The sequence below is a fragment of the Epinephelus moara genome, chromosome 13 (assembly GCF_006386435.1).
Source record: "Epinephelus moara isolate mb chromosome 13, YSFRI_EMoa_1.0, whole genome shotgun sequence".
In the NCBI taxonomy this organism is placed as follows: Eukaryota; Metazoa; Chordata; class Actinopteri; order Perciformes; family Serranidae; genus Epinephelus; species Epinephelus moara.
In genome coordinates, this window is record NC_065518.1 from 25727423 (window position 1) to 25798438 (window position 71016).

The following is a 71016-nucleotide window of genomic DNA, read 5'->3' on the forward strand; positions in this document are numbered from 1 at the left end:
ATAAAGAAAACATTCATATTGATGTAAGTACGATATCAACTGCAATACGGCCCATGTGTGACTGAGGCCCTGGCATGTAAAGTTTAGTCAAAGTAACTGACACATTATAAAGTTGCGAGTAAATGTTATCATCTTCAAATCCGGTACAAACAGGCCCTGATAACTTTTCCTCAGCATTTATGTATATGAAACATGTAGTAGGTAATGCTGATTCCTGGCAGAGCTGGGGGCTAAGAAGTTTTTTGCCCAAGGGCCCCCTAATGAGTTAATATAACCACGGTCCTGTGACAGGGCATGATACCCACATGTCAGGGTTTGATTCCTGGGATAAGGCTTGCACTTATGAGACTGTCTCTGAGTGTCATGATTCACTGATGTGGTTATCAGATGATAATGCAGGTTTGATGACACCTTCATAGTTTTCTTTTATATATATGCAGTGGAAACTTTTGAAAGCATTACAGCAGGTTTACAGACTTGACCACTTGCACAAAATAATCTTGAAGACACATGAGATTCTTCTTGGAGAAATTTACATAAACTTCTGATTGTAATCTGTTCGCAACCAAAGTCTTTTATCTTCATCATGGTGGACTCAGAATCTGCAGGGCCTAGTGGGCACGTGGCGTAGACAATTCACAGATTTGAATGAGCTGTTCTTTTCCTTAAATTCTGCAACCTGCTCAATTAGTGGAGTCTCTCTCAATTAGAAGGATTTCCATTCTTACTTTTGGACCTTTTCTAGAGGGTGATCGAGTTCATCTTCAAATAATGTTGTCACCTGTTAAAGATGAGGAACTGGCTGCTTGTTGTAACCAGAACTGGGGGAAACACAGTGATAGAAGCCCATGTTTTCTAAAACAGTTACCACATGCAGTGAATATCTTCATACTGCTGACAGGTCATTTAATAACTTATATAAATACAGTATGTATCCCCAAAATACCTGAGTCAAACAGGTTCCGTAAGAGAGTATTCATACTGTTTGTAAGTCCTTTACTCCTCATTGTGCATCTCTAGCTGTAGAATCCCATTCTATCCCACTGCTGACAGCAAACACATTTGTTTTCTTCTTTTGCAAACTGCTTTTGTCCCACTGGACAGTCTGTAGGAATACCAAGTGCCCAAACACATTTCAGATTTACAAAAGTTTACTCTAAATTGTAGCACAGATGAAGTTTGAAAACCTAAAATCATGCTGTATTGCAGAAAAACATGTAAGACAGTACAGATATTCTCAAGACATCTACATGTTTTCAGCTGACATACTGGTGCAGTAGTTAGAACTGACATCTCTGGTTCAACTATTTCAGTCAATATAAGCATATACTGTTACTGTGTTGTGAATAAGACCATGAATGAATGGCTGTGTGGCTGTTACATTTAAGCTACACTGAGTAGTGTACACTGTAAGTGCCTGATGTGTGACCAAGTCATTGTTTTGCAAGTCACTAGTAACTCTCAAGTCTTTGCACTCAAGTCCCAAGTCAAGACAGTTGAGTCCCAAGACCTAAACTTCTAGTTTCAAGTCCTAAACAAATCATAATGCGCTCTTTCATAAATGTAATGCCATTTGAATAACATAGTAATAATATATTAAACTTACAGAAATCATAAATGCTTTTAAAATGTTGTATTTTTTTGTGAAAACCAGTTTGTTGGAAGTTGTTGCATCTCCGTATGTAATTTTTGCATTCTGCAATTTGTTTTTTTTGTGTTTTAGTAGTTTTTGTATGTGAACAAATTTATTGTTGGTATATATTTTTCGGAATCAACTGGTGCTCTGTAGCATAACATTAGTTCTTTGAGGTTCTCTCCTGCACCTTGACTGGATGCTGTCAGATTGAGTTCAGACAAAATGAATCTGGGGATTAAGTGTCCAGTTGCTGGGAATTTAAAGTGTTAATGTTAGCTGATTTGGGAAATGGATTGAAATGAACTGATTCATGGCACAATTTTTCATTAACATATTTTTAAATCTCCAGGCCTGTAAGTATTTTCAAGTCAAATGGCTCAAGTCCAAGTCAAGTTGCAAGTCCTTCTTATTTTATCAAAAATAGTCAAAAATTGTCAAGTTTATGACTCGAATCTGACTCGAGTTCAAGTCATATGACTCTAGTCCACACTTCTGGTACTAGCCTAACTATTGGACTCAATATAAACACCATTACAGTATAAAATGACCATGAATGAATGGCTGTGGAGCAGTTACATCTGTATTGAGCAGTGTACACTGTATCAGCTCTTACTGTATGCTGCTGTACGTGCAGGTTTTTGTACATTTGTAAGTGTAAATGTACTTTCACATTGGAATAAATGCTTAACAACAAGTGACAAAGTAAGGCTGATGACTGTGTTGGTCCAAGAACAAGACAGGAAGAATATTTTTGATAACCAACTGAAGGAGTGAGAGTGATCATGGAGCCAATTTCAAGAGTCAACACCAGGACACTGAGAAAACTGCATTCCTCTCTGCTGTATGATAGAGGATTTACACATGTATGCATGGAGTCACTATGTTGCATATGAGAAAGCAAACAAATCAGAAATAAGGCAGACAGGATTGGGTATTTAATTTAATAAATGTCTGCTATTGAGGAGTCCAACAAGTCTCTCCAGTGATGCATTTAGTTGTCAGTGTTTGTAAATCACCCTTGGTGTGCTGCACTTAATGTCGTTTTGTTTTCTCCTTTTAAAAAGTGCTGGATGCAAAACTGATTAACAATTAGATTACTTGCATTTAAGATAACTGTTGAACATAATCCAACTTTAATCTTTGCAACTAAACCTCACAGAGGCAGAAACAAGATCAGGTTTCTTCATGGAAGAATTTCCTGATAAATAACTTTTTTTTCTTTTACATGCACAGCCCAGCGGATGAGCGTACTTTATCCACCATTGCAGCTCCACATTTGTCAGCTTTATTTTTTTTATTTGCATCCCCTCATCCTTACCCGCTGCCACCAGCAGCACCACCATCACTTCGCAGGCAAACAAGCCTTTTCTGCCCGACATTATCTCCATCCAGACTCCGCTGGAAAGGAGGTTGAAATGACGGATGCAACCATGGGGGAGAGACACGGGGACAGTTTATTTACATTGGAAGAGGCTGTGTAAGTTTAGAGGGAAGCCGCTGCCTGTGTCTCCTCTTTACTTTCACCGACCCCCTCCTCCTCCGCTGGCAGAAATTTATAAAGAACAAAAAATCCGACGAGGGAGGGAGGGGGGTTGATATACGCCGAGGCTGAAATCGAGAGGCGAACCCAGGGAAAGAGGAGTAATTTGTACACGGGACTTTCCCCCTCTTAGTCCCCCAAAAGGAGGGGGAAAAGTCGCAATATTGGAAACGAGAAGGAATGAGCTTCTAAGGGCGTGAAAACGTCTGCAATTGTGGATACTTTATATATTTTTATTTCGAAAAAATATGGCCGAGAACGTTCTGGACTCTGGCCCGCCTTCAGCCAAGAGGCCTAAACTCTCCTCTCCGGCACTTTCCGCCTCCGCCAGCGATGGAAATGGCAAGTATTGCTTTATGATATCATTTGTTACTGTGTTATTCGTTAAGTTTGTTATTTTTGGGCGGCTTGGGTTCACTTAAAAGGGGAAGAAGACGCGGGATTACTCTTCTGTTTTTGTCGTAGCTTGCTAATGTTAGCTTGCTAGTAGTGAGTGTGTGTCGGACGTGAGGAACAGCTCCCCCAGCTAGCTCGCATGCTAACAGCCATTTTAGCCGGAGGTAGCTCTGTTAGCCATTCGGCTAACGCTAGGCTAGCTAACCGAATGCGGGTCCTTTACTGACGGTCCCGTGTCTAATGGCTACTTCAGCCGGGCTGATAATAAGCCCCATGCCAAGCTAACTTATGATAAAGTTTTTTGTGTGTTACAGTTGTGCCCAATTGACAGTCAGCTACAGCTACCCCCCATTCTGTTATTTGAGTTTCAAGGTTTCAAGCGTCTAAAGCAATCTGTTGTGTTGCCCCATCATAACTCGGACCCTTTCCCAACTAATGTTAGCTACCGTTCATAGTGTTGGTGAAAGCAGAGGTTGCCGATGGCCAGGCTAGCCTTGTGGGATACACAATTTTAGGCCCACGGTCCCGACTAATTGTTAAGATCAAATTGGCATTGTTGATGTGTTTTTTTTGTGGATGTCGTGTGACAGCAGCTGGAGTAGTGGCCTGAGAGCCAAACTGTGGAGCATGGACAGCGCCATGTCCTGCCACTGCGATATCAACCAGCAAGTCAAGTTAGCAAGTAAAAAATTGCTCCAAGCACGAAATAATAAGCCAGGTCTCATCACTTGATCATTCATTTGACCACGAACAGCTGCATCTTGGACTGTCCACTCAGCTAATATTGACCGTGGCAGTCAGCATCTGTGCAAAGGGACTTTTATGGTTAAATCACCCAGACGGTGCACACATTCACGTTACCTTGCATGATATATTTTGAGGATCAGTGCAGTGCTATCAAGAAAGGGGTCTGTGCGTAAGGTATGCAATTTATTGCACTTTTTTTTTTATTGTCCTCCGTTATTATTTGTGACACTGCCATGCAGAGTGTTTATAGTTGAGTTGAGAAGTAAAAGCACGTGACAAATTGAGCAGATTGATATGAGAAATTGGTATAAGTTCTTGCATACTGTTACTCTGATTGTACCTTCAAAAAGCAGTTTGTAAATAGTGTTTGTTGCTGATAACTAATTTCTTAATTCTCAGATGTATATTATTAAAACTCAGGGCTGCAGATTGTTGTCATTGTAGATCAACCCATTGACATATTCACAATGAATTAAACAAAAGAATGGCAAATTACCACTGTAAGTGACAATTAGGACTTAATTAGATTCTGTATTTTGAAAAAATGGTCTTGATGTCCCTCATAAAAATAAATAAAGATAAATGACATGCATCATGTATCATATTTGTTTGCCTAAGCTGTGTGCATTTTAACACAGTGGATACAGACTGACACTGAATGTGCGTTCTACCGATATGGCTCCATTTTGTGGCGTTACTTATATGAAATGGTCCATTCGTCACCTTGTCTGTTCAAACCTGTCTTTGCAACATGTTGAATCATTTTACTGGTCAGGGATTCTCTGTGCAAGAAGGCCATGTGGGCGTGTGTGTTTGCATATGTGTTTGTGCACACATCTTCACACACACAAATCTCTGAATCTCACCTGTAGTTTAGTGCTCAGTTGTGTTGTGCCTGATGGCATGTTGTTAATTTCTGATGGGAGAAAATTGTCTCTAAACAGCTTTTATCACTTTTAATGTCAAGCATGCAATTGCATTTTCACTCAGTCATGCTGAAAAATGAAGGATTATACCAGCTTAACATGGCTGTGGCCTGTATTGTCTTCCTCTCACCTTTCCCGTCTTTCTCTCCCATCTCATTGACTCCCCCCTCCTAAACTTTGCATTTCTTCTCCATTTTAGATTTCGGCTCACTGTTTGACTTGGAGCATGATCTCCCAGACGAGCTCATCAGCTCCAATGAACCAGGCCTGGTCAATGGCGGGGATCTCAGCCAGTTGCACACCACTCTGGGAGGAGGACCTGCAGGGCTGGGTCCTGGAGGAGGCAGTGGAGGGGCAGGAGGACTGGGACTTGGACTTGGTCCTGGCGGGGGCCAGGATGCGGTGGCCAAGCACAAACAGCTTTCCGAGCTTTTGCGTTCAGGGGCACCCACCTCGGGCCAACAGGGGCACCAAGGAGCCATGGGCAGCCCAGGAGGCCCCACTGCCATGGGGCAACACTTGGCGAACATGAAGGCATCCCCTGGCCAGGGGCCTCCGCAGATGATGGGCCAGGGGCAGCAGCAGCACCTCTCCCCTCAGCAGCAGGCCAACATGATGCAGCAACAGAATGCTGCAGCTGGAATGATGGGTGGCATGAACAGGGCCATGATGGGAGCGCAGCAGAAAGGCAATAATGGACAGCAGCAGCCAGGCATGATTGGAAGCCAGGTGATGAATGGCTCCCCCAGGATGGGCTTTGGGAATCAGGGGATGGGTGGCAACAGCAACCTGTTGGCCGAGACCCTGCAGCAGCAAGGAGCTGGGGGCCAGGCTGGGATGAGAGGCCAGCAGCCTGGAGCAATGAACAAGGTAGGCACTCCTTCAATCATCGTGCTTTTCCTATGGACGTAGTTTAACATTGCATATGAACTGTTTCATTCATCTTTAAAATTCTGATAATATTTACGTTAAACAAGAAGGTTGTAAATGCCATAACAGGTAAAAATGAGATCCTGTATGTACACACAGTCAGTGTTGTTCTCCTCAATAGTCGTGTAGAACTCGCATTATCTTTCAGTCACTGCTCAAAAATGTTTACGACTGCCCAAAACCTTACTTTTGAAACAGAAACATGGACTAGTTTAAATATATAATTAGTAAAGGTGTCATTACTTATAATTTATCATTTAGTAAGTACAGTTGGTAACCGCTAATTTTGCACATAATTGTAGGTCAAGATCTTATGTTTATGTGCAAAACTTATTCACAAATTATATTTAGGCCTTAGCTTAACGTTTTCCTTTAATGTAAGCTACTTTTTTTGCAGGCTCTAGTTTGGCTCTTTACCCAGACAGAGATGCTTATTTTTTTATACAACCTCATTGTAGTGCTTTGGGTCCGTGACTATATCCATGTATTTCACAGCCATGAACAACACGTAGCACCCTCATGCTTGGCGTTAAAGTGGCAGAAAACTGCTCTGCCTCTGTGATTGACAGTCCCACAGGAGTGACAATAAAAATGTTGCAGTGGCAGGCTGCTGCCGCTACTGCTGCTGAATGAATGTGTTGGAGACACTGATGTTTGATTATGCCATAGAGATCTGAAGCTGTAAGAGGGGTTTCAGGTTAGGTATATGAAGCAGTTAAAGAAAAATGCAGTGGACCCGCTGAAGCTGATTGAAGGAATGAGGAGAAGAGGAAAGAGACGGGGATACTAATGAGGAATAGATCAGTGGTTTTTAAAAGAAAAGTTCAAATAACCCCCTCAGTGCACAGGAAGAAAAGAGGAACTACTCTTGTTGGATAGCTATTACACACTCTGCTGTTACTACTGTTGGCACGAAGGTTTGGTTGCAAAGGTTTTAATTACTTTTTTTAATTATATAATTAGACATTACCTGATGCTGTAAACTGGTTAACTGATTTAGAAGTACATTGTCTTTTTTCCTTAGTGAATAACTTAGTAGAAACTAAGTGCAAGTGGTAAAAAAAATTCTTTTGGGAGATGAAAATTTTGGCTTTGAATGAATTTTTCACTCTCGGAAACCTTTGGCAATCGGATGACGAGAAGCCCCAGGGGGCAATGGCCAATATTTCTGAAAGTCCAGTGTAGCAAGACTTCCTCTTCCATTTGGGCAAATCTTCATAAACAGATATCTGCGTATCAATGCAGATTTAAAAAAAACTAATATAAAGTTTAAGTGTCAGAGGATAGCTGACACTTGAAATTGCTTTCAACCAATGTGTTTCGCCTCTATACACATACTGTATACCTGAAGCTCAAACGTGATTAGTCAATTCTACTCAGATTACAAACAGAAACCAGAATACCTCCGATACCAAACTCTTGTCCCACTGCCAACAGATTCTGCACACGATTGATTCTGCAATGTGATCACTGATAACATCCATGAGATGTGGTTTCAACCACATAGTTAATTGTTGTCTTAGTTTACCTGATTTTCTACATCACTCTCTTCTAATCTTCATATGTCTTCATCATTCCCACTGACTCCCTGTCTCTCCTTGTTTTCCTTTTTTTTTTTATTCCTAGATGGGGATGATGGGGAACCCAGGGGGGCCTTTTGGAGGTCCATATGCAGGGCAGGGGAATCAAGGTCTGGGAGGCGCAGGGCTGGGCCCTCAGCTCCAGAACAAAGGTCCCATGGGCAACAGCCTGGCCCAGTTCAATGTGGACAAGAAGAACCAGCCCATGCAAGGAATGGCCGCCATGGTAGGGAACAAACACACTGAGAAAATGTTTGTGTACATGTGTTAGTTGCAAGTCTGAGTTGTTCTGCAATTCTTTTAACCAAGTTGACAGATTTAAGTATCAGCCCAAAGTGATTCCCTTATCTCTTCTCTGCTACCTTTTCTCCCCATCGCACTGCTGTTTTCCTGCTCTGTATTCCTGCTTTCTTTTCATTTACCTCACTCACCTCTTGTAAATTAAACGCTGCCTCCTGTCCTCTTAATCTGCTCTACCTCTCCACTCCCTACTCCCTGTTACCTTTTAACTTATCCCTTCCTATTTCCTATTTAATTACTACTCTTGTCTCACCCACGTCATCGTTTCTCATTCCCTCTCACTTCACTTGCCAGGGCTCCCAGCAGTCACAAACAGGTGTGGGCGGCCCCTCTAGTGCACCTGTGGGAGGCGCCCCAGGAATGGTGCCCAACGCTCAGGCAAGTCTGGTGGGTCCCGGTGCCCAGGTTTCTGCAGCATCTGCCGCTGCTGGAGCGCCGCCCACAGCTGACCCTGAGAAGCGCAAGCTAATCCAGCAGCAACTGGTGCTCCTGCTTCATGCACACAAGTGCCAGCGGCGGGAGCAGGCCAACGGTGAGGTCCGGCAGTGCAACCTGCCCCACTGCCGCACAATGAAGAACGTCCTCAACCACATGACTCACTGCCAGGCTGGCAAGTCTTGTCAGGGTGAGTCGAAGGGATGCTGCATGCTCCTGCACTCAGTGGATAGCTATGATGCATCCCTGTGTTTGACAAGCAGGCTCTTGACAGACACATTTGTGTAATAAAGGATATCACAGAGTTGTGATCAATCTCAGTCATCCTATATTTATCCAGTTAACAAATATTGTTTAATAGTGTTTGTACATCATTGCTATAGAACTCCATTGTTGCCTAAAAAACTGATTTGAACATATGGAAGCCAGTTGACATATTCCTTTGTTAGAATCGCCATGGCCAATGTAGTTTATTCTGAAACAACACTGATTATTGTGATTAACTTTCTATAGAGTTGCTCTATCTGCGGCAGATGTCACTGTGCATGCTCAGAGATGAGGTACGGTGTTGACACAGATTTGATTTCTGAGGTTGACAAGCTGAGAGAAATTAACTTCACTGGCTGTACCCCTCCTAATGAAGGAATATTTCACCCATTGCAACGGTATAGCTCTCAGGCACATGATGCAGGAGGCATAAGCTGTATAAGGTTGTGGCTGCACGGACCATACTTATTGTGAGTTTGTTTTCGGCTGTATAAGGTTGTGGCTGCACGGACCATACTTATTGTGAGTTTGTTTTCGGTAGTACTAAGAAGATAAAATAACGCCAGTATTAGATTAACTTTGTTACAGTTTTCTGTGTCTTATTGACTCGGCAACTCTTTGTAGGCAACAGGCAGGCATCTCTAATTTAATTAATGAATTTTTTTTCCATGACCTCACTTTTTTTCATTCTCTTTCTCCTGCCTCCTCCCCCTCCCTCATACACCTCTGTATTCCCCAAATCTTCCTGCATCTCTGCCCATTTTCATCCTCAGTTGCCCACTGTGCATCATCGAGGCAGATCATCTCCCATTGGAAGAACTGCACGCGGCATGACTGTCCTGTGTGCCTGCCGCTGAAGAATGCAGGGGACAAGAGGAACCCGCAGTGTGAGTGTCTGTATCTGACCAAACAACGTTATACATTCCTTTTCTTCACACTACATTGTACACCTTAATGATAAAATCATACTATGCTATTGTTAGGTCATCATCGTTTTTACTGACGTTGTGATGTGTTATTGCAAGTATATTGATATAGACAGATAATGCTAATATTGTTAAGCCTCAGTCTGTGCTGGATTTGAACCTGAGACCTTGACAGTATAGTGAGCTAAACATTATCTGTGGTGTACTTAACGATAATAAGATTTGCGGCATGCTTTTTGGCTGTTTTGCCTAATTATTCAGCCACAGGGATTTCTCATGCTTTGTTTTTTTTATATTCTCTTGAGCAGATCAGATGTATTATTAACACTCTCCTCTCGTTATGTCCTCACAGCTCTACTCGGTGCAACAGCTGCAGGTCTGGGCAGCTCTCTTGGGGCAGTACCTGGTGGCCAACCAAGTGCTCCCAGCCTCAATCCGCCGAGTCAGATTGACCCCAGCTCCATAGAAAGAGCCTACGCAGCCCTGGGCCTCACCTACCAGGGCAACCAGATCCAAGCTCAGACTGGCCAGCCCAATATGTCCAACCAAGGCTTGCAGGCTGGCATGAGGCCTCTGAACCCAATGGGTGAGTTAGGCTGCATGTTTACCTGCTTCACTCTTGAGAAAGAAATGCTTAATCTTGTTTCTAATAGCACTGAGAGCTTAGAATTTTACTGGAGCCAGCATAAGAATTTTAAACATGTATAAAAAGAGAAATAAGTAGAGCGTTAGATGCTACAAGTGGCCTTCAGTATTGTCAGAAGGAACTCTGAAAAGTGCCTGCCTGAAGTATCTTTCAAAGGGCTCCAACTAAAAAAAAAAAAAGTAGCCCTGTAGATGCTGTCTGATTAGCACCTAAAGATTGTGCTTTTGATGCCATGTGGCGTGAAGACATTACATATATCCAAGGTATATGACTGTTTTTATTAGTAGGGGAACACAAGAAATTCAACTTATAAGGTCTTGTCTTTTCCGTGTGTAGGTGGGAATCCTATGGGAGTCAATGGAGGTGTGGGAGCTTCCCCTCAGAGTCAACAAGCCAGCCTGTTGCAGGATACCATGATGCACCTCAATGTGAACAGCCAAGGGTAAGAAGGAACACATACGTGCCATTTGGCAGATACCTTGATTAGAAGCATCCATCATGGCTACATCAGACCAGGGCAGACACACGTCTGTCTTGTTTTTTTTTAAAGAAATTAATCATTAAAATTATGCCTCTCTCTCTCTCTCCCAGTCTGATGAATGATGCTGGTGGGGTTGGCTCCATGCCCACAGCAGGCCCTCCCTCTGCCTCAGGCATGAGGAAAAGCTGGCATGAGGACATCACGCAGGACCTACGAAACCACTTGGTACACAAACTGTAAGTATTAAAGACGAACTACACACTACAATTTTGTTTGCACCGTACTTTTAATCATATTCTCGTTAGCGTATTATGTTATTACAAATTATCTTTCGAACAATACGCACATTGTGTGTATAAGAATCACTAGTATGAGTGTAGACAGTGGCAGACACTTGTATGTGTCTGCTTGGATTTGACAGTTCGGTTAAGCTGGTTGACCGAAACCCCAGTTTGTGTCTCTTACACATAGCTGCTAGTATTGTTAGCAAGCTTTCTTAAGCACTGGCGGAGAGACGATGTCATACATGAATGAGAAATGTACTTTTCTTCAGTGGCAGGCCATAACATTCACTACAGTAAACACCCGTGCTATGACTTTGCGCTGGCACTTTCCCAAAGACTCATGCACACTCACTAGGTAGTGCCCCTTGTAGTAGAGCTGCTAGCTGAGCTACAACACAGGTAACCACGCAGAAATGCTCTCAAAGGGACTAAAAAAGACATATAGTGTTAAAGTAATACTTTGTCTGACGCAGAAGGTAACAATTTAATTTTTCATCTCCTACCTCCTTTCCTCCTGTTTTGCTTACGTTGTCTGTTTGTTCTCCCACCCACAGTGTCCAGGCCATCTTTCCGACTCCAGATCCTGCTGCTCTCAAGGACCGGCGAATGGAGAACTTGGTGGCCTATGCCAGAAAGGTTGAGGGAGACATGTATGAGTCAGCAAACAGTAGAGTAAGTTTCTCTCTCCTTTAGCTCAGTGTGCTACTCAGAAACAAAAACATTGTTGGGTGTAGGTGAAAACCTTGAGGGTATGAGCTGGACTGGTGAATTACTGTTGTTACTCGTTGAAGCCCTTCCTGTGTGTTATTCTGTTGATAACTTGGAAGTCCTACAAAAGTTTTTTCATTGAAGTTTTATTTCAACATTAGACAGTCATAAGTTTATTTTTTTCTATACCGCTCCTCCATGTTCGAGACGTTTACCCCCCCAGCAGCATTTTCCTTACTTTGTCACCCTCTTTTCGACAGGCTGAGTACTATCATCTGCTAGCGGAGAAGATCTACAAAATCCAGAAGGAGCTGGAGGAGAAGAGGAGGACCCGTCTCCAGAAGCAGGGTCTGGGCCTCGGGCCTGCCGGCATGGGTCAGCCCCCAACTGGACTGCCTCCAAGTGAGTGGCCATGCAGCATAATGGAGATCTGGATGAGCTCATGTTACGCTGGGCTGCACGCATTCATGTGAATGATAATTTAATCCAGCAGAATGTGACATTCGGACATTTTAGCATCGCTTTGTATCTCTTACCTCATGGTTTAAGATTGAAGTAAGTAATGCTGTGTGACTGCAGGATTATTTGTATCACATTGTATTATCTTGATGTTCTGTTTTTGGATGGACTTGCCCATAGTTTGCTTATTGGACAGTTTTGATATCATCCAGCATGGTTGGAAAATGTTAGAGCTGAGAAGGGGATTAACTGGATCCCATTTTTTCTTCTGTTACTTTGGCCATGCATTACACCTTTTCCAGTGTTTTCTCACAGTTTGTCACGCTTGGGCCTCCGAGTAGAGTAGCTTGTGTCAGTCTTTGTCTTGAATTGGTTCAGATTTTACACACATTATTAATCAGTTGCCCCACAGATCTTTTTAAAAAGCTTCAAACTGCATTACCAGGTGTCTCTGTTTAATTATTTCAAAGTGCCCCTTATCTTTTCTGACTTAAAAAAAAAAAAAAAAAAAAAAAACAGAAAAAAGGATTTAACATTTTGTTTGTGCAAACTTCCCACACGTGGAGGGCATTTGCATTTCTCCCTCTCTCCTGTGCACAGATGACAGCTTGATTTTTCATTCTCCTGTCTCTGTTTTTACAGACGGTCCCCTCCCTGACCCATCAATGGTGCGACCAGCTGGACCTAATCAGATGGTCAACAGGATGCAAGGCCCAGGTAAAGAACCAATAGGGCCACCAGGGCACACCGCATGACCCAAAGTCTGACACAAAGTCGTATTTTGACATGTCACTTTTACACAACATGGAAGCTGCACTGGCACGGCAACTATTTATGAACAAAATACAATATGTAGTGTGGTTTCCATATGGAATATTATGTCGTGTGTCATAACAGTCTCTGTGTTTTGTCAGGTATGAATCAGTTCAATCAGATAGGCATGCAGTCTATGGGCCAGAGATCCACGCCTCCTCTCCCCATAGGAGCACCTGGCAACCAGGTCAGTACTGAACACTCCCCATGTATGACAGTTTTGTTTTTAATGTATCCCTAAACACAATTAAGAATTTACTTCCTTGTACCGTTTGACATAGTGGCTATAAGAGTGTGTTGTTTGAAAGTTTTTTTTAGCATAGAGAAAATTAATTATAAACTAGCTTACAAAAATGTTACTTTGGCAGAAAAGGTTGTGTAGGCATTTTTAACCCCTGCCAATGCTCCTTGACACCTTTTAGATGGGGATGGTCGGACCCAGGATGGGGCAGCCTAATGTCAACCAGCTGCAGAACCAGTATCTGTCCCAGGGACAGTTTCCTGGCTCAGGACCAGGAGTTGGAGCAGCTCAGCCTGGGATGGCTCAGCCTGGCGTACCGGCAGGCATGGCACAGGTAAGGTGGCCTAAGTTAATTTTCCTGTTAGTCAGAGTTTTATTAATAAGGGATGTGTGGCAAATTACACTCAAGTCTTTACCGAGGACTGAGGTTTATCCTGAAGCATAAACATTAGTTTTGTCTTAAGCATTTGGTATGATAGGAAAGATTGTGAGGATGCAACTACAGTGCAATCAGTAGATTTTATCTTTAGGTCTCATAAAGTGTCTGAGTGTACATTCTAAAGTTGGAGGGTGGTAGATGCTAGTGTAAAATGCAACACTCGACTCCTTAATAAGTCCTGTGCCATCAGAGACCAGGACTCCAGCTTAGGGACCGTTTAGGACAGGACCCTCTGGCTCAGGAATACATTCATAAATTAAGTGTTCTGAAAAAATCCTGTGTAAATGTAAATAAAAAGCACCCATAGTAAAAAAAAAAAAAAATGCCTAAAATGAAACCACTGGTCTTAAAAGTGATGTCATACATTAAGTTCTTCTTGAACCACAGCTTTTATTGACCCTCTTCCTGTGCACCCTTCCTGTCTGTGACCCTTCTCTTCACTCTCATCCTCCTCTTTCCTAAGACACAGATGGGCACTCCTCCCTCGCTTCCAGTTGCTAGTCCTCTAGCACAGCCAGGTTCAGCCAGTGGTCCCAGTGGCGTCTCCACAGTGGGGCCCATGGGTCCTCAGAGCGTGGGTGGTGCAGGTCCCAACTCAGCTGTCGGAGCCCCCGCTTCCTCAATGACTCCATCTAACACAAACCAGCAACCCAACTCCATCCCCCATTTAGCAGCCATGCGTGGCTCACCCTCCCCTGCTCACAGCCGGTCCCCCGCCCACAGCCGATCTCCTACTCCTCACCAAACACCCCCGAGACTAGCCGGGTCCCAGACCCCACAGCCTCACACCCCTAACGCACCACAGCTGGGTCCACCTTCAGCCCCCCAGCAGAACCAGCTCGGTCAGGGCCCCGGCTCTAACAAGCCCATCCAGCAGCAGCATATGGGGCCGGCTGGTTCAACCACTCCATCTCATCCCGGATTGGCCTCCAGCTCGACGCCGCACGGTGCTCAGCTGCCACGCACTCCGGTCAGTGTGATTTAGCATATTACCTACTTATTTCATTGATACTGTATCAGTAACTCATGTCTCATTATGTAAAATTTATTTTAACCTGTTGCTTCCCCATGTATTACCTGGTCTTTACCATGAGACCAAACATTTTATCCTTGCCTCAGTTAGGATTAAACTGTGCATCCTTGGTGTCTTGATTTGTCCCATGCTTCACCTTTTTAGCTACTCAAAACCTTCCATCTCGTCAGAGTATCCTGTCTTGTTGGCCTTCATGCATCACTTTGTCATAATCACAATTTCCATGCTCATTTCTATGTCTCTCTGTAGTTGTCCCAAAAGGGTTCATTCCCAGCGGACAGTCAGGCCCTGACTCCAGCCTCTGTCAGCAGTCTGGACACTTCCTCCCAGCAACCACAGTCGAACGCCTCAGCCACCAACCTCGACCCCAAGATGGAGGTCAAGCAGCAGGATGAGGAGGAGGAGAGCGACACCGGCAGCTGCTCCAAAGGAGGGAAGCTCAGCAACCTCAAAACAGAGGAAAAGCCTGTGAAATTAGAGCTGAAAAAGGAGGAGTGTACCGGAGAGGGAGGTAAAGGGGTTCCCATGGACACATCGGCAACAACGCCGACATCGGGTGTCAAGACAGAAGACAGGAAACCGGAGGTAAAGAAGGAGGTGAAAGAGGAAGAGGAGTCTTCGGAGGCAGCTACACCAGTTCCAGTGAAAAAGAAGAGTAAGTAGAACTTCTGATCTTACATCTCCTTATGAGTAATAATCGATTCAAATTGGGTGTTTTCTTTTTTTGTGATGGAATCCAAAGGGAGGGGAAATTTTCCGATTACTCTTTCATCCCATTCTCTTCTCTCATCTGTATTTCTTCCAGTCTTCAAGCCAGAGGAGCTTCGTCAGGCCCTGATGCCCACACTCGAGTCTCTCTACAGACAAGATCCAGAGTCTCTGCCCTTCAGAATGCCTGTAGACCCACAACTGCTGTGCATACCTGTATGTATCCCCGCTGATGTCGAGATGTATAAATTCCTCTCCCTTGTATCAACTGCCTTGTCCCTGTTGGTGTTCACCATGTCACTGAGTGTATTCTTCTTGCTTGTTTAGTTGAAACTGTCATGGTTTTTACTGTCTTTGGTGTAGTTCCCTCGCTTTAAGAATTTGAACAGAAATCCTACAGCTCTTGACTGCTGTTGCTTGTGGTGTATTTACCAGGATGTAGTTTCCATATGTTTTGCTTTATTTGTGTGTATGATTTACTCAGAAAACTGGGCCAAACATTTTAACTGCTCAATGTAAACACATGCCCTTTTTGTTCTTGCAGGACTACTTTGATATTGTGAAGAACCCAATGGATTTGTCTACTATCAAACGCAAACTGGATACAGGTTAGTACATGCTGCTTATTATTACAAGTTTTGGTCATTCCTGTGTTCTGTCTCTATTTTATTTGACATGGCTTTTTCTTACCCGTTTAATAGGAGATGCTCCAATGCGGCAGCTGCCTTTAGTTTGGAAAGTTTCCTCATTTCATGCTTTGTGTTTTGGTTGTAGGTCAGTACCAGGATCCCTGGCAGTATGTGGATGACATCTGGCTCATGTTCAACAACGCCTGGCTGTACAACCGCAAAACATCCAGGGTGTACAAGTACTGCTCCAAGCTGGCCGAGGTTTTCGAGCAGGAGATTGATCCCGTCATGCAGAGCCTTGGCTACTGCTGTGGGAGGAAGGTGAGACAGAGTGATGGATGGGTTGAAATGGAAATGTATGTTGGTGAGGGGCAATAGTGTAAAAATTGAGGAGAAAGTCTTGATGTTGAGATGCTCAAGGGTAAGAAGGAATGTTGGATGAAATCAGTCAGTTTTTTTTCTGTATAGGACCACTCTATTCACCACATTAAGTCTTTACTTGATAAAGTTAGAGGCTGAATGATGACACCAAAAAGGTTTTAATTTCCCCAGGTTTCAAATGTCCAAAGTTTTAAAAGTAGCTTCATTTGTTTTGGGCAACACGTAGCATGTCATTTATTTTAACTTCAGTGTATGACGTTGTGTACGTCATGAGAATGTGACTGGATAAGATGGTGTGTATGAATGTTGTATGTTTAAGATGCAGAAATTAACTCCCATCATTCACATCTGAAAATGGAAGTGGTGAAGTGGGTTCATAGCTAAATTTGGCCTTGGGCATGCCGACGCCATATCACGTTTCAGCTCTCATTAGACTCTGCTATTTTTGGTTTTGCAGACAAATAACAAAAGTGATTGGCCCTTATTATGAAAGGCTAGCTGAAAGGTTACCTCTGACAATGAGACAAAGCAGAGGAATTTTTTTTAACATTTCTTTAGCTATAATAACTTTTTTATAACAAAACTAAGCTGGTGATTCATAAACTACATGTCATGTTTGACTAGGTTTGTTGTATCACATGCAGTAGCAGTTAAGGTGAACTACCACTGGAAGCCTAGAGAGATCTTATTCATATTGTGTACGTTTGATTAGCTGAGGGGCTGTGACTTAAGTTACCGTTGTTGATGGTCAAGAAATTAATGTTGTTTTTTTCTTGTTTTTGTTTCTGCCCATCAGCTGGAGTTCTCTCCTCAGACACTGTGCTGCTACGGAAAGCAGCTGTGCACTATTCCCAGAGATGCTGCTTACTTCAGCTACCAGAACAGGTATGGAGGGAGTGAAACGCCCATGTATTAAAGGGTGGAGAGGCAACTAGATGGATGGATGGGTCAGTAAAAGAGGAAGGCATTATAGAAGAGATAAACTGGATAAAGAGACTATCTATAGTGTGCATCTGATTAATTATGTTTCCCCAAATGCTTCCCTTCACCTCATGTTCCCCGTTTTTATACCTCCGTGTGGTGCCTAATGCACTGGCATTTTAACAGTCGGTCCTTTCTTCTCACATTCTTTAAGTTGTTCTTGGTGTCTTTAAACTTACCTATAAATAACACCTCAACACAGAATGTTTGAAAAGGTATTTGTCAGTGTTTAAAGAAAAGGCTGCACAGACAAAGCAAAGAAAATATCATGTTTCTGAAGTGCTATTTGTGCTTTTGCATGAAATTATCTTGTAAACGGTCTCACAGCACCCTGAACTGGCATTTTTCTTTTTGGAGGAAGCAGCAATAATGCAAGTTTTCTTACTGCTCTTTCAACATGGGGTTTGGTTCCTTGCAGACTCCACTCAACATCTTTTTGATTCTTCCTGTCAGTTTTTTCTTTTTACACACCCATGAAAACCTTACTAGAATGTGAAAGGACCGAGTTTAAAATGAACTGCTTGAATGGATGAACAGCTGAGCAGCTGTCTGTGCTTACTTCATATTTGTTCAGTGTCTGTATTACGTCCTGTGCTGCCACTTCCTGCTCCAGTTCCCTTTTCACGTTTAGCTCCCGTTGATTCTGCTCCTGCTCTGTTAGCTGTGATGGTGCTTGTTGTTGTTGCTCATCCTCTCATGTCCAAATTGCTAATCTGTGCTTTGCCTCGGCTCTCTGCTGTGTGTTGTCTTGGATGTTCGTCTCGTCTTGTCCCTGGTCCATTTGACCTGTCTGTCCTCCCTTCCGATGGCTGTGACATCAACATTGGCTTGCTTTTGCCTTGAACAACCATGCACTTCCAAACCCATCCCCCCCCGTCTCCTTCACCCTCACCCCTCAAAATCATGACTGGCTGTTGCGATGACGACTTCCTGCTGTCCTGCGCTCCCACTTCCTGCTTGCCCCGCTTGTGGCACCCTGCCTTGCCCATGTCCTGTACCAATTGGTGACTGCCCTCCCGTGCGCTGTCTGTGATTGACTGTGCTGCGGGGAATGGTGTAGTTCACCAAAATTTGGGCTTATTGCTGACAGGTACCACTTCTGCGAGAAGTGCTTCAACGAGATCCAGGGAGAGACGGTTTCCCTGGGCGACGACCCCACCCAGCCACAGACGTGAGTATGAACCTGAAAATGAGCATAATATGTTCCCTTCAAATGTTCTATTTGAAAAGTGATCGTCCTGACATTTTAAAACCTAGTACTGCCTTTTCATGAACTATCTCTGGTCATCTTCCAGCCACATTCTTGATAATATTAGCTACGTGATTTTTTTTTAAAATCTTATTTTACAGCAGCCTGTACTCAACAGTTCTGTTATTGTTGCTGTATATTGACAATTGCCTCTTGTTGTTCTACATATCGTCATACTCTGTCTTAATTGATTTCAGATCGATTAACAAGGAGCAGTTTGAAAAGAAGAAGAACGACACACTGGACCCTGAGCTGTAAGTTAACTGCTCGTCAAAAGTCAAATATTAGCACCTGGGAAAGAAGATTAAACCAAATTTGTTTTAAGGACTTCAGTATGTAATTTGCCTCCTCATCTCTGTCCCCCTTTCCAGGCTTGTTGAATGTATGGACTGTGGGCGCAGGATGCATCAGATTTGTGTCTTGCACCATGAAACAATCTGGCCCTCAGGGTGAGCACTAATTTCTCATTTCAGTTGTTCCCAGAGTTTCTGAGGAATGTCTAAGGTAGTTTGCTAAATATTGTTTTGATGTTATCCAACTGATTCAACGGACTTTTTTTTCCACAGTTTTGTATGTGACGGCTGCTTAAAGAAGACAAACAAAACCAGGAAAGAGAACAAATACTCTGCCAAACGTAAGTGGCCACGCTTCTTGTGGTTTTATCCTGATGTTTTGTTTTCTATTCATATGAGACTGCTGTCACATATTAATCCCATATGGTCACCATATACATATTTGGATTATTTCTTGTAGCTTATTTTTTCTCTCTGCTGTTTTTACCAGCCGTCAAGTTAACTAAACTAAAACAAAAAAATCTTTGCCCATACAGGGTTGCCTCAGACGAAATTGGGCAGTTACCTAGAGGTGAGGGTAAATGACTTCCTCAAGCGTCAGATCCACCCTGAGGCTGGAGAAGTCTTTATTCGCGTTGTCCACGTCTCCGACAAAGTGGTGGAGGTCAAACCAGGCATGAAGTCCAGGTACAAAAACAAGACACATTGCTGAACTTCAGAGTGAACGAACTAATTTTTCTCTTCCCATCAAGATTTGGAGATGCCAGTCTTATTTGCTCACAGCCACATTTGTGTGTGAAATATATTAACAGATTTTGCTGTATTTTTTGTTTATTTTCTTTACAGAATTTTAAAGAATTTAGTGCAAATATATAGAAGAAATGTATCTGTACTCAGAAGCTAACAAAATGATCGGGTTTATTAGTGAAGATTTTTCTATTTTACAATCAGTAAGTTTAGATTTGTGTTTTTTCTTTCTCCTTTTTGTCTACAGATTTGTGGACAGCGGAGAGATGTCAGAGTCTTTCCCATACAGGACAAAAGCCCTTTTTGCATTTGAGGACATTGACGGAGCAGACGTCTGCTTCTTTGGTATGCATGTTCAAGAGTATGGATCTGACTGCCCTCAGCCCAACCAGAGGTAAGGACAATATCACTATGTTAGAGACATTGTTTTTCTTTCTCATGAAAAGGGAATCATTTTTTTAAAAGATCAATTTCAGATTGTATTTCAGCTGTTGTGATACATTAACATGTCCTTTTTCCACCCACTCAGGCGAGTATACATCTCCTACCTGGACAGTGTACACTTCTTCCGGCCTCGCTGTCTAAGAACTGCCGTCTACCATGAAATCCTCATTGGCTACTTGGAATATGTCAGGAAGCTGGGGTAAGTTCTGCTGCTCAAAGAAAACATTTATTTTGGTATCTGAACGCTTGTCCTGTCACAAAACTTACTTAAGTCTTTAAATGAATTTTGCTTATTATGTACGTTCTCTCGTGTGTCCTCCTCAGCTACACCACTGGGCACATCTGGGCCTGTCCACCAAGTGAAGGGGACGACTACATCTTCCACTGTCACCCTGCAGATCAGAAGATCCCAAAGCCCAAACGCCTCCAGGAGTGGTACAAGAAGATGTTAGACAAAGCTGTGGCAGAGAGGATAGTGCACGATTACAAGGTTAGAGGCAGTATTCATCTTTATTCTTGTACGTGTTGGAGGAATGGTCATTTTGAGATTCAGTGTTTGAGACCTTTTCTTTTACAAGCATGTCATGGTATAGCTGACAGTATTGACTGAATGGATCCCATCCATGCAAAAGATTAACTTATTTTCCAATGTGGCCCAACAGGATATCTTCAAGCAGGCGACAGAGGATCGTTTGACCAGTGCGAAGGAGTTGCCTTACTTTGAGGGCGACTTTTGGCCCAATGTGCTGGAGGAGAGCATCAAAGAGCTGGAGCAGGAGGAAGAGGAGAGGAAAAGGGAGGAGAACAGCACTTCCAATGAGAGCATTGATGTAAGAATGCTGTGATGAGTCTATACATATTAAGACTATATATGTCGCTGTGCGGGAGAGGGGTGAAAGAAATGGCATTATGAAGAAAGGTTTCTCGTCAGGTGATTGCTTATATTTTGCTTCTTTCTTGTGCAGGACACGAAAGGTGACAGTAAAAATGCAAAGAAGAAGAACAACAAGAAGACGAGCAAGAATAAGAGCAGCCTGAGCAGAGCCAATAAGAAGAAGCCAGGGATGCCCAATGTCTCCAACGACCTTTCACAGAAACTCTATGCCACTATGGAAAAACACAAAGAGGTATGGGAAAAAAAAAATATATATGAATGATATATATATATATATCATCACTCTCAAGCAACTTACTGAAGGAGTGGAGTGAGAGGACTGGAAATATTGACTTCATTTTTCAGATTTTACTCTGAGTTCAAAAAGCTGAATATGTTTTAATCTGTTTGCCCCTCTTTTTCCTGTCCTAGGTGTTCTTTGTGATCCGGCTGATTGCAGCACCAATGGCAAATGCCTTGCCCCCTATATCAGACCCGGATCCCCTGATGGCATGCGACCTCATGGATGGTCGTGATGCCTTTCTGACATTGGCCCGAGACAAACACCTGGAGTTCAGCTCGCTGAGGAGGTCCATGTGGAGCTCTATGTGCATGTTGGTGGAGTTGCATAACCAAAGCCAAGACCGCTTCGTCTACACTTGTAATGAGTGCAAGCACCACGTGGAGACTCGTTTCCACTGTACCGTCTGTGAGGTGAGTTGGGGAAGAGTTGTTTGGCTGGGTCTGCTTTATGGTAACAATTGATAATAAAAGATGATATTTGAGTTACTGGATTTATTATGTTAATATAAAACCTGCTGCATGTCACCACTAAACCTGTCACTTATCCATCCCTACAGGATTACGACCTGTGCATCACATGTTACAACACTAAGGGCCACGTCCACAAGATGGAGAAGTTAGGCCTTGGTTTGGATGATGAGAGCAGCAACCAGGCAGCCGCAACCACTCAGAGCCCTGGAGACTCTCGTCGCCTCAGCATCCAGCGCTGCATCCAGTCCCTCGTCCACGCCTGCCAGTGTCGAAACGCAAACTGCTCTCTGCCGTCCTGCCAGAAGATGAAACGCGTTGTTCAGCACACAAAAAGCTGCAAGAGAAAAACCAACGGTGGCTGCCCCATTTGCAAGCAGCTTATCGCATTGTGTTGCTACCATGCTAAGCACTGTCAGGAGAACAAGTGCCCAGTTCCGTTCTGCCTAAACATCAAGCACAAGCTCCGCCAGCAGCAGCTGCAGCACAGACTCCAGCAAGCTCAGATGCTAAGAAGGAGGATGGCCAGCATGCAGAGAGTGGGCCAGCCTGCTCCTGGAGGAGCTCCTGGGGGCAATGGCCTGCCTTCTCCAGGAGCCAACAATGGAGCAACTGGTCCTGGTACTCCTACATCTGTAGGCACGCAGCCTCCCACCCCACAGACACCCACTCAGGCGAACATGCCTGCACTTCCTCAGCAACAGGGAGTCGGGATGGGTGGAATGGGGGGAATGGGAACCCCAGGCCAACAGCAGCAGGTTCAGCAGCAGGGTGGTGCCATCCCCCCTCAACACCATCTTCATCAGTTTCAGCCAGTGGCTGGAGGAGGTGGAGGGGGGATGATGAACTCTCCTCAGCAGCAGATGGTGCCTCAGCTCCAGCAGCAGCCTCCTAATGTCCAGCAGCAGCAGCACCCTGGTGGTTTGCCTCCATACAACCCCAGACCACCTGGGGCTTCTCCTCTCCACCAGTCCCTGGGCAAACCTGGACTGGGTCCAGCCACACCACCCCAGCAGCAGCAACAACCCAGCCAGGGCCAGGGGTCCATGCAAGGCCAGCAGCAAGGGCCCCCTCTGGCTGCTGTAGAGACAGCCCTAAAAATCCAGCGTCTAGCAGAGACCCAGAGACAGATGGCTCAGGCCCAGGCTCAAGCCCAGATACGTGGCTTGGGACAGGGGGGCATGATACCCTCACATCCTCACCACCAGAACCCCCAGGCCCAGATGGGCATGCCCCACATTGGGGCCCAGGGCATGCCCCCTCAGGCTCAGGGAGTTGTTGGCAGGACTATGTTAGACCCACAGCAGCAGGGAATGCTGGCGGGGATGCAGCAAGGTGGCCCTCAGTCACAGCTGCCACCACAAGTGCAGCAGCAGCTCCAGCAAGTCCAGCAGGCAGGTGGTGGACAACTTCAGCCAGCAAACCAGCAGTGGGGTGCTGGCGGACCAGCCATGAACTCACAACAAAGGCCAGGCATGATGGGTCACATGGCACCACAGCAGCAGCCAGCAGTCGCTCAGCAACAGCAGCAGCCAATGAATCAGCAACAGCCGCAACCAGGAAACCGCGGGCTGATGCAGGTAATGGGTGTATCAGGCGGGGCAGCAGGGGCACCCAATCCAATAGCAGCTGCAGCTGCAGCTGCATCAGGAAACCTTCCACAGGCAGCACTACAAGACCTCCTGAGAACACTGCGGTCTCCAAGCTCACCCCTCCAACAGCAGCAAGTCCTCAACATCCTGCGCTCCAACCCCACCCTTATGGCTGCTTTTATCAGGCAGAGAGCAGCCAGGTATCAGGGTGGTCAGGGTGGCCCTGGAGGACCAGGAGGGCCTCCACAAGCGGGCCCTGGAGGTGTGAGGTTCCAAGGGGCTGCTGGAGTGCTTTCTGGTGTAGGAGGGCCCGGGCCTAACCAGCTTGCTAACATGGATGGACAACAGCAGGTTAATGTGAACCAGCCAGGCCAGCCAGGGATGAACATGACTCAGGGTGGAGCAGGGGGAGGGAACATGCCCACCATGGCTCAGATTCAGCAGTTACAACAGCAACAACAACAACAACAACAACAGCAGCGACCAATGTTGCCTGGGAATCTACAGCAACAGCAAATGGCTGCATTACAGCAGCAGCAGCAACAACAACAACAGCAGCAGCAGGGAGCAATGCAAGCAGGGCAACAAGGCAACATTACCAACATGACCCCGCAGTTCAGAGAGCTGTTGTTGAGAAGACACCTGCAGCAGCAGCAGCAACAACAACAACAACAGCAGCAGCAGCAGCAACAGCAGCAGCAGCAACAACAACAGATGGGAAACCATGGGCAGTTCCAGCAGGCTCAAGGACTCCAGCAGCAGCAGCCAGGCCAGCAAGGTTTCATGCAGCCTGGCCAGGGAGGGCAAGGGATACCCCCTTCCCAACCTCAGTCTGGAGGTGGAGGCGGTCCCCAGCAGCAGCAGGGAGGACCACAGGGTGGGCCAGGACAGCTAGGTCAGCAGCAAAACTACCCCAACTCCATGTCACAAGTAGCTGCAGCGATCCAGCAAAGGCTCCAGCATCAGATGCAGATGCAGCAACAACAACAGCAGCAGCAGCAGCAGCAGAATTCAATGGGTGGGCTTCAAGGACAAGACGGAGGGCCCGGTGGAGGTACTGGAGGACCAGGAGGACCCCCGCTCCAACCTGGACAAGGCGGACCAGGGCAGGGGCAGCAGCAGCAAGGTGGAGGAGGTGGCGGGCCTCCACTGCAGCAGACGTCCCAAGGTATGCTTCATCCGAACATCCACCAGAGGCTCCTGCAGCAGCAGCATCTTGGTGGGGGCTCTCCAGCCCAGCACAGCAGTCCCATGAGTCCCCAACAGCAGCTGGCGCAGTCCCCCCACCCCCACCTCCAAGGACAGGGAGGACTTGGTCCTGCCGGGTCGCTCAGCAGTCAGGTCAGGTCGCCTCAGCCCTCGCCAAGGCCGCAGTCACAACCTCCCCACTCCAGCCCGTCCCCACGCATGCAGCCCTCCTCCCAACCTCAGCCTCAGCCCTCACCTCACCGCATCTCCCCGCAGACCCAGACCGGCTCACCCCACCCAGGTCATCTTGGCCAACATCACCCCAGTATGGCGCCGCCCCAACCTCCACAACCCCAGCAGCAAGCGTTATCTCAGCAGCAGCCGGGTAACTCTGTAGATCCTGGGCAGTTCAGCTCAGACCAGAACTCCATCATGTCCCAGCTGAGCGGGATGACAGGGATGCACGGCGTACAGGGGGGACAGTCGGACATGTTGGGCGGGAATAATAACAGCAGCGACAACAACCAGGAGCTGGGGACGAACATTAACCACAGCAGTTTAGACCTTATGTAGCCTTGACTCCATACTGTCTCTCTGTCTTGATGCTCTGATCAGTCGCCCCAAATGACAAACTGCCATGAAAGGAGAGCGAGGCGGGGACTACTGCTTTGGGGTTTTAGAAGTTTTTATTTTTTATTTAAATATTTTTGTGATGTATAAATAAGAACTGAAGCTTCCTTCCTATGGGAGATGCAACATAAATCTTAGAAGTCAATAAATGAATAAATTAAAACAATGGTAAGTTATTGCTGTTAATATATATCTATATATTTTTGCCAATTGTGTACAAAAAGGTGGAAGGGCAGTGTTTCAGGTTGAAGATATTTCTTCCTTAGTCTATGACACAATATTTTTGGGGACTGAGAATTTTGCCTTTTTATGAATATTTTTAAGATTTTAAATGTGGCTAAAAATTAAAAGTGAGTTGACACGATGTACCTTTTTTTTTTTAATTGTTTTTGTTTTCCTCCTCAAATACCCAGTCATAATTGTATCTATTTTGCAGAGAGTTAAGTATATTTTATTTCTGAATTTATTCTTATTTTTTTCTCCCTCAATGGATTGTAATACAAGCATCAACATATCTTCTGTTACAGGAATCTTTTTCTGGACAGTTTTCACAGCAATGTACATTTTACAGCGACTGCAACAATTCACATATATAGAATTTATTTTATACGATGAGGTGGGTGGGAGGGTGCGTTCAATGCAGTTTGAGTTTGACAGGTTTCCTAGTTGTTTTTGTTTGTTTTTGACAGGGTTTATAGGTTGGAATTAAAACCTCAACAGTGTTTCGGGGAGCGGGTGACACTGACCGTGGGTTTGGTCATATTTGTATGTTGCCAGATCCGCAGAACAAATCGTTGGGCCACCTCTCCATCCTCCATCTTCAGTTCTTCTATGAATGTGCACACCTTTCTTACCCTCACCCCCACCCTCCCCTTGCAGGAAACGGAGGGATGAACTGTTGATGTCCGATCATCTAGCTTCTGTTTCAAGCTGGCCGATGTTAAAAGGTTGTGCGTGTACATATATTACAACCTTGTTGTGAACTGTGATGCTGAGAAGAGGTCGATAACGTTTTTTGGGCTGCAGAGGTTTACGAAAATCCTGTCTGTATCTTCAACCCCCTCAACGGTTTCCCGTTTGTTCCTCATCCTCATGACTGCCCCTCAGCCACAAGATTTAATTCAATGTTAGTACTGTACAAAGTAAGAAATGGTGGACTTAGATACTGTTTTTGTAATGAAAGTGAAAGGTGTAAAAAAAACCACAACTGTATATACTTTAAAACCTTAATATGAGCAGAGGAATTGTTTTCTGCTGCTTGTTTCCCCTCTTGTTTGATTGGATATTTGCTGTATCTGTTTAAAAAAGTACTCCTGAGCTACTGTACAGTATTGAGATTCTTTTCTAAAAGGTACAGTATGGGGTGTAGTAGGTCACAAGCACCAATGCGCCTTTTTCTGTGTATTTTTGACAAGGTTTTAGGGAGGGAGGGATTATCGCAACAAGTCACACCTGAACAATCTCAAAAGTTAGAACCTGCACGAAGTAGAGCCGAGACGGGGTTGATTAGAGGTGTGATCCGGAAGAGTTTAAATTTGGTCATTTAGCTTTTTATGGAGAGGACTGAAGACACAATATTCACATGCTCACTATTTTTCTCAAAAGGTTGGGCTTGCTGGGTATGGGGAGGGGACGCATCAGAACCAGGTGGCAATATATCTTGAGACTTATTTTATAAGAAAAAAAAACAAGGAAAAACTGTCTTTTATATATAGATATATTATTTAATTTTATTTTTTGGAAATAAAACTTGAAGCTACAGGAATTATTAGATAAAAACATGTTTTGTTTTGTATTAAAGATGTTATGGTGATGCAAAAAGACACTGCAGACAGTCATTCAGTTTGCTCTGGGGAGGCCGTGGAGTATATTATACCATCCTTTTTAAGAAATGTTTCATGTACATGAATATAGTTGTAAACATACTGAATCACTGTACAAACTGATGGCAACTGAACAAATAGTTTTGTTTTAATCATTTCTTCTCCTAAAAAGAGACTGGAAATAAGACTATTTAAATATTTGTTTAGTATTCAAATGGAATCTTTGACCACTTTTTCGTTCCTCTTGTTAACAATTTTGGTGCTTGCTGAGAGAAAGCAAAAATAACTTGCTCCATTTTCATTAGTTTCTTTTTTTTTTTTTTTTTTTTTTTTTTTTTAAGTTATTTTGGTGGTCTGATTGTTTTTTGCCAATAAATTAATTGTACAATAAAGTATGTTTGTACCATTGGAAAAATACTCAGCTGTTGCCTCTTTTGTCACATGAATACAAAATATTTCACACATATTTGAGCATCATTTGATGGAAATTCATAGTATTTGTAGATTCAGGAAAAGTCTCAAAATGTTAAACTTTCTAATGATGAAATCAATAAATTAGACCCAGCACAATAACTCTGCCAGGCTGATATATCAGCTGATAGTGGCTTGTTGCAGAGTTTTCAGTTGTCAGCCAACAAATACCGAAACTGCAGTACAGTCACGTGAAACTGAGGTCATTTACAAACTAGCGGAGTACATCACAACTTTTACCACAACAGGATATATTGGTTTCTTTGGACAACGATACAATGCCTGCTGATTTCACAAAGTGTGCCACGATACAAAATCAATTTGATTCAACTCAGGCCCGTGATCAATATGAGACTATATCAATAAATATCCCCATTGTCTGATTCTTGGCTGCTTAGCACTATCTGCCTGGCACTAGGGCGCTAACACAGTTGGAGCGTTTAGGGAGGAGGTGTGACGGAAATACTGAGAGATGTGTCATGGCGGTTTCAAAATAAAAAGGTGTATCTTTAACATGACTATATGTATCGATGTTTTCATGTTGCATCGGAAATATTGGATTTTTGATCGCTTAATTGATAAATTGATCTAGATGGATGTCAAGTCGCACCCTTATTAAAAAAATATTAGTGTCTCCCTTGTAGTTTGTCCACCAGAGAGCACTGACAAGTTTTCTCTAAACGTTCCACTCAGCATGTATAAAAAAGTATTACTATCAAAACTGTTTATCTGATTTTTAAGACACTATAATCAATATCAGTATAACCTTTAAGACCCAGTCTTGTTCAGGCTATCATTTAAAGGTCCAATGTGTAAGATACAGGGCACTTCACTGGCGTCTAGAGGTGAAGATTGCCGATTACACCCAGCTGAAACTTTTCCACTTCTCCAATTATCTGCAGAAGTCTCCTCTGCTACAGGACATCCGTTCCCTGTATGACCAAAGCTGCATCCACATACTCGGTGTAAAGTCAGACATGTTCGCGGTGGGTGTTGGCCTCCGCCAAGGTTGTCCCTTGTCACTGATCCTGTTTGTGATATTCATGGACAGGATCTCGAGGCGCAGCAGGGGGGGAGGAAGGGATAGGGTTTGGGGACTTCAGAATTGCATTTCTGCTTTTCGCAGATGATGTGGTTCTGTTGGCTTTGTCACACCGTGACCTCCAGCACTGGGGCGGTTTGCAGCCGAGTGTGAAGTGGTTGGGATGAGAGTCAGCACCTCCAAATCTGAGGCCATGGTTCTCCGCAGGAAAATGGTGGATTGCACTCTTCGGGTTGGGAAAGAGTTACTGCCTCAAGCGAAGGAGTTCAAGTATCTTGGGGTCTTGTTCACAGGTGAGGGTAGAGTGAAGCACAAGATGGATCTGCGGTTTGGTGCGGCTTCTGCAGTGATGCAGGTGCTGCGCCAGACTATTGTGGTGAAGAGGGAGCTGAGCGGCAGGCAAAGCTTTCAATTTACTGGTCCATCTACGTCCCAACCCTCATCTATGGTCATGAGCTCTGGGTAGTGACCGAAAGAATGGGATCGCATTTAAGTTTCCACCGTGGGGTTGCTGGGCTCAGCCTTAGAGATAGGATATGGAGCTTTGACATCCAGAGGGAGCTCGGAGTAGGGCCACTGCTACTTCAAGTTGAAAGGTGTCAGTTGAGGTGGTTCAGGCATCTGATCAGGATGCCTCCTGGACCTATATAGAGCCAGTGTTTGTTTTGTCTGTTCTGGGCTACTGTAGAAACATGTTGGACTCCATGGAGGATAGTCTCGCTCACCAGACCTTTCTCAAGAAAAGAAAGGTCTGGCTGGGCCGACTCTAACTTTAAGATTGGAGAAAAAAACGCCCCGGCTGCTTGTATTTCTTTCAACCAATCACAATCGTTCTGGGCGGTGCCACAGCAACGGTGCGCTTGCAAAAATATTGCCGGGGGGAAACAGGTTTTGGCGTAACACGCCCACAAAAATATCGCCTACAGGACTCGAACCATGGCAGAAAAATGGCTACATCCCCGCAAGATCAAACACCGCAAAAGTTAGTAAAGGACGTGTTGAAAACTGCAACCGGAGGTGGTAGGGCGGGACTTTCAGCGGGTGGCTCGTTCCGCCCAATGAGAGGCTGATCTATGCAGCGAATTTCCACCCACTCAGACTACATGGAGGAGGACCCGCTCTGTATTTGGACATAAATGGCTCATTCTAAGGTAACGAAAACACACACATGTATGAAAATTGTTAGGGTGAGGAGGGGTAAATCTTATAGATCTTCTCTGGCATCATCAATATTTTCTTTGGATCCCTTCTGCACTTCTGCCTCTTATCTTAAAATATAGTACAATACAAGATTTTAATGCATCCAACTGCATCCATTAGTAACTAGAGAAAAAGTATCTGGTGCATCAATAAGCAACCGAACAAAGTGATTAAAATGATATTAAACATGAGCAACATTTATTTTAGTATCACCATAGAAATATTCTATACACAATGACACTTGATAGACTGGAGCAGGTAATGTGCAGGTTTACATCACAATAAAGTGCAAGGTCCTTCGCTCGGTGGTGGACGGAAGCAGCACAAGCGACCACATTGGGCGACGTCAATTCCAAGTCCTTGTTTTGTCGCGTCAGTACTTTTAGATATGGCATCATCAGCTCAGTGGTTATCACAAACAGTATAAAAACTATTCTGTTCATTCGTCTGCACGACAAATACACAGGTGTCTCTAAAGAATAAATATACATTCAGGTCAATGTAGAAAAATAACGACTAAAAAATAAACGTTTCTCCCCTCCGTCTTCCTCTCCTCATGTTTCAAGTCTTAATAGCATCAGTGGAGGATCGTGCTGTCAGACATACACAAACCAAATAAGCTGGGACGGTAACAGTGTGTGTGTGTGTGTGTGTGTGTGTGTGTATGTCTGTGTGTGTATAGGATAGAGGGAGACATTAGCCCTAAAAGCTCCACAGACCAAACAAACAACAAAATTATGCAACATCAGGCACTTCCATTCCCTGCAGCTTCATTGTCACACAGGGACGGTTTTGAGATCACGAGACGCTGACCCATCATCCTCAGTGCAGGATAAACAACTTGCGGACGAATGGGACACCACTGTGGGAGATTCCACAGACATGACACATCACATCAGCTCCTGTGTCCACTGGGCAGGAAGCCAACTGGGTTAGACCGAATTTCAGAGTTCATCAATGGCTGCAGTTACATGAGATACGTCTGTGAAGCTATGGGGAAACTTTTCACTTTCAACTTATGTGTTCTTTCATAATTATTACAATTTTTTTAATGATTATTTGATTAATGGGGAGGGGGCGTTCTTCTTAAAAATACTGCAGGTTTTTACATTGATTTCCTTCCTTCCAGGCAGCAACAGCACTTTATTTTAGATGACGTTTTCTCAGTTGTCATGGAATTGTAGCTTTTGAAATTTCCTTTATATTCCATAAATAATAGACCTTGAGGTGCTATTATTTTGTTAACTGCTGTTTCCAAGGTCAATAATGAACTTTAAAACTACAAACCATAAAAAAAGTGGACATAGCCTCCAGGTCTGAAAAATAAAGCCAATGCAGGAATGCCTTCAACCTGCATGTTTCTAATGGCCACCAGAGGGCGACTCCACTGCTTTCAAAAGTCTGATTGTGTAGAAGTCTCTAAGAAAATGATCATACTTCTCACTTAATTTATTACATCAGTAAACATTTTCCTAACAAGCTTATGTTCTCAGTCACTAATTTCAAGTCTTTGTCAATACAGCATGATGTTCATTTTGTAAATTATGCATTAGGGCGTGACTACCTTGTGATGGACAAGTTGCTACAACGATGACCTGTCAATCAGGATAGAGGTGGAGCAATGCATATCAGATCCATCCTCTTGTCCAAACATGGTCACTTCTAGCTCCAAAAAAACAAGGTGGTGACAGCCAAAAAGCCAAACTCATAATGGTTGTCCACAAAGCAACGTCTGACGTCACTGTGGCTACGTCTATTATTTTACACAGTCTATGTTTAAAACCTAACTTCTAAGTCAACATCTAAAATTCCATGAGAGCTGAGCAAACTCAGATCATGTGGTATGATTGAGAGCTCTGGGTCAGCTACTAAATGGACCCTGAGTTGAGTTGAGTTGTTTAGTCAGCTGCTTTTTCCATGGTCAAAACTGAACCTCTGCTTATATTTGATTTTTATGCCACAATTACTTGATATACTTTAAGATGTGCAATCCATCCTAGCAAACAGTCACATCTCTTTTGTAACCTACCGCACGAATTTAAATGATCATTCAATGCCATTGTTGCTGCATTGAAGTGTCTTTGGGAATTTCATAGACTTAAAGCAGTGTTTCCTGACTGTCTTTGTTTGTTTCCTGTTACCGTATAGGTTCACATTGGACTCTTAATGGTCGTTATGAACAGGAAGAATGAACACAACAAAAATGTTTTCCATGGGCACATGACTTGTTTTAAGGCAGACTTAAAAAACTTGTGAACCTGTCCTTTAATATATGGAAAATCTCCTTGCAACCCCTTGTCATAGGTTGCATGTCTTTAAAGTTGTGAGTTAAAACCTTTTAAGGGCCTGAATGGCGAAAACTACCGTATTTCACACTGTAAAAGCAAATATTAGAGAAAAGTTTGAAAAACAGAATTTTGATTTTTCTTCCTTCCTGCCTGAACAATCATCCTGCCACACACTACTAAAACCTTGCGACTCCTTGTGGGATCTGACTTAAGAGTAAGACTCTCTTGCTAATGATGCAGCTGCATTATTACATTAGCGTAACACAGCTTAATAAATAAATTAACTAACTTAATTAAAGGGACAGTTTGGATTTTTTAAGTGGGGTGTTAAGAGGTACGAATCTATAGTCAGTGTGCTACCTACAGGAGATCAGGCTGCTCTCACAAACTGTTGATGTGTTTTCCTGTGAAAAGTATCATCCCAAATTCATATAAATCCCAGGCATTTTGAAAGCCTGCTACCACGTGACCAATGCTGACCGGAGTATACAAGGAAGCAGTCATGAGCTGTCTAGTAAGGAGGCAGGTTGGGGAGGTGGGTGAGTCACAAAAAACCTAGACTTTCCCATGGAGTTGTGTGTTTGGAACGGTATGAGCTTATGTTTCTTTCCCTACACCCAGCCTCTGTAACTTTACATTAATTATGTAGTTGTACATTAAGGATGTAACATCATTCGTGGGGCGCGAATTTGTACGATATCATACGAACTGATCTATGAGAATACGTTGAGGAGATGGCGGTTGGCATTACCAGTTCGGAAAAGCAATCTGGAGTACCGACATGGAAGCTAAGCAATGTACTGCTGTGGACGGGGGCGTCAGGAGAATGTATTTCAGCCACCTAAAAGAAATCAATATTAGTTTAAGTCTACACTGTGTTAATGTGTGACTTTGGTGTTTTAAAGGGTTAGTTTGGATTCACCAAAGTCACACAATGAAACAAACAAACCAATCGGTGGAGGAAGCTTTGGACCAGCAACTCCTGTGTTCTGCGAGGTACAATTACTGTTTCTGTTAATGGAGTCTGGCTTTGAAGAGAGCGTAACGAATTCAGTTCCCTGTTGGAAAGGGTTGTCTGACATCTTAGCCAAGAAGTTTAAATATTCTAAATATAGCGTACATTTCAACTAATACTTTTTTTAGGTGGCTAAAATATGTTTTGCTGCTGCCCCCATCCGCAGCAGTATATTGGTTACTGTCCTTTGCGATAGTCCTGCCTGCCTCTTCAAACTGGTGGCCTGCTGACCGCCATCGACTGTAGGAAACACACTGACTGTGGGTAAGTACCTCATACGACCTCACTTCAGTAAAGTCGAACAATCCCTTTAAGAATGCAAGATAACTGGAAGGTAGGGAATCAATGAAACCTCTTGGTATTTTTTTTACAGTCAGGTAAACTGTATGATTCACCCTGTCGGCTCCTGATGGACACACAAACCCTTATGATGTACAGTAAATACAGTGCAATTCCAAAGTACATTCTCTTAATCAAGTCTCATCTAGTTCCTTAATTTTGGTACAATACTCAGTCATCACTTGTACGTTGTGTTGTATGTTTCGAGATGAAGAGGCTAGGTATTAGGTAAACAGAGAAAACTACAGTCTGTCTTTGCATTGATATTATAACTGTACTGGAGGACGAAGGCATGCAGGCGGATCAAATCATCTCTCAGAGGATTCTGAAACGCATACAAGACTAAGCTGTGTGTTGTACAGTAGTAACAGTCTATGTGTTTACAGGATACAGCACTGCATGTTAGTATGGGACTGACAGCTATGCTCACCTCACTGTAGTAGAGTATGTACAATACGTATGATTCCAGTACTGAATGGTAAGTCTAGTGTGGAAGAGAGACAGAACCAGCGACCATGTTTACATGCACAGAGAACTCTTCTTCACAATTACTCAAGTTACTTGACCTGTATTTTTTATGTCTAATTTTGTGCTACTTTATACATACCACAACATTTATCTACTGACTGTCATTACTCTTTACTTTTTTGGTGAAATGTACAATTGCAAGCTCATCATGTTTGCTCAATTAGACTATCAAGCTCGTAAAAGCCCATCTCACAAAATAAAAGCATGAGAGGAGATAAGAACATGACCATTTTCATGCTTGCTTTAAAGGTACCCTGTAGAGTTTTTCACCACTAGTAGCACAATGGAGCGATGTTTTAATAATTGGGCCCCAGTTTCGTTAGTTCTTGCTCAGGATGCCGGCCCAAATCAGTTTACTGCACATCCAGACTGATTTTACTAAGTCTGGACAACAAAAAACACCCATGAGATTCGATTTTTGCGATGTGATTCCAGTTCAAAGATGTGTCTCAGTCTGGCTGCTTAAATTGGATTTCAAAGTGTCTTTTGTGTCACTCGCAATGCAACAAAAACAACAACAACAAATCCAGAGTGACGAAGAAGCTGAGCAGAATCCATGCTGCTACTAGCAGAGCACTCTGGAGGAGTCTTTGAACAGACGCCGAAATTAATTGTTTGGAGGGCTAAATGATGGACCTCAATTCATCATGCTTCCATTGTTGGAGAGCCATGTCACCAGCGTAGCTCTGTAGTTACTGATATCCAAGTCACAGCAACCCCCTCAAGGTAGGCTGGTGATGTCTGGACACAAATCTGTTCTTATTACTTGCAAGTAACAGTATGGACATGTCTGTTGGTTGGATTTGAGAAACAAATCAGATTTGCCTGCAGTCTAAACATAGCCTTAGTTATTAAGCTATGCTGATGCCGGTTTCATGCTATTCCACTGATCTACAGGAGGCAGGAAGGCACTGAAAAGTTCTTTAATCGGCTTTGTAGATGTTTTATGAGGAAGAAAATGCATTAGGCACATTTGTTGGAGCTCAAGGACACACACAGTGCTTCTGGTGAGTAACACTGAATGGAAGCATAACTGCTTTTGTTTAGAAGAAAACTCTACAGGGTACCTTTAAGGTGGAAGAGTTAAGACCCCTGACAGAAGATCATACACCTGTTATGGCACATTTTAACCAATACTAACGAGTCACTTTCCTCACCCACTTAGTCACATTTTCAACTGTTTGACAGTGGAAGATTCCAGAGGCCAATATTGGCCCTCAAATTTGCCCAAAACTGCTAACTAAAACTGATTCTCAGCCAAAGTGTACAACGTCCAAAATCTACCTTAAACCTGGCAATCATATATCAGCCACAGCACTTTTGGACTCAGAGGGAATTGGGGGGCATTAGTGCCTCCATTAAAAACCCCACATAGATTAAATGCCCTCTTGGATGGAGAAAACGTGACAACGTGCCATCTAGGGTGTCCTTCTAGTGGAGACAAAGCCACAAAGCACCCTCCTGGGGCTCCTTAAAATTCTTTGCATCTCAATCAGGCTGGCGGTTTGAGTCATACTTTCTGTTGTACAGCTGAAAAAAAAAGAAACATAATTATGCTAATATTTAATTAGATTATGCCATAGAAACAGATGGACAGTAGAACGGACATTCCCATTTGAATCAGTGTAGCAGGAAGGTCAGAGTGGTGGCCACTGCAACTGTTATCGCAGGCTAACTTCTGTATAAACTTCCATGTAAACAAACCAACATTATGTTTTTGAATAAGCAATCTTTTACTTTAAAAATATTATTGTAACTGCTGTTTCCTCATTTCTTTTATTGTCATTTATTGCACATTCAATGGAACATGATATGGGCCTACTCTAGCTGCCTCAGAAGAAGGAGTGAGAGCCGCTGCTCAGCGGACAGCTGAGAGGCATCAAGAGACCGCTGCGATAAACAGAGCGTGTAGATCCAACATATTTTCACATCTGATTCATTAAATTTAAGGATTTATTTAACCCGAAAGAGAGTAGGTGATGGCTGGAAAAGTGGACTAACTAGATGACTAATAAGACTTAGTAGGATGGTTTTGGTGAGTTTGTTTTTGTTCAAGTTTGAATCAAGTCTGTTTTAAGATGAGTCAACGAGGCATTTAAGCTAATGTTAGTGTTAGCTTTTCCTGCTTCTGCTTCCAGACCATGGCCAGGAGAGACTGTGTTGTCTCCTGGGCTGGAGTCGGTACTCACTCCGGACCAAACCCTTATTGCTCCACTCAGCAGTTGGTAAACAAGAGAAGGGAAACTTCTGCTGGGCTTGCAGCATTTATTATCGCACAAACTGTAAACTCTATTTTGCATTCACTCTTTATATCTTCACTGTTAAACTTTAACTCTGCTTCGCTTGGATCCTTCTCTCTCTTGCTTCTTCAACCACACACACCTCATTTGCACACACAAACACGTACTGGCTGCGCACTGAGCTATTCTCTAAATGAGTTATGCTACTCTTACAACATGTTGGGTGAAAGAGAGAAACTTGGATTGGTGGAAGGTTGTATTTTTCTGGGGTGGCATGGTGGTATGGTGGTTAGCACTGTCGCCTCAGCGTGGGGCTTCTCCGGGTACTCCAGCTTCCTCATCCATTCCATACATCCATTCCTGGATGGATGGATGTATTTTTTTGTTTAATAAGTAAAATCTGTGTTAGATTCCCTGTGATAGTCTGGCGACCTGTCCAGGGTGTACCCCCGCCATCCTAGAAAATGGATGGATGAATAAAAACTCCCCAGTGTCCCCTGCTATGATCTGGGATGCAGCTAAGGCCACTCTACGCGGGCACCTTATCTCCTACACTTCTCACCAAAAAAAAGTGTTAGAGGGCAACAGGAAAAATCTTGAAAAGGAAGTTAATAGGTTGGAACAAATACATAAACAATCACCTACGGCCATAAACTTAAAAGCATTAGTGTCTGCTAGGACTGCACTTAATATGGACCATACTCGCCACATTCAGAAATTACTACTTTTCACCAAGCAGAAGTGTTATGAAAATGGCAACAAATCTAGCCGCTTACTTGCTTATCAATTAAAAAATCAGAACAACGATCGCTCAATTAACACGATAAGAATGCCAAGTGGCCAAGTCTCATGTGACCCGCTGATCATTAATAACACATTCAGAGACTTCTACAAATCCCTCTACAGTTCAGAGAAATCTGAGACCGACATAGATTCTTATTTAAATAATTTATCTCTACCCATCATTGCGGAGGAGGATCGATCCAGATGCTACATTCACAACAGAGGAAGTCTGGGCCGCAATTCAATCCATGCCGAACGGGAAATGTCCGGGCCCAGACGGATTTCCATTAGAATTTTTTAAGAATTTTTGGCCAGAGATCAACCCAATATTCATGCCCGTTATTAATAATATTTTGAAAGGTGATACCCCTCCCTCTTGGAGATATGCCTCTATTAGTTTGCTCTTAAAAAAGGACAAAAACCCCTTGGACTGTTCATCGTACAGACCTATCAGCCTTCTCAATGTGGATTACAAAATAGTTGCAAAATTACTGGCCCGTAGACTTGAAAAAGTGCTTCCGAAAATCATAAACCTAGACCAGGCAGGATTTGTGAAATCGAGGTATGGTACAGATAATGTCCGTCGTGCACTTAATATTACTCACTATCTTAATACTCATAAAGACCCAGCAATGATAATCTCCCTCGATGCCGAAAAGGCCTTTGACCGAGTAGAATGGTCTTTTTTATTTCCTGTATTAGAAAAATTCGGTCTAGGCTCCAATTTTATTAATGCAATTAAAATTCTTTATTCTGACCCAATAGCCACTGTCAACACTAACAGCTTGCTGTCCGAGGGTTTCCCAGCGCAGAGGTTGTAGGCAGGGGTGCCCTCTGTCGCCTTTATTGTTTACGTTGTTCATCGAACCTTTGGCTGAGACTATCAGAACTCATCCCGATATAAACGGCATCACAGTGGGCGAAGGGAACCATGTCATTTCCCTATTTGCCGATGATGTTCTTTTGTACTTAAATTCTGATAAATCAATTCCAGCAGTCCTTGACTCTATAAATTCGTTTAGCATGTTATCAGGTTATGAAATTAATCTAGGGAAATCGGTCGCCACACCCTTTAACATCCCCCAGAATATGACCATACAATCATCTTTCCAGCTGTTGAAGAGGGGTTTCAGATATCTAGATGTTTTTATTACTCCTGATTTAAATAATTTATTTGAGACCAATTATTCCCCCTTAATTCAAAAAATTAAGGCAGATCTGAAAAAGTGGTCCTCTTTACCAACCTCTTTCCTTGGGAGAATCAACACTATAAAAATGAATATTCTTCCCCGCTTAAGCTATTTATTTCAAAATCTTCCATGCTATTTGACCCCAGTATTAAGTCACTCAACTCTTGCATTTCCCATTATATCTGGAATAATAAATATCAAAGAGTTAGATTTTCTAAACTCACTAAGCCAAAGGAACTGGGAGGCTTATCTTTGCCCAATCTACAATTCTACTATTGGTCAGCCCAACTTAAAATGATGACAAACTGGTTCATGAATAGGAAAGACTCTCTATGGATCGGTCTTGAGACCCTATCATGCCACCCTAGAAGACTAAATTCTCTCCCCTTCATCAACAATATAGATCAAATAAATTCCCTTAAAAATAATATGATCGTATACAATACGTTACTAGTCTGGAGGGATGTGAAGAAATACCTAAATATTCCACCTTTTATTTCAACTCGGTCCCCCTTGGCACTGAATCCTGACTTACCACTTTAGATAAGGAGCATCGACCTGATGGATTGGGTTGCTAAGGGCTTGCCAGATTTTGCAGCCCTGTTGATCTCTGATTCTTTGAAACCGTTTGAGCAAATCAGGGCTGAGTCTGACATTCCCCGCAAAGATCTTTTTAAGTACTTCCAAATTCGCCATTTTATACAGTCTTTATTAAAGAAAAACATGATCCGTATGGAATTGTCAGAACTGGAAAACACGGTGGTCTCAGCCAAATCACCCAAAGGACTGATCTCTGAAATTAATACTGTTTTGCAGTATTCTGACTCTTCAGCCTATGACCCCTTGAAGCCGTTGTGGGAGCGATCTGGAGGTGATATTTAGTCCCACAGACTGGACTAAGATCTGTAATGGGATTTTTCCAAAATGTACTTCAATCTCTATACATGAACAAAATTTCAAACTTTTTCACAGGATCTATTTTACACCTATTCGCCTCCAGAGAATGTTCCCGAACACTTCAAACCTGTGTTTTAAATGTAAAAAGCATAAAGGTACACTTATTCATTTATATTGGTCATGTGACCGCATCCAGCCATTCTGGAATGGGATCCATTCAGTGATTCAGGAGGTTACTGGTAAACATTTCTCATTGACTGCTCCATTTTGTTTGTTAAGTCATATTCCGGACAGTCTTTTTGACACAGATACTGAATCTCTGCTAATTATCCTTCTATTCTTGGCCAAGAAGTGTATTCTGCTACGATGGTCAACCCCCCAGGTCCCCACGACTGACGTGGATATCACAAATATCAGCCCTTCTCCCCCTGGAAAAATTGACTCATGACCTCAATCACAAATCGGACAAATTCTGGAGAATTTGGAAGCCTATGCACTCCTTTTTACAGAGACTTTAAATGGCTCATCTCTAGAAGGCAATGTCTGGCCGCTACATGTATTTGTACCCTTGCTTGTTTACTTGCTCCCTGTCATACTAATGTAAATTTGGTATAAACATTTTCGTTTTCTTCTCTTTTAGTTTGATTGTTTCTCTGCAGCGCCTGTTGTTGTTAGTTTGGGGTGGGAATTTTCTGTTCTGTATGTCTTTTGGTTATGTTTGTTGACTATTTGTGTGTTAAATTGAAAATTCAATAAAAATAAAATTAAAAAAAAAAAAAAGAAAATGGATGGATGTGTGTGTTAGACTGGGCCAAAATGGCATTCTCAAATGCACACTTTACAGCCACTACAACAACTAACACCATACACCATTTTTTTTGGTACTAGTCAAATGACCACGACAGTTCGATGTCCGTTCTACTCTCATTCTATTTCCATGGATTTTACACAGTCTTGCATCTTTACCACATCTTTTGGTTTGGTCTCTGTTTCAGCCAGCTAGTTGACTCTTCTCTGTGAAAAAATGTGACGTTTTTGCATGTCCTCACTCACCAACAGAGGTCACAACCACTTATACCCTTTTCAAGGCAACTCAGTCTCACCATATCAAAGGTGAACAGCCAACCTAAACATAACCTTAAATGGAGTGAGGCTTACGTCCAGGTTGACTCTGTGCATGTAAACCTACCACTGACCAGGCTGGAAGTTGCAGGGAAGGGGAAGAACAGAGTGAGAGGTTACCAAGAGGGAATAACGCCACCAACCCTGGCCCTCGACCACCATTCACACCCTGTGATTAAACCAGCTCCTTCTCGCAGTGCCCTCTCCACCAGACCTACTGAGACATCACACATCACACCTCCAGGCCCCAGTCTCTGAAGAAGCCTTTGGCCACTCTTGACTCTCGGAATGTCACTGTGAGGGAGTTGAGGGTGACATCTGTGACTGTCACCTCCCCTGGACAGATGACAGGCCTCCAGACGTTGCCCGGCTTCTCTGATGCAGTGACCTCGTCTGGTCCGACGGCGGAGCTCCACTCGACTGTCCTCTCCTGTCCTGAGTGAGATGGGAACATGGAGACAGAAAGACAGAGGGAGAAGAGGGTAGAGTTGATTGCATCAAGCCTATCATGTGTTCTGTTATTGAGTTAACGTCTTTGGACAGACCTTGACAGATTGTCTCTGCTCTGATAGATGTTAGAAAGTGACAAAGGCAGATATTTGGCTGCAGGAACAGTCAGCTCTAATTGCTTCAGAGGTGATAGGGAGGACAGAAGCGTGACATAATGCAATCCATGTCATTATTCTGGGGAATTTTAGTGATGACTCACCTTTAAATCATGAAAATGGCTTTTACTACTCTGTCCAACTAAAAATTCACCACTAATTTATTAAAGATTTTCTTCTGCTGTGGTGTCAGACTTCCAAGTAAAGGAATTTTGCATTATGGGACAGACTGAAGACCCTATTGGCTGTTGTTACATACGCAGCAGAGACTTCAGTGAGTCTGCATGATCTCTGCATGATTTTCTCTTTAATCAGCTCATGTTTTTGGTTGCATGCCCAGTCAAAAAAAAGCCTTTGCATGGCCGTGCCTACTAGAAGGTTCACAAGGAGTCAAGTAAACTGGGTCGTGATGGTGATTAGAGTCTACTGGCTGACCAACTGACACACTTACCATTTAAAGTGCCACCGCTCTTCTCTGTTGTCATCTTCAGAGCCTCCTCTTTCTCCTCTTCCTCCTCCTCCTCTCTATACTCTTCACTTTCTACATTATCCTCCTCCTCATCTTCATCTTCTCCCCAGTCCTCTTGTGTGGGACTTGGAGGGTTTGAGTCAAGGCACGTGAACTGTGACCTCCTGGGTTTGCTCTTCCGATGTTCCAGTTGTGGTCGTGGGTCCAGGGTGCTGTACGACTCATCCTCGTCCTCAGGGAGCAGAGAGCGTGTCAGGGAGAGACGCAAGCGCGGCTGAGGTTGCTCTGGAGTCTTGTGAGCACTGCGGAGATCCATGGTGTAGACAGTGTCCTGAATGTAAATCAAAGAGAGAATACGTGACGATTTAAACTTTTATGACTTGAAATTCAGAATGATTTTAATAACACTCAAATTGGTTATAGAGGAGAGTGATGAGGTGGCAGGATAGCCAACAAGGGAATGGAAAAGGGAAACAGAGTTGTATCAACAGATAAAAAGTAATGTATAAAAAAAGACAAAACTGTAATTCTTTAACTTTTTTATTGAGCTCAAAGCTTTACCTGCAGAATAAGTCTTTTGGCCTTGGATCCCTTTCTCCTGTGCCCCAATGTTCTCTCTCTCTGCTCTCTGAAAAGCCAAGCACACAGTTAAAAGTAGGCTGATGGTACATATGTTAGTACAACAGCAGTGGGTCCCTGTTTTTGTAAGTTCTACAATATTCACAGGTAGCTTAACACGACAAAAACACAAGTAAACTTGGGTGTAAACAATGCAGGATTCAAAAATCTGTCAATCAATCAATTAGTGCACAGAAAAAAACAACAGCCAGGCAAACAACACACCATTTAAAAAAAAGAGATGGCGGAAGAATCTTAATAGCTTGTGATCCTGAAAAATGTACACAGGTCAGTTCAGACAAAAAGGAAGGAAATGCATTCAACATGTCTGTTAGGCCCCAAGGATTCACACAATGCATTTAGAGTAACAATGAATATAAACACAAACTTTGTTTACCAGAAAACTCAACAGGGCCCCTGTCACTTCCTCTCAAATTAATGACCTCTTTAAAAACTGGAGGTAATCATTATCAGCGCACTAGAGTAATGACACTCATTTACACCACCATTTTAAATGTGGCCAGATGTGTGTCTGACCAGATCTTTCTAGATGCAACATCCTCCTTACATCTTTAGTGCCTTAATATGTGGAATTTTATTGTTTTGGCATATCTAGTTACAATCCAACAACTTCAGTCACATGCTAATACCAGCTGGAGAGAGGTCTAGGATCTGGGTCTTGGTCTGCTGAGTCATAATCTCTTTATGATTAAAGAAGTATTTCACCTCTGGAAAGATGATCTTTTCATTAAACTGGGCTTTCTGTGCCGTAGAAAAATGGAAAAACTTTAAAATTGGTGCTATATGACCAGAGAAAAAAGAAAACGACGGTGACATTCGCTTTTGCTCAAGAGGTAGAAACCCTACAACTAAAACAATGCATTGCACCACACTGATCTAATATTATATTTAAACATTAGGCTAAAAATTTTTCTGAAAACATTTGAGGTTAGAAATAGACAATGCAGAAAAAGAGTCTTGGTTCATATTTGATCAGCGCTGCTTAGTTTTAGTTTAGTTTGGCTGAGTTTTAGTTTGATCTCAGTATTTTCAGCCTTTGTTTTTACTATTCAGGAAACAGTATGGAGACCACTTCCTGTCCACAAACTCCTACTATTACATCTAAACAATACACTACTGCCTGGTTCTCACTACATGACATTTCTGTCCATTCTGACAGTCACTATGTCACATTAGGCAATCGTGGAGTCATAAAATCGTGCCGTGACTTGGCCGACAGACATGATAGACTACATGATGGTCCACACCAATTATCCCCGGTTGTCTTTCACGACGTGTGTGATGTCATCGGGTTGCTCTCATCCTATTTTTATTATTATTACTATTATTTCAGTCACTGTGTCTGTTCATGTGCCAGCGGAAATGTTGTAGTAACGTAAAAGTGCCACCAGATGGCAGGAGCTACATTTGAAGTACCATATGCAAACATGAAAGTCACTGAATCCTCCACAACAAGTTCCTGCACATGCTTCACAATAAAAGCTTTTTAAGAAAATGAAGGGATTCTCTCAACCGAAATTAAAATGGGCTTTTAATTTGAAACAGATACAGGAAGTGATGAGTTTGAAATGATGGCATGATGCATTAACTTTATCAAGGCAAACAGGAGCGGATAAAAAGTAAAAATATAAAAATACAGAGGGATTAATAAATAACGGCCCGTTTATAATGTAGTCTGTTTCAAATGAAGCTGGTACCCTCTGCAGTTGTGGTGAGTAAAAGCCCCGCCTCTATTCTTTAATTTTCCCATCTCTATCTCATCTCTAATCTCGTCATTATAAAGGAATAACATTGTATGCTAGCTTGATGCTACCGGCAGTACTCACCGTGTTGATAAAGAGGCTGTCCTCTGCTGTTTAACGTCCCTAAAGGAAATATCTAAAAGGCTGGGCTGTTGTTGTCGCACAGTTGTCTACGGCAGCAGATCGCTCTGTGTTCCTATCAAAGTGACGGCTGTGACAGGAGCAGTCTTAAACGACAGAAAGAAAATTAAACATGCTAGACTTTCTGTCGGAACGTTGTGAGGCATCCCAGGTGTGGTGTCGGTTGTGGTCTACTATGACACACTACACGAGATGAAATGATGGACTATCGCGTACGACACTCATTGTCGTTCACGATTCATGCCGACACCATACGATGCTACGTCGGGCTATAATTGGGCTGATATCATGTAGTGTGAACCCAGCATAAAATATGTTTTTGAATACATTTTTGGCAAGAAATAGGCAACGCAATAACAGAATCTTTGTTTATATTTGATCAGCACTGCCTAGTTTTAAAATTTAATTGGACTTCTGAGTTAACTGGAGTCTGAGTTATAGAGAGAGAGAGGGCGGTCTATCCCTCTCTTGATCCACTTCTATACTCCATTAAAATGCAGACATACAGTCTGTTGTTTGAGATTTAAGTGTGGGAGATGAGCAGGGAGTTTTTGACACTGATAAGATGGAGGGAAGTTTACCACAGTACATTTACACACACTAACCACATTATTATGATACACAGCTGGTTAAAAATCAGCAAAGTATCCCTTTAATATAATGTAAGAAGAAAACTGCTTTATTCAGCACCACCTCCTCCACTATGGGTCAAACCCTCTGTGATATCCTGGATTCAGGCAAGTATTACATGTGTAGAGGAGCCTTACTTCTCTTCATAGGCCTGCACCAAGCGCTGATCCAAAATGTGTTCCTCAGGTTCCCATGTGCTATACCTGTGAGCAGTTACAAAAAAGTATATGGTCCATTAATGCAGTATTGGTTAACATAAAATTGCTGAAACCATTGTCTATACTTTTAAGAACTTTTTTAATGAATCAATTCAATCTGTCAAATGACTTCTCACATGAACTAATGTTTATGCTATTTTGATTAATTATTTGTGATTCATTTTTTCATATGGCCACAGTACTTTTCTGTGCATATGTACCGTATAATCTGTTGTACATGTCAACGTGAATATGATGCACAGTTGTGACTTATATATAATCTATTCAGCCTTCTGATTAAAAGTTTACATACTTACTTTGGAGGCCATCCTTTCCATTTCAACAGATACTCCACATTCCCCTGTAGAGACATAAAGTTAAAGAAGTCAAGAGGTGAATTCATAATTTAGATCACAACACATAATGTTGAGTGCCAAGTAGTTCCATTATACTGGAGAGAAGGCAGACATCTCTACAGCCGATATCTCCAACACTCAACAACTCACATCAAAACAATCTAGACTGATAAATTACACTACAGGTAAGGGGACAAATATTTATTTTTGATTTTGGGGTGAACTGTCCCTTTAATACAAGTTTGATGCATCATTGTCCCATCAAAATCTATCAAATGTAATTCCTATGCAGATGTTTGAGATGCCACGTCTGATTTAGATGACAAATAAAGAAATGTATTTCCCCACAATGACCTATAGGAGGTGCTACAGTCAACAGACACAACTATAAGTGTGATAGCTCAGACACCACAGATCAGATTTTAGTTTGATTAAGGTGTTCAGACTGTAACTGCTACAACACTAATTTGGCTCTCATTCTCATCTATAGTATTATATGAGTAATTAAAGTGTCTGTGAAAATAGAGTTGTTTAGTGGTTTTCTTGCTGGACAACACCTTACTTGCTGTAGGTGATATTTACCTGCATAATGTCTATATTCCCCTATCCTTGCTGTTGACTGAGTTTATATGAAGGAGGATGCTGCCATGCCATCAGAAAATATCCATAATTAAGGGATAATGTAAAGTGCACTGTATGTTTCCCATACACCAGCCAAGCTGCTCAGACTTAGTCATCCTCGGTGACATCATCTGATAATAACTTCCAAGCTTTCAAAGGTATTCTCAGTGGGTGAAGTCATCACTTTTCCCGACTTCATTTTTTTACTCACCCTGTTCCCCAAACGGAGCAAAAAGGCCATGGATTTTCTGTAAATTGGGTGAAACCGAAAATGAAGTGCTCATATCTTCCATAACTTTAAATTCCAGATTCCAAATTATTTTGACCTGTAAAGCATGTATGTATCATGCTCTCATAGGGTAATAAGCGGTCTTAACAATTAGCAATATATTTTATGGGATCATTCCAAACACTGGTTCCATTCAAGATGCCTCTGTGTACTCTGGTAACCCAAAAACCTCTCTGGATTTGGGTTTGATTTACGTCTGAAAATATTGTTAAAGTGTAAGTGTAAAGTGTAGTAATCCACCTATAACAAATATCAGAGTATCACCCAATATTTTACATTCTATATCTGATAATATAACAGTTGGTAGCAAGATGAGTAGACGTGTTTGAGTTGTGGATGGACAGATATAGTGCACTGAGTACCACAAGTGGTTTTAACTTTGGCCTATGTATATTCTGTCTCTACCAAACTTTCACTTTATACTCTGTGAAGCCTTGCTTAAAGCTCAACATCAAACCATTTATAAAGACGAATTAATATGAAGTAAGTCTCCATTGCAAACATTAATAAAACAGAAGTTCATGTTGCAAACTAAGTAGCCGTATCCTTGTACTCCTTATACTGTGTATTAACTCAGGCAGTATCAAGCAACATGACACACATTTGCTGAATGTGAAGATTTCAAAAATTTGATATTATTGTAAATTAAACACTGTTGAGTTTTGGAAGACCGGTGAGACTATGGATTGTATATAAAGATGGACAACATGACAACTTCCCAAAAGTGAAACCAAAACATCTGGATCACCTCCTGGTGGTTGGCTGCAGTATAGGTCATAAACCTCGTCCCTCCATGTTTGCAGTTGGGACATGGACTGAACTAAAAACTGAAAGTACAATTTTTTTCTGAAGATGGTTTCTGTAATTTTGTTGTATGTTCGACTGTTTGTTTATCTGATAAGTTTGGTTTTTATTAGTCATTTGATGTTAAAAAAATGAGGCATTGAGGTCATGATTGACATGTTTGTGCCAACTGATATGCTCGCTAGCAATGTTGCTGCTTGCAATTGGTCGGATGCGTAAATGGGTGGGAACTCAATACCAGCAGAGGTCGTTACTGCGCTGACTCTGGCTCCAAATGACGTCACCAGCGCAAGATGGCAGCAACCGTATCTGGGATATTTTGGCTTCATTTTTGTACAATGGGGTTAAGTGGAGATGTGTCGTCCATCTTTATAAGCAGGCTATGGGTAAGACGAAAAACAGAACAAAACAAACAAACAAAAAACATTAAATTGGGATCAATAATCAAAATAATCATTAGTTGAGGCCCTACTGCATATTGTAAGATTTGACATTTTGAGTCTATTGCCCTTTACGGATTAAATTAGCTGCTATTTCACCATTTTTAATTTGGGTGTAGGTTTAGCTGTCTCATATTACTCTGACAACTCAGATGTTTAAGTGCTAACTGACAAAAAAGTGCAGCTAATTGGCATGATGGCAAGGGTGGTATGAGTAATACACAAGTAAAAAAGTAGGGTTTTTTTTTTAATGACAGAGTTCTTTTCATCTATTCTACTCTTTACTCAAGTATATTTTTGAGCCAGTACTCTACTTTTCAATTCACTACATTTGCCATTTTTACCTTCGTTACAACAGGTCTGCTCTAAATGCATGCAGATTAACTGTAGAAAACGTGACAAGCACCTTTACTGCAGATGCCAAATTGCTAGCGACCTATCTTTCCATCACGATGCCACGGTGATGGTGCAAAAAACAAACAAACAAAAAAACAAAGCGGAGAGAGGCAGCTTCAGCAACGATCAGCTTTTCAAAACACTTCCCCTATCCTCTGCAGACACACTGAACCAATATGTAAATGCTGCAGGTCAAAAAGGAAGCTGGCTAGCTATCTTTGGCTATACTGGTATGTTAATTTTTCATGTGTTAATATTTGATGTTATGATAATAACATTAACTTATCTGGTCGCATTTGTCCTCATTAAAAGGGGTTAGGGTTATTAATTATTAATTCATTAAAAACAGTTGTTTTATTATTTTGCAGAGCATAAAAAACTATTCAAATGGGAAGTAACTTAGTACTTTGAGTTTATTATCAATCATTCATTCATTCATTCATTCATTTTCTGTAACCGCTTATCCTGTTGGGGGGGCTGGAGCCTATCCCAGCTGACAAGGGCGAGGGTTCACCCTGCACAGGTCGCCAGACTATCACAGGGCTGACACATAGAGACAGACAACCATTCACCCTCACATTCACACCTACGGGCAATTTAGAGTCACCAGTTAACTTGCATGTCTTTGGACTGTGGGAGGAAGCTGGAGTACCCAGAGAAAACACACGCTGACATGGGAAGAACATGCAAACTCAGCACAGAAGGGCTCCCCTAACCCATGGTTTGAACCCCCTACCCCAGGAACCCTCTTGCTGTGAGGCGACTAACAACAACACTAACAGGCGCACCACTGTGTGTCAACCAGGTACTTTTTTAACTTTTACTTGCATAGGTTTCTCACAATGTAATTTTCATATTAAATTGAGTCTTTTTTTTGGGAGTTATAATATGTTTACTTGAGCTACAGTGGGTAATATGACCTACCTTTGCATCTCTTCTTATAACTTACAGTAGCATAGCCCACTTCTGAATTAGAGTTCCATTTCTCATAAAGTGTTTAAAGTATTTTGACAGCCCCTGTACCTTTAAACAGTTTGTCAGTGTTAAATTATTCAGCGTCATGTTTGTCATACAGGGAGTGGGGGGAACTAGTAAACAGAGGAGTTTCGGGGGGCCCTGGTGAGCTCTGGAGGGACAATCATTTCTAGCTGCGCACCTGCAGGTGTAAACACCATATGCTCACTCACAGTCAAACCCAATTACCAACTAAACAGGTCCGAAATCAAGATGTTTGGTTAATAACATCACCCCGTGTCATGTCCCTGCGTATTTAGCCAAACACCTGACACGTTAAGCTGTAGTGCAATGACAACACTCTCCACGTTACATTAAAGGGACATCCTCCCCTAACCCGCCCCCTTTACACAGCCTGCAATTAGATAACCAGATTAGTGGCGCAATTCTGTTCATTTAATCTCTCAAGCTTTCATTAGCACACAAAGTAGCATCCCTGCCTCCCAAAAATGTGTCTCCTCCTTCATGCTGACAGCGTCCCGCGGGCTGACACGTTTAGGCAACATGTATAACGGTTACCTTTCTAACTCTTTTCTTGACGATTGATTCCACAGCGAACACTTGCTCTCCAATCGCTGACAGCTCCATCTCCGTGCACGCCGCCGTCCTTTTGGCTTTTAACTGTCAAAGTAACGTCTCGCGCCTTCACAAACTAAGCTAACGTTAACCGCTCGTGACAGCGGCCCTTCGCTCCTGTCCTCTTCTTCCCGTTTCTCCCACAGCCGCTTTGTTTTCCTGTCAGTTTAAGGGCCCATTTATCCGGAGCGACTTCCTTCTGCTGGATCTTTCCGTGCGTCCAGTGACTTTACAAAATCTGCGACACATCTGCACACCGCGCCGCGCGCACCCGAGAGCGCGCTCCCTTTTACAATGAGTCCGCGCGCGTCACTAGCTGCCTCATCATTCACACAGTGGAAGGATGGATACTACTAAAAAAAACAGCAGCAAAAATAGAAATACTACGATGTGGACACACTCTGCCGCAAGTACAGGTGTGGCACTGAGAATCTCAGTGACGTAAAGTATAAAGTATCACAGCAGAATGGCACCTGTAACTGATGTATTACTAAATATTACATTATTATATCGGTGACACAAAAGTACAAATGAAAAAGTAGCATTTCACTGTAGTAGTTGGTCAAAGTGAAGTTAGTTTTAACTTCTTAATTAAATACAGTTTGTAGTTAAGTCCCATCTTTCCCAACAGGGCTGCCCATAAGGGGGGCTTTCTAGGGTACAGCAAGGGGGGGGGGGGGCATGTAAGCCAGCAATAATCACATTTGTCCTACATATAAGCAATGATAATCCAATTTTTTAACCAGTTGCTTATAAAAATAACACATTTCCTGAAAATGGCCTAACCAGGTCTATTTTTTTCTTTTGTACACAACTGTTGCAAAAACACAAACAAAAAAGGGGCGAAATTTACTGATCTAAACTAAGAAAGAACGTGGTCATGCACCAATATCAGTGTTGCAAATTAAGGTAGGGTGCATTTATTGGACCGTTTCAGGGGCCCAGCCATCTCTGTGGGCAGGCCTGGGCCCCCTACAGAGAGTCACAAGATCAATCTAAGAGGTTGGGAGATGATTCATGGGGTATGAAACAAAATCTGCTTCACAAATTGGTATTGACTTTTTGAACTTTTTGGAATGAAACCATCTGAAAAGTTAAGAGGATCATAAACATCAAAACCACACATTCTTTTTACAGGGGCTCACCAACCAAAAAGGTTGGAAACCAGTGGTTAACTTTTTGACAAAGTCTTAAGGCTGCTGTGAAATTGCGCCTACTGAGGGCAACATAAAAGTTGATCTTAGGTGCGTCGGTACAATGGACAGTCAAGAGAGGATGGCAGAAGAGATAACCACACACCACTTCAACTGAGCTGGACAGCCACAAAAAAGGTTCACAGGCTGAGATCAATGCCAAAAACTGTCAATTTATTCAAAAGAATAATATTGTAAAGTGATAAAAAACAGCAGCAAACGTTTCAGTCCTTGAGCACTGATGATAGCCTAAGACTGAAACGTTCTCTGCGGTTTTATTTATTTATTACATAATATATATATTTATTTTATGAATTGGTGTGCAGGTATTTCTTCTGCCATCCTTCCTTTTTAACAATGCATTGTATTATATATGCTTTTTTTGTGAAATCTTGATTTGAAAAGTAACTCTGAGTTGTAAAATAAATGTAGTCAAATAAAAAGTACAACATTTCCCTCAAAAATGCAGTAGGGGTAGAAGTATCAAAAAAGCATATAATGAAAATACTGTAACTGTGCTTCATTACCCTCCGCTACTGACCAAAACATTGCCAGCCAGGTAAAGAAAATAGAGGAAAAAGTCTGCTTTGTAATTTATGGAGCCCCTCATGTCCCAAAATGTGATATTTCTTTAATGTTGTGTGCACAAATTATTATCTTGCATGCTGAAGATAACAACTTTTGTCTTGGGCGCACAACTAATTATCATATTTCCCTATTATCTCGAAACAAGGTCACAACTTGTGTGTACAAGATAATAACACAAGATGATTAGATTACTTTTGCGCACAAGATAATTAACACAAAGTAAATTACATCATCTTTTAGGACATTAGGGGCTCCACAGTAACTCAACATCGACCCTTTCAGAGTAAATAACCCACAAAATACACCCACACTGTAACTTATACATAAAGTGCCATTATAAGCATTTTATTTCTATGCAAAATAAAAATAAAAATACAGTGACAATCAGGATTCCTTTAGTAGGAGGGGCTGAATGGATTGTCATGGCAAAAAAAGCACATGTTGATGCAACTGTGAAACACTAGTAATGATGTGATTGGGTCCAAAAGTCTCAGCAAATTAGTGACAACCTCTCTGATGTTTCAATGCAGCTTCACTTAGATATATTACGACATTAAAGGTCCACAGACTGGGCTGGAATCAAAGAGTGTCATTCTAAAAATAAGACATGCCGTTGAAAAAACATGTGATCGCGTCTTTATAAAACCATACTATCTCAAACACTTGTAAATAACATAAAGCCCTTGGCTGCAAAAAAGTGAAAACATTATATTTAACGAGCTTCAGCTGTCTCTCCTCGATATTTACGATAAATTGGTGCTTTGGAATAAATCTCCTGAAATGGCATCAAACTGCACAGCCCCTCTTAATCTTTCAGAGCAACAAATATTCTTTTCATGTAAACAAGTTAAGGCTGATATTGTCGTTAAGAGACAATATGTATAGTATTAACAGTTTCTCTTAAGCTCGTAGATTTGAAAGCTACAAACAGTGGAATCTCTCATAAGGCTTGTTTCACAATAATCAACGGCAGCACATGTCTGGCTGGACATGTGCTCACTAACCAGCCCGTCAACTTTCACTTTTTTTTCCACATCTTCTACATCACTCTCTAACCCAGGCACGCTGTTCTCATCTCCCCTCCCTCCATTTTCTCAAACTGACAACTTCCTTTTGCGCAAGCATCCACCAAATCCTTCCTCAGACTGAACCCTCGCACATTAGAGACCCCCTCCTGGCTATATATGACCTGATGGGACAATCTGTGATGTCCTCTCAGAGCTGTGTTTGGCAGGTTTGACTAAAGATATTTAAGAAGAGAAGGAGGAGGAGGAGGCCTGCATCAGCTAAGCTCCTGTGCTACAGAGGGCTGCTGTGGTGGTGATCCTTTGGATCGTGAAAGGAAAATAACATTAAAAAACGAATAAGTATCTTCCCTTGTGGTGTATCCTTAGTTTGTCATCTGCCTGTGTGGTGTCATTTTACCATGTGCAAGAGATTATTATGGCTCTAACTAAGCAAGAGTGGGAGATATGGACAAACAATATTTCTTTATACTGATGTAATGGTTTGTAACAATTACTTACATTAATAATTATTTGGTGTATTGAGGTCAATCTAAACACAGATCTCTTACTTGCTTGTTCTGGAGCTTTTGACCTTATTATACAGTCCTCATCAGCAGATAAAATGCACTCAGTTGCCACAGAACCATTTACTAGAAAGCAGGGCTGCAATAAACGCTTATTTAATAAGCGATTAATCTGCCAATTCAGTTTCCAAGTAATCATTCGGTCGATAAAATGTCAGAAAATTGTGATAAATGTACATCACAACTCCTCAGAACCAAGGTTTTTCATATTTAAATTGCTCATAAATCATCACTTATGACCCACCAGAAGTGTGTACAATGATATTATTACTTCCTTCTTATTGTCTGTGTCTGAGATGTGTATGGGTGTGGATGCTCACAGCGCTCAGGTGAGGTTGGGGCGTTATAAAAAGGTAGTGACCAGCTGCCAGACCGTAATGAGTAGCCACCCTACAGACACAGCACCAAAAAATAAACCCCGAAAATATAGCAAGACTAAATGCTAAACAATAGTGAATGGGAGGTTGGCTTTTACTTTCACTTGAGCATATTTACAAACAATAACTGACAATTGCTTAAAGGCAGAGTAGGCGATTCTGGAGAAAGAAAGTTGATTGTTGAGTCTCATTCGTAGGTCGTCAAACGGTGACTCTTTGGGTTGGTAGTTTGATCCGAATACCAACCCAAAGCATCGCTAATTGACAACCTGAAACTCAGACTCAGCAATCAACTTTCTTTCTCCAGAATCACCTACTCTACCTTTAAACGATTAATAGATAACCAAAACTGTCAGCAATTTTCCGTCGCTCAACTACTTCGTTAATCAATAACCATTTTAGCACTACAAGAAAGTTTTAATATCGACATTTCATGGGCAACTGAGTCAATTCAATCTGCTGATGAGGACCATGTGGTGCAGTCGAAAGCTCCAGAACAGACTTGTACGAAGACCTTGAGTTGGGGTTGTTGTGGTGAGTGTTTTTTTCAAAGCCAAAAATGAACTGTCATGCTGATAATGTGCAGGTTACACAGAGTGTGGCCAATTCCTGTACTTTTGTTGAGTCTGATTTTATCAATAATTTGGACAACTGGTTTTCTTACCACCTTAACTGGATAATTCTACAGTATAATACTACTAAAAGATGATAACTGTTAGTATTGCATTTTTTCCTCGTTGACAAGCACTCCTCATCACTATAAAGCAACGATTTAAACATGAATAATCATAAAAAACTGGATGAATGGTGCTGTTACTTCCTTGGTAGGAAACTGAGGCAAACATCCACTAGAGGGAGTGCTTGGCCTGGGTGTTGCATTGCTTTGTTGCGTATAAAACTGTTGTGTCGGCACAGCCTCGGTACAGTGTAGGCTCAGACTGTGCCAGAGGCGTTTGGGAAGTGGATGAAATACAAAGTTGGCAACGTGATAATTGACCTGTGATATATGGAAAAGGGGCCGAGAGGAGAAGTGAGATGGAGTCACACAGAGGCAAGAAAAGGGCACGCTTTGGTGAAAGTGAAGGACCGAGGATACGGACGGACGGGAGGGGGACATTCACGACGTGAAGGGAGAGACAGGAACACAAAGACACATCAGTGAACATCATGACAGAAGCAGGGAGGATCACTGTGGGAGACAGCAGATCAACACAGCATTTTTCATAAAGCCTGAAATCCCATGACTTTGGAAACTTCAACGGTAAAAAGAAAAAAAAAATCAACGGATCAAAACCGACATTGAAAAATAGTCAATATATATAAAAACACGAGAATAGCAGAAACAGAATAATAACGTTTTATAAGTCTTAAGTGTGTCGTGAGTAAAGGACTGTGATTCTTTGATTCTCCCTGTAAAGTGTTTGCTTCCTTCATTGCTCTGCATCCTCTCAGATTAAGAGTCCAGCAATGGCTGTGTAAACAAAACCCAATAAAGGGGGGAAAATTACATCTGCAAGTGTGCATCCATGTGATTGGCTGTGCACGACTTTACTTCCTCTCCCGTTTGTCCTGTGATTGGCCCGTTGGCCCAGCTGGAGTTGTGATCCCTTAGCTTAGGAGGTGTTAAACCGTTAGCCATCAGACCGCCATGTTTGATGTGCCTCCACTTCCTCTGAGACGACCAATAAGAGTTCACAGTTCTTCCCTCGCAGCTGCTGGCGGAGAAACTTCCTGGGATGTGGGAAAACAGGACAGCCACAGTTATAATGATGAAAAGCAAAGATTTCTTTTATAACAATTGGTATAAAACCTGTCAATACACAGGGTCAAGATTTTAAAGAGTAGGCCTGCTTTGAAGCTTCCAGTTCTTTTTTTGGCCACTTGTGGGCAGTAAAAATTAGGAGTGGGAATCACAGGAGGCCCAATGATACAATATTATCATGATACGTAAGTCATCAAACAATATTATTGCCATTTTTAATGTGTAGGGATATGCTGAGTATTGCGATAACATACGTTGTGATAGATTGCAATCACGGAAAACTTTGTCAACATCTGTTTTGTCTATTAAGATAAAGTTTTCAGTTTGTTTATCTCACTTTAATCCATTTTATTGCGGCAAATCCTAACTAGTGGACAGAAAAAGATATAAAGTTTAACATTATAGTAAGCTACTAAAAGTTTAATTTGTATTTGTGATATTAATCATTCATATATATATATATATATATATATATATATATATGTATAAAAACGATACCTGGAGTACGTGTATTGATACAATATTGCCACACAAAAATATACGTGATACTATACCAAACCGATTTTTCTCCTGACCTCTAGCAAAAACACAACATTAACATACAGTCACTTCCAAAGTTGTTGTTGTAAGCATGTTGGCAAATAGTTGCCTATTTATACCTTCATCAGAAACTCATTTGGAGTCATGTTGGCTACCTGATCAATGTAAGGCCAATATTTACACTCCTTTTAGCGCTGTTTTGGTCTCCACCAACCCCTGAGGGAAATGTCTTGCTCATTAGCTGTTAAACGCTCCCATGCTCATAAGCTGGTCGCTAACTTTGTCAGTCAGGCAGGTAGCATATAGTGGGTTAATAAGAGCTTTATTGACAAGCTGCTTGCTGCTACTGGAAACAAAATTAATCAAGAGTGGAGTTTGCACGCCACGAAACCGAAGAAATTAGTTAAATGATGCTACAATGCTCCGTAGAGCTGAGAGGATCTGTCTCATGATAATTCTCTGTGGGTTTGTCACAATGAGTGACCCCTTGCACATTACACATTTGATCCATCGTTTACTATAATTTTGATTGAAGCAGCCTTAAAGGAACAGTTCAACATTTTGGGAAATATGCTTGTTTCCTTTGTCAAGACTAAAATGAGAAAATTGACACCTCTCTTATGTCTGTAATGTAAATATGAAGCTACTGCCAGCAGCCAGTAAAATTAGCATTGCATATTTTCATATAAGCATATATGTATTTCCCAAAGCTGTCCTGCAGCTAAAAAAAGAAGAACAAAACAAAACAATTTTATGATCTGCTCTCCTTTTCCGTATAATCAGCGCTGTAATGACTAATTGGTGCTGGAGTGCCTACTGTGAATGCAATCTCTACATTTCCTGCAGCTACTTCACAGTAGAGCTGCAACTTTTAATCGCTTAGTTGACAACTGGTAAATTAACCTCCAACTCATTGGATAATAGATTAATCGATCTGAGAATTAAAAAAACAACAACCAAACATTTCAAAATCACTGATTCCAGCTTCTATAATGTGAATATTTTCTGGTTTCTTTACTCATGTATGAATATCTTTGAGCTGTGAACACAACAACATATTTGAGGACATCATCTTGGACTTTGGGAAACACTGATTGATGATTTTCATCTTTTTTTTTGACATTTTACAGACCAAACAACTGATTGATTAACTGACAAAATAATCAACAAATTAATGACAATGAAAATAATCACTGAAGCCCTACTATACAGTAAAAATCTATCCAACAAATTCAAGGCTTTTACTGTGAAACAGCTGCAGAAAGTGTTACTTGAGTCACAGAGGTTAGTGTCCGACTCACTATCAAGTTTCATGGCAATCTGGCCAATACTACAGTTGTTAAAAAATCTAACACTGGACCGAGGAGTTTGAAACAGACCAACATAATGATCCTCAGATCACCACCACTGTGGCGCTAGAAAACACCTCCTGCGTGTGAGAGATGAATCCACCATGGCACAATTATTCTACATCTCCGAACAATCATAGCCGCTATAGTAAGAACACACACCAACACACACTTCCTGTCACTCTCACCTGAGCTCATCCGAGTTGCCGATGGGTTGGGGGCTGCGCAGCTTAGAGTCCAAGTTGTAGTACACTCCCCCTACCTCTCTGACGCCGATCCAGTGCTGGCGTTTGAGCGGCAGACGGAGAGGCCCCCAGCGCAGGTTGGATGGCACGTTCAGAATAAAGCCTGTCACGTTGGACAGCTCGATGCTGCCTACATCCCTGGAGGAAGAAAGATAACTTATTATAATAGTAAATGCTGTATATATATGTAATGCTGTGTGTTTAAATTGACCATACAAGTGCTTTTAAAAATTTTTATCCCATCATGTACAAGTTGTTTAATCCTTGCATCACTGTCGATCATCTTCTCCAGCAGACTTTAGGTTTAGGATTAATTATATGAACTACTGCCAGCCTTTCAGTTCTGTATGAAATGAAGATAAACTTAATCTGGAAAGATCTGCAAGATAGTTATCACAAGGGGAAAGAATCACAAGGTCAGTCTGTGTGGGTACAGTGCCCATGATAGTGTTAGGAGCACAATGGCAGAAATTCGATACACAATATATCAAAAGAAATAATCTACAATACATCTTGACATTGATGTAGCTGGATATGAAAACAAACTAAAGCAGCAAATTGATTTTCAAACAGCAGGACTTGTCACTATATATACTTACTGCACCCTGAAGTGCTTTAAATTTTTGCCAATTTCTATAAACTACAACGGTACCAAACTACATTGAGCTTTTATTTTTAAACAAATCAAATCTTAAACAGACAGTTTAAGGTTGAACTGACACTAAAAGATTCAGATTAAAATGTCTTCTCTAAGGTCTGACACACCTAGGCCTCAGATAGGCTTATCAAGACAACCTTTCACAATAATGTTCACCGAATAATAAAAATACATTGGAACCCAGTATTTCATAATTTGCTGCTACATCAATTATGTTTCCTTCTTTAATCAACATGTACCTCTTTGCTTTTTTCAAAATTATGTTGTAACTGTGTGGTGTAATAAGCAAACATGAGTGTTGTGAAAAGGATCACATTAATTTGGTAGTTAAATACATTAACAAGGTTGTCGTTTGGAAGCTGATTCAGAAATTGTGGCCATCAAAGTTCCCCATAAGCACTCAAATGCAACACAAAGGGAGTTACAAAAATAATCCCGTGTCACAGCTACATTACAAGCATAACTACTGAGTATTTACAATGACAATAATGCAAAAGCTTTAATCACATGCCCTGGGTTGAATCAATCAGCAACAGAGATAAGCACTTTTGTTTTTCTCGCTAGATTAAAAGAAGCTCTGATTTTGTTGCTGTTTGAGTCGAGACAGAGGAACAGGAATAAGGCTTGTCTGATAACATTATCATTTTACTGATAAAAGCGAGTCTGTGGCCACTGTTGTTCTCGACAGTCATGTAAGCCTGTTAATGAGGGAGGCCGGAATGCTGATAAAAGTGTCTTTAAGACTTTGTCAACTGATGGAACAGCTGACTAATCGCGGAGATCATTCAAGGCCCTGCTGATGAGGTGGCTGGGGTGCAGAGGAGGACACAGGGAGGCTCTTTACAACATTTAACAACAAGCATTTATGTCCGTTATGTTGTTACATTCTGGGGTTTAAGTGGGTGCTCCTAAAGTGCAGATGTCAAAGATTTGTCTGACCCTGATATTGACTATTTGGGGAAACTACGAGGACGGTAATCAAAAGATATACTGCAACTACTCCAGAAGTTACTGACGTGAGCATTACTGTTCTTCGACTGCTTTATGTTTTGTAGTGCATGAAAAAAAGACAACAGAAATGAAAGTTTTTTGCACCAGCCATACATACCTTCTTTTATCCCACCAAACTGCCTCAAACCCTCGGGTCTGCAGGGCTGCCATAATGACATTTACATCATAGTTCCCATTTCCCAGCATGCTCTTCTTGTGAGGTGTCACCAGAGTGCTGGGAGAAAGCCTGCAACAAGTTGACAAGAGAGGTTAGATGACTGTTCACAGCATTTCATATAATGTGATACTGTAGATAGGCAAATTAGCTTCTCTACCTCTGGTATATCTCCTGCAGGGTGTCTCTACTGAAGGCCGTCCCATCCTGGAAGACGTTGTTGAGCGCGTGCAGGGCGCACAGCTCCCTCCGCTGCTTCTCATGATAAATGGCCGGAGGTGTCGGAGATGGTTGAGGAGGCAGTGGAGGGGTTAGGGAGGAAGAGGAGGATGAGAGATCCTGTTGCTGCTGCTGCTGCTGCTGCTGCTGAGAGTCCGTGGGATCCCTGCACCTCCTCTCCTCCGCTCCGACCACCACATCCCCTCCTCCGCCTCCTCCTTTCTGCTTGCCGACCTTCCAGCGCATGCAGCCCAGCTCTTGCAGGCCGCCTCGCCCCTTCCCCTTCCACTCGCCGGCTGGATACGGAGCGCTTCCCATCCCTGACCGTTCACCACCACCACCACCACTCCCACCGCTGCCGCCGCCACCTCCTCCAGCTCCGCCACTACCTCCACAGCTACTACTTTCAGGATGCTACATCAGCATCATGACAACCATTGCCATAGCAACCTCTCAGCCGCTTGGAAGAGAGGAGCTTGTGTGTGTCTCTGTGTATGGTCAAGGGGCAGGTGGGGGTTGCAAGGTAAATGAAGACCTGTGGCTGTGGCTGTTTAACACCTGCTCTCCCTAAACGATAGATGTGAAGAAAGGTCAACAGGAGGGAGGGAGGGGGGAAACTGGAACTCAAGTTGGGATCGCCAGCAAACAAAGATACTCCAGATGCGTCCGAATGAAAGATTACTCCTCCAGCAACACGGCAGCGGTGTCGTCAGTCGAACAGCCGCTGATTTCTGTGTGTTTCCACTTCCTCCATCTTCTATGTGCGTTGACAGCTCTTTCCATCCAGTCACCAAGCCTATAGCTTTGCAGTTCTTTCCATCACCAGGCTGCTGACCGTGAAGCCTCACTTCTACTGGAACAGATACACTGAGTGCCTGAAAGATAGAAAGAAAAGCCATATTTTAATTATCTACTTCAGTTAATTTATAGTTTACTCATCTAAATATGGTCACAAGTTCCTACCACAAGTTGGCAGAGCCCAAAAGACATCTTCAAACAGCTGAACAGCAGCCACACAACTTAAAAAAAAACACTTTAAAGCAAAGCTGTATTTGTTGTTAATGGAAATAAATAGCTGAGGTGACATTATAACCTGCTACAATCTCCTCTTGGTCAGCAGACCTCAAATTTGAGAAGAAGGTAAACATTTCCAGGAGCTTGGTGTGGATAGAGGAAGCAGCCTGTTCAGTAAGCTAGCAAAATATGACAACAGCCCCCAACAACACCAGACACACACATTACAGAGCTTACAGTCCATTAAGGAGATATACCCGCTGTTATAATGTGAAACCACACATGTCCAGATGCAATTAATCCACGATAGTAACAGATATCTGGCGATAATCTTGTGGCTGCTCTACGTGACTCCTGTGTCTACAGCAAACACAACCACAACGCTTCCTTTACGTCTTATATCTTCGTTTTCTCTCACCGACCACTTACCTGGCCGCTTCCTGGCGCTGCTGTCCCAGCTGGAGTATCATAAACCGGTGTAAAAACTGAATCTGGTGTCCCCTGTGTCTCCAAAGGCTCCTCAGTCCTTTGTCTTTGCCAATTTTTCCCTGCTTTGGCTCTCCCTCTCTCGCTCGCTGTCTCCCTCTCTGTCCGTGCAGACGCGGACATGCGCAGTAGCGTCTCTCTGGCTCCATGTTGCTGTCACCGCCTGCGTCAGTAGACAGTGGAGCAGTCCCTCCCCTGAGACTGCGAAACCACGGATTTTCCACTTTATTCGCACCGTGAGTGGGCATGTATGTAAACAAACAACACAATACTACTTCATGCCCTGTTTGCTGCAGTTTTTCAACTCTGAGGCCAGGTGGAAGGAGTTCATGTGTGGTCAACTTTAGTTTCAGAGTGCTGACACTCATAAAATGTTTATGAGTGTGACCAGTAGTACTTCCTATATTAACAATGGATCACATCACTAAGAGTCAGTTGGTGTGACAACACACAAATAATTATTAACCAGCTCCACAATTTTGCTAAGATCTATGGAACTTTTTAGCCTCTTTTGTCTTATTATTTTGGTTTTAAATTGCACCTTTACTGTTTTGATTCACTCCTTTTTATTAAAAAAAAAAAATTGCAATAAAGAAAAAGAAAAAAACATGTACAGGAACACATACACATCCAAAAGAGCTGCTGATATAACGTAAGACCAAAATGAACGATAAAAACAAAGGTGACAAAAAAAAAAGAAGATAATTTCCAACTTGTGGGTATGTTGTTGACAAAAACAAAAAAACAAAAAAAGCCAAAAAGAAACAAAAAAAAGGAAGTCCACAAAGATTGACTATGCAAATATGTGTGTATCGTGTGTATGATTGGGATGCTGTGTGTTCAGGGGTGTAACTATAGACAGTGCAAACAGTGTGGTTGCGCTGGGGCCCTTAGGGTGGAAGGGCCTGACTGCCACCTGGAAATACAATCCATGTGCAAAGAACAACTCACATAAAATTAAAAATTGTGTGATTTTCTATATATGCCCTCAAAAACACAAGCCGATCCCCATCATGGTTTTCTGTTTGTAAAATAGTATCACTCTATAACAGACTTATATGCTTATAAACTATAAAAACTATTTAGTTAAACGAATAATTTCCTATTTTCTTTTGTAGTTTTTGACATACAGATATGTAATGTTGATTGCTGGGTTATTTGTATGTTGATATTGTCCAGTGTCAGGTCTTTGTGTAATCATGTAATGAGATGTTACACTTTATAGTAGCTAGTTTAGATGCAAAATCTCTCATGACTGACAAGCTGGGCACATCTGCAAGCAGATATAACATAAAAGCAGCAGTAAGACACACTGTTGGTAAAATACATGTCTAAATCTGTGTGTGTGTGTGTGCGTGTGTGTATGTGTGCTTCATAACACATTACTAGTAACGAAGCAACACCCGGGGCCCATCGTGACTACCATACACCGCTGTGTGTGTTATTATTATATTTATACATATCTGCACAACATATATTACATACTCAAATTATATATATATATACACATACATAAACTTTTATTCCTTTTTGCATGTAAAGGAGAGGGAGAAAGAAGGGGATGAGAGAAAAGGAAAAGAAGACAGAAAATCATTCACTCCTAATATAGGCTACAATATCTGCTTAACATGGCAGACAATGTTAGCAACTCCGTGGTGAATATTTAGCAGATAAAAGCCAGATATCTTTCAGTTGGTGGGTAAATATCGCAGGGGCGGAGCAGGGCGTGGCTTCTGGGGCTCCAGCCCTGAATTTCCTCTCAGAATCCCCGAATCTATGCTATTCCCTGAAGAAATGTGATATAATTGAGTAAAAGTTCTTCTTTTTGCCTTGATTCCAGTGTATTGAGGACTACATTAACTTGACATTGTTGAGGATTCTTGATTTGCACAGAATATTACACTATGGATTCATTTGTCAGCTTAACATTCATTTTGTGGACTCTACTCCAGCACAGTACAACAAAAAAGTTTCAAAATCAGTAATGTTGTTTCTGCAACAATTTTACCTCATTTTAAGTGGCATGAGTCAAAATTATTTATCCTCAGTATTTGTGGTGTTACAGTTTCTGAATGATGAAGAAATCTGAAGAACAATTAGATTCAAAATCAGATGTAGGCTGAATTTTTAGGATGGATTTTCCCCCCTTGGCAACCATCATGTTTTCCCCAGATAATGCAGGCTAGGCCAACAGACTTTTGGGCATTCTTTTATCTCAAATGCCTTACAAATAGTGTATATAGCTGACCCCACTGGCTTTGGGCTGAGCCCCGAATGTTTGCAACATCTGGCTCGGACCATGGAATTTTGGGACNCAATTAGATTCAAAATCAGATGTAGGCTGAATTTTTAGGATGGATTTTCCCCCCTTGGCAACCATCATGTTTTCCCCAGATAATGCAGGCTAGACCAACAGACTTTTGGGCATTCTTTTATCTCAAATGCCTTACAAATAGTGCATATAGCTGGGTTAGGGCTGAGCCCCGAATGTTTGCAACATCTGGCTCGGACCATGGAATTTTGAACCATCAGGTGTCCACAGACAACTCCAAGTAAATGTATTCACTCTGTGTCTGCTGAATGTGCAGGCAACTGTCTGCTGAAGTATTTGCAACAACAACTTAATAAAGTGGTAAGATTTCAATTTTGATGTCAATATTTATGCAATATTTATAAATCACATCTTTTAAGATCACATCTTTAAAATTTTTAGACTTTGTGGCCTTCATTTCTTCTGTGATAGCCTTTCAATGTATTATCATTCCTTCATTGCTTCTTTATGTAGGCGAGTAGTTTTAATTGTGACTGGAGGAGAATCAAATTGCATGCTATGCACAAGGGATTCTGAGGAAACAATAGATTCATACATTGAACATGGTGTGGAACTTTCTTGGAATTTTCTTTTTCAGCCTACATTATTGTAACAATGTGATACAAAAAAATCGCCTCAGCCCATGGTTTGTTTGGTTACGCTGCACATGGCTACATAGAGTTGATTCTTGTACTGAGTTTTAGACATTTGAGAGTAGCTCAACATTCACTCAAAACTTTACTGACCTTGTATTTAGCTTTTTGGTGTGCAAACTCTTGAGAATGTGCAGAAAATCTAAAACAAAGAGAAGTAGCTAAAAAGCTGCAAATAACTGCAAAGTGTGGTTGTGTCTGCTTATTTGATTCAGTGTCTATATAAAACATATTTCATTATACACAAGACTTTGGCTCTTTCTATCAATTGAACTGAATCCATCAAAGCTTTTAGGACCACCACCATCAGCCCTGCTTAACCCTATAATGCCCACAATAACAAGGATAATGTGGATACATTGTGAAAATTAATCTCTTTTCCTCAGTTGTGGCCTTCCTGAACTGCATGTTCAATCAGAGACAACAGATCTTTTTCAAAAGCAGTGTTCAAATTTAATAAACACAAAAATGCTGTACTGTAGTTAGTGCAGATGGAAAAGCTTTTGATAAAGTGTTTTCTAGCTAAACGGATCCAGAAGTTAGATCCTGTTTTCCTCAGTTCTTCCAAATTAGTTTACTAACAGTGACAAGTTACCCAAAAGAGAGAGACACTTAAAAATCTTGGAGCTAATTAGGTAAATATTGGATTTTGGACTTTTACAGTACATTTGTTTGACTGACACACACCGTCTGGCTCCCAGACGAGCTGGAAGATAATGACTGCAATTCCATTTGGAGGGGAACTATCTCTTTAATGCTGTTTTCTCTTTTTCTCAGGTCAGAGGTCAGGCTTGGCAAAAGAGCAGCAGACAAGTGGGTGTTATTTCCTTTCCTGTGCTATCATCATGCCCACGAGGAACCTGATTGGTCTGCTGAAGTTCTGCACTGTTTAATGAATATCCTCTCTGACCACAGAGCTACTCTGCTTCAGTTGTGAAATTTGTTTTTCAGGTCGTTAAGATTTGTCTGCATAATGTGGGTAACCTCAATTCTGAAAATAAAAAGTGAATCAAAGTTGATTTATGCTGCACTACATTAACCACATAGCCTATACTTGCAAAATAGAGACAATATTAACATTGTGCAATTAAAGCTGAAATTATATACATATTTAATGATGAAATATAAATCACATATCGTTTTACTGCCATCTGTTGACAATATGATGAAGATTTTTTCTGACCACAGCTACATAAATACAGTCTATAAAACCTGCAATTACATTTGAGCATGTTAAAAATTAAAGGGACAGTTCAGCTCAAATGTACATTTTTTCCTTTTACCTGTAGTGCTATTTATTCATCTAAATGTTTTGGTGTGAGTTGCAGAGTTTTGGAGATATCAGCCGTGAAGATGTCTGCCTTCTCTCCAGTATGATGGAAGCACTCAGCTTATGGCGCTCAAAGCACCAAAAAAACACATTTAAAAAACTCAACAGCAATGTCTCTTTCCAGAAGTCATGACCCACTTACTCAAGACAATCCACAGACCTTGTTGTGAGCAGTTTAATCAAGGAACTATTTTCTTCCTACTGAACTACACCCACCAACTGTATCACTGCTCAGAAGGAATCGTGCATTTCATGCTTGTGAATGCACAGTATGCAAACATTACGCCTCCTCGGCTGAGCTATCACGTTGGCGGCTCAGTGGTGCTAGGTGAGGTAGCAGTTAGAGGTGTGGACTCTTGTCACATGACTTGGACCTGAGTCAGATGTGAGTCACAAATTTGCTGTTACTTTAGACTTGACCTGACGAAATCAAGAAAGACTTGCAACTCCATCGGAATTTAACAATGACTCGTGACTTCATGCCTTTTGCCTTGTAAATACTTGATACCTTCCCACAAGCCAATTGGGGAAGAGAAAGTTACAGACATTTTTTCAAATATGAGATAAGTTGAATACAACATGACAGATCACTTCACTTCCTGCCCCTGTGTGTTTTCCCTGCCTTTAATGACTTCACCTGTGTCTGATTGTCTTTCCAACCATGATTAGCCTCACCTGTGTCTCGTTATCCTTCCCCTCAACAGAGTATTTAGTGTGTCTTGTTTTCTTTCATTGCCAGTTTGTCCTAGCTCCTTGTGTGTCTAGCGTTCCAGCCTTTTCTTTCCCAGTGTCCTTTACTTGGTTTTTGGATTTAGCCTGTTGATTGACTCTGCCTTTACCTCATCCCTAATGGATTTGCTTGCCTTCCCTGATAGACTTCATGTGTACTGAACCTACCTTTTGACCAGTAAAGACTATTATTTCTCGAGAGTTGTACGTTTGAATCCACTCTCACCTGGTTCACCAGCTGTTACACTGATTAATAGTGCTATATAAAAGTACAATGTCAGCACTACTTTTTTATAAGTTCAGTCGCACTTGTTTTAACAAACTTGTTTCAACAAATAAATCCACATTTCAAGAAGCATTCATGATTTTTGTAAATTGGATGTGTCATTACTCCATTGTTAGAAGGGCATTACAGTTCGTAAGGCGTGCATTATGACTTGTTCAGGACTTGCCTGTCTTGACTTGGGACTTAATCTTAAAGACTTGAGACTCACTTGTAACTTACAAAACAATGACTTGGTCCCACCTCTGTTAGCAGTAGATGCACACTTCCTCCTGCACAGTGATACAGTTGGTGGGTGTAGTTCAGTAGAAAGAAAATAGTTCCTACATGAAACTGCTCACAAGATCTGTGAATTACCTTAGTCATGATTTCTGGAAAGAGACATTACTGTTGAGTTTTTCAAATGTATTTTTTTGGCACTTTAAGCACCACAAGTAAAGTGTCATCTAGTTCCATTATAATGAGGAGAAGGCAGACATACCTACAGCCAAAACAATATAGACTGATAAATAGCACTACAGGTAAGAGGAAAAATATGTGTTTTTGATTTTTGGGGTGAACTGTTCCTTAAGTAACTGTTAGTTTTTCCTGGTCCAAATGCTGTTTCAGAGGGCTCTGGAGAAAGCACAGACGACATTGAACAGTCCTGCTGAAGTCTAGTCCCAGTGTGACTTCAGTTTATTTTCCACGATCATCTTTAAAGTTTGATATCTCCTATAAATTATGAAAGACAGAGGAGGGCCATGCACCGCAGCAGAGTAAGAAAACATGAGGCCTGTACAAGAGAATATACAGACACTGAAGAATTACAACACATCAAAATAGGAAAATTAAGTGTGTGTGGGCATAATAACTAACCAAAAGCATCTGCGGCATGTTGAAAACCAAAAGCCGTCCAGCGGTAGTAAATTCATTTGGACAGTGGTAAACCAGGATTGACAAAAATACCTCAGGCGCAGAATCACCCTTGCACTTAAAGTCAAAATTGCATGTTTAACACTTGAATGAATCCTGCCCCCTTATTTTTTCACTACCCCAACAACTCTGTCTCACACACTTGCTCTCCTTCTCCCTCTCTTATTTACATGTGTCCCAGTTTTCTAGCCAGTGCAGAGCCCATGTCTGCCAGCAGCTCCTCCCTGATGCGGTCCTCACTCCTCTGCAGCTCATGGATGAAATGCCCCCTAAGTGTCTTCATCTCCATCACACGTTCCACCAGCTGCCTGCGTGTCACGCCCCGTGCCCCTGGGGGGCAGTCTGGTCTGTTGTCCACCAACTCTGGCCTCTGGTCACATAGAGACAGAGCCCTCTTCAGACCCCCAGAATCCGCATCCAGCAGCTGATCTACACTACGCTTTCGACCCAGACGGTCTGCATGGGTGAGCACTGGAATGATGTGCCCCACGATCCCGTCACCAAACAGCTCAAGAGTGGCTCGGACCACCTGAGCTGCATCCTGGTCCATCCCCATGCTGGAGCCTGGAGCTCGGATCACCAGCAGGAAGGCGTGTGGTCCAGGACTGGAGAGCTGAAGGCTCCTCAGAGCTTCCCTGGCTCTCTTGGTGTTCCCCAATAAAGGCCCCAAAAGATCTGGAGTATCGATCACTATAATCTCTCGACCGTCCACTACTGTCCTTCTCTTGGTGCTCTCCGTTAAGGGACCCATGGGTGCCCTTGTCTCACTGTTGCCCAACAAAGTATCTGCAAGAGAGGTCCGTCCTCCACCTGTGGGCCCCAGGAGGATCAGTCTCAGGCCTGGTTTGTTGGTCCCTGACTCCAGTGCTCCATCTGTGGATGACCCTGCAGAGGTGACAAGTTTTTATCAGATAAATAATAAAGCACTTTTGGGAAGAGCTGTGATTCTCAGTCCAGCTGGGCCTGAGCGAGTGGATCTTGTGGTTTTAATATCTTAGATTTAACAGACAGTGGTGCCCCTAAGGAGGGGCTTGGCCACCCTGATACTGTTGCTGGTCCCTCACTGGTCCCCTCCTGGCAAAAATAATTGGAGGCTGACCTTACTGTCTATAGGAGGTTGTGGTGTGAAGGTAGTGGATTTTTTTTAACTAGACAGCCTAACTGTATGTTCAAACCAACAGCGACCAGGGCTTCCAAAACGGTGGAAGTCATTCATTTTCAATGAGAGCCCGGCGACTGGGGCGACCTGGTCGTCAGCCGCGCGTCTTGGGCGACCGGAGCGGTCTGGAGGGGAGTTAAAACTCGTTTAACTTTATGGTAATGAGGCCTGATGCGGTTCCGTGGCAACCAATCGGAATGCTGATGTGCTTTGATGAAGCGGGTCCCAGAGAACAAGCCATGTAACTTTGGTTCCTACAGCACACTTGTTCCGACAGTGGATATTGAGAAGTTTATTACTTGCGTTCGCGGCCACTCAGTCCTTTATAATGTGCCGCTGTTTGGTTACAGAGACCAAAATAAAAAGAATGAGGCTTGGGAATGTGTCGTGGAGGTAGTTGGTTGGTCTGGTGAGTTTTAAAGTGTGTAATGTTAGTAATAGAGGAGAGAATTGCAGGCTAATGTTGCGACGTAGCATGCAAGTCTTCCTTGTTTGGTTCGAATGGGATGACATACGTTTTCTGTTTTAAATGACCAAACATAACTCTCTGTAGGACAACTATGAGCTTTTTGACTGGATGACAGCAAGCAGCAACAACGCTGCTTTCAAGCCAGTAGTCTGCCTTTTGGCTCCTTTAAATTGACAAGCACGATCGAACGTTGAATGATTCATGTGATGAGCAACTAGAGCGACCAAAGCTGCCACAAATATTTTTGGCTTTGGCTTTGGCTCTTTGGAAGCTTCTGGTTTGAACATACAGTAAGGCATCTGTTGGTACCAACAATGTCAACATAGTTTGTCAGGAAAGGGGCTAAAAAACAGCCGACAGTTAGGCTAAAATTTCATGAGGGAACAACTGACATGGCCATTTTTGAAGGGTCCCTTAAACTCTCACCTCAAGATTTCTGAAAGAAAATGAGTTCTATGGATAACCATGAGTCTTCCCTAAACTTGAGAAGGCTTGATCCCAGTAAATGTTCCTGTAACAGCTCTTTTTTTCAGCTCCTATGGCAGCTCGACTCCTCTCTTCACCAATGATGCATAAAGAGAACTTTGTTGTTGTAGCTGTGTCTCTTGTGATGAAGAATGGATGAGGAGAGACTTGTTGTTGAGGTCAAGAAATATCCTGAGCTAAACGACCCACAATCCAGGCATTATAAAGACCATGGCCAAAAAGACATTACTTCCTGGCCAGTCATAACTCTGGAGACTGGCTCTTAAGGTGAGAAATCAACTTAAATTAATGGGTGTCCACACATGATTTTAGGCTAATGCAGAGGTGGAGGAAGTACAGATCTTTCAGTAAAAGTAGTATTAATGTTGTGTGGTCGTCTGTTGACGAGCTGCAGCGCGATGGGTCCTGTGTGTGCTTGGGGCGGCAATTGATGCATGTCACCTGATGCCCCATTCCTCGGCTGTGCCAGTGTGTTTTCAGCTTAACATGTATAGATATGTAACATATTAAACAGATTGTTGCGAAACTCAAAATGTTAGCTGGACCAGTATTTGTATATTCACGTGAGATACTTCCTTAACTCTCCTTATTGCCACATAACGAGCCCATTACCTCAAAGGCATAATCAAATTCCTTGAATTCATTTATGGCTTTTGGTTTTGGTGTGCCACCCCAAGATTTTCAGGGGCCCCATCTGGTCACCCCTATGAAAACTTTCTGGGGGCACCACTGTCAACAGCACAAAGAGAAAACCCAAAACCATGTACCAAAAGGAGAATGAAGGTGAACTGACCTGTGATGACAGCAACCAGCCACTTGAACTTGGAGGAAGACGCTGATGGAGGAGCGGATTGCAGCTGCTTGATTATAGGCCTATAATTATCATGTAGCTCTATCGCTAAAATAGCCCCACTCCATTCAGATACTAAATTGCTGTCATGTGTCTGCTGAATTTCTGAGTCACTTCCTCAGACTACCCAGACACTCATATTGAAAACTTCTCCTGACGTGTTTACCCTCTCATAGAAGGTTCAAATGAAGCAATAAAGAGCAAACAACACACACAAATGCAACCAGCACTCACCTGCAAAAAACTTCCAAACTCGAGACAGCCATTTGCACAGGCTCTTGATTACTGAGACATAAAAGAAAAGTTAGCATATGACTTCACATGTTATATTTTACTTGATTCCTATGGGTCAGAAAAGAGTGTTCCATACCACGAAGAGTTCCCACCAGGCGGCTCACCCAGCCCCAAAGAGCTGACAGACCTGTGGCAGAACACACATTAATGATCTGGTGATTTTATTTTACAACAACATGACAGTACTGACGGTTTTGTGAGCTGTCAGTTAGAATCAGACTGTGAAGAAGAGGACAAAGTGACCACTGATATACCACTCTGACTACACTCACCCGTTACAGAGCAGAACAGACGAATCGGCCATCGGATCAGAGCTGGGAGTGCTGCAGGAAAAACACAGTACTATCAGTATTACAGCAGAGGTCATCATGGATTTATTGGTGTTGTAGCATTAGGAAAACACACAGTATCACCTGCTTTATCCTTTAGAAATGTGTGTTTTTGATCAGCAAATGAATGTGCACAGGTCTGTTGTAAATCTGTCTACTCAATACTTGTGGGTTGGAGGTCACCCTCTGTGAGTAGGACCCCTAAACCCATGATAAAACATTTATGTCTGATCTCATCGCCACCATTTCTGATCATTTCAAGCAACTTTAATCTGTTTTATATTTCCTGTGCTTTGTAGTACATTAACTCCCTATCTCTGAGAGGACAGGTCAATTAATCAGAGAAACAACATGGCTTATATGTCAGGCTAACTTGCTGTATTTGCCAAATGAGTATGAGCATGTGTGTCAGTGAGTGACTGACTCTGTGAGAATCTGTAGAGAAGATACCCCACTACGGTAAAAGCTCCCATCTGGACACTGTTGGCGTTCATCCACCAGCCTAAACAGAGAGGGGAATGAGGAAAGCATGACATTAGTACTGCACACAGCTTATCATGGGGTTTACCTTTCACCCAAATGGGAGATGGAGAATGAAATACTCTAAATCTGAAAAGCATATTGTTGAATTCAGGACTTTCTGTGTGTGTGTGTGTGTGTGTATGTGTGTGTGTGTGTGTGGCTGCAGGCATATCAAGATTTACATTCATTTTCAACTTTATACGTAAAGGCTGACATCACAATCTCTCATTCCAGGATTGTTTTGACAGCAGGACACTTAAATTTAGCACAGTTAGACAGAAATAAGGGAAGCGATACACAGCATTTTTCAGTGCTCACTAATGTTAGGGCCCGAGCAATCATTACTTGGCCGAACACCACCACTACTC

The 71016-nt window shown here is 42.3% G+C and overlaps 4 protein-coding genes across 9 annotated transcripts in view; 1 reads left to right on the forward strand and 3 right to left on the reverse strand.

Moving 5' to 3' along the window:
* The first annotated feature begins 2983 nt into the window (after positions 1-2983).
* On the forward strand, positions 2984-26055 carry ep300a (E1A binding protein p300 a). Of its 5 annotated transcripts, none has more exons than XM_050059212.1 (31): positions 2984-3518; positions 5445-6115; positions 7802-7981; positions 8350-8680; positions 9531-9650; positions 10036-10269; positions 10666-10771; positions 10921-11046; positions 11649-11766; positions 12063-12204; positions 12904-12978; positions 13176-13261; positions 13497-13649; positions 14224-14724; positions 15037-15442; positions 15593-15711; positions 16040-16103; positions 16270-16445; positions 17302-17390; positions 18547-18657; positions 18933-18989; positions 19107-19184; positions 19302-19369; positions 19565-19715; positions 20023-20169; positions 20305-20418; positions 20544-20709; positions 20882-21049; positions 21185-21346; positions 21526-21807; positions 21954-26055. In XM_050059212.1, the coding sequence occupies exons 1-31, from the start codon at positions 3425-3427 to the stop codon at positions 25215-25217; spliced, it is 8559 nt and encodes a 2852-aa protein (XP_049915169.1). In that variant the 5' UTR covers positions 2984-3424; the 3' UTR covers positions 25218-26055. The 5 variants fall into 5 exon arrangements, with proteins under 5 accessions (XP_049915169.1, XP_049915167.1, XP_049915170.1 ...); XM_050059210.1 differs by having other exon boundaries at positions 2985-3518; positions 14218-14724; XM_050059213.1 differs by having other exon boundaries at positions 2985-3518; positions 14218-14724; positions 18577-18657.
* Positions 26056-40037: 13982 nt separating this feature from the next.
* cbx7b (chromobox homolog 7b) lies at positions 40038-49338 on the reverse strand. The gene is made up of 6 exons (XM_050060421.1): positions 49075-49338; positions 44953-44996; positions 44576-44641; positions 41848-41914; positions 41269-41617; positions 40038-40647 (listed from the first exon to the last, which is right to left on the reverse strand). The coding sequence occupies exons 1-6, from the start codon at positions 49141-49143 to the stop codon at positions 40445-40447; spliced, it is 798 nt and encodes a 265-aa protein (XP_049916378.1). The 5' UTR covers positions 49144-49338; the 3' UTR covers positions 40038-40444.
* Positions 49339-51229: 1891 nt separating this feature from the next.
* On the reverse strand, positions 51230-60416 carry josd1 (Josephin domain containing 1). The gene is made up of 5 exons (XM_050060232.1): positions 60262-60416; positions 58760-59693; positions 58543-58671; positions 56720-56914; positions 51230-54611 (listed from the first exon to the last, which is right to left on the reverse strand). Exons 2-5 carry the CDS (start codon positions 59134-59136, stop codon positions 54512-54514), a joined length of 801 nt encoding a protein of 266 aa, XP_049916189.1. The 5' UTR covers positions 59137-59693; positions 60262-60416; the 3' UTR covers positions 51230-54511.
* A 5858-nt stretch (positions 60417-66274) lies between these two features.
* LOC126399871 (GTPase IMAP family member 1-like) overlaps positions 66275-71016 on the reverse strand; it is a 6482-nt gene continuing 1740 nt past the window's right edge. For both annotated transcript variants that reach the window (XM_050060182.1, XM_050060184.1), the window contains exons 3-7: positions 70551-70628; positions 70070-70120; positions 69874-69924; positions 69738-69788; positions 66275-67424 (exon numbers count right to left, since the gene is read on the reverse strand). In XM_050060182.1, coding sequence (XP_049916139.1) covers positions 66706-67424; positions 69738-69788; positions 69874-69924; positions 70070-70120; positions 70551-70628 — 950 coding nt within the window. In that variant the 3' untranslated portion in view covers positions 66275-66705. The remainder of the gene's footprint in view (positions 67425-69737; positions 69789-69873; positions 69925-70069; positions 70121-70550; positions 70629-71016) is intronic.

What these genes read in the sequence shown, in the direction of transcription:
- josd1 (XM_050060232.1), bottom strand. Translation starts at nt 59,136, where the DNA reads ATGGGAAGCGCTCCGTATCCAGCCGGCGAGTGGAAGGGGAAGGGGCGA. An exon ending in CTGCAGGAGATATACCAGAG is followed by an intron (nt 58,672 to 58,759) that starts GTAGAGAAGCTA and finishes AACTTGTTGCAG; the next exon opens with GCTTTCTCCCAGCACTCTGG. An exon ending in GTTTGGTGGGATAAAAGAAG is followed by an intron (nt 56,915 to 58,542) that starts GTATGTATGGCT and finishes TTCTTCCTCCAG; the next exon opens with GGATGTAGGCAGCATCGAGC.
- cbx7b (XM_050060421.1), bottom strand. Translation starts at nt 49,143, where the DNA reads ATGGAGCTGTCAGCGATTGGAGAGCAAGTGTTCGCTGTGGAATCAATC. An exon ending in TGGAAAGGATGGCCTCCAAA is followed by an intron (nt 44,642 to 44,952) that starts GTAAGTATGTAA and finishes AACTGCTCACAG; the next exon opens with GTATAGCACATGGGAACCTG. An exon ending in GTGCAGGCCTATGAAGAGAA is followed by an intron (nt 41,915 to 44,575) that starts GTAAGGCTCCTC and finishes TTGGCTTTTCAG; the next exon opens with AGAGCAGAGAGAGAGAACAT.
- ep300a (XM_050059210.1), top strand. Translation starts at nt 3,425, where the DNA reads ATGGCCGAGAACGTTCTGGACTCTGGCCCGCCTTCAGCCAAGAGGCCT. An exon ending in AACCACTTGGTACACAAACT is followed by an intron (nt 11,047 to 11,648) that starts GTAAGTATTAAA and finishes TCCCACCCACAG; the next exon opens with TGTCCAGGCCATCTTTCCGA. An exon ending in TGCCCTCAGCCCAACCAGAG is followed by an intron (nt 20,170 to 20,304) that starts GTAAGGACAATA and finishes CCACCCACTCAG; the next exon opens with GCGAGTATACATCTCCTACC.